The sequence below is a fragment of the Euleptes europaea genome, chromosome 2 (assembly GCF_029931775.1).
Source record: "Euleptes europaea isolate rEulEur1 chromosome 2, rEulEur1.hap1, whole genome shotgun sequence".
In the NCBI taxonomy this organism is placed as follows: Eukaryota; Metazoa; Chordata; class Lepidosauria; order Squamata; family Sphaerodactylidae; genus Euleptes; species Euleptes europaea.
This window is the reverse complement of record NC_079313.1, coordinates 115,621,709-115,693,797: the sequence shown is the minus strand read 5'-3', so window position 1 is coordinate 115,693,797 and position 72,089 is coordinate 115,621,709. Positions and strand designations below refer to the sequence as shown.

Here is a 72,089-nt window from a genome sequence, read left to right as displayed (position 1 = left end):
CCGGTGTTGGCAGGGCCCAGCGCTGCCGCGGTGACAGCCAGGGACCGCCGGCACTAGGGCCACTCACTCTGGCGTGCGCCTTCCGGGCTGGGTACCCGAGGTTGGGTGAGAGGAAGATTTATATAAGTCTATGTAGAAATATTACAAATATAATTTATTAGAAGCGCTATGCAAAAATTAAAATTCTTTAAAAGCATTAAAATAACACAATGTCAAAACTTAGGTTGATATCTATAACCACAAACCCAAACGCGTTTCGGCCTCTAGGGCCTTCATCAGTGGTTAGTTAAAACCTTTTCTTAAGTCTGCACACATATATAGAAATACAATGATGTAAACAAATGCAAATACAAACAGTTTAAAACCCAACCAGGTAAGTGAATATGTTGTAAAGTTTATTCTGGGCACCTGTGTTGTGGGCTCCTGCACCATCATAGGCCTTTGTCAGCCTCCAAAGGCCTTTGGGTTGAGCCACTGGTGTGGCACAGGAATGGGCTGTATAAACTTCTGTTTTAGAATAAGAAAATTTCTGGTTAAAATAATTAGTGGCAGCTGGTGCCCTGCCTTTCCAAAGTACTCCAGATTCCACCCACATGACCTGGCTAGTTCTGCCCACCCCACAGTGGATTTCCCATGGTGGAGTTTTTAAAGTGCTTTAATCACACTAAAGTGATCCTGGGGGAGAGGGAAAAAAACTATGTTTAGCTCATATGAATGTGAGCCTGGCAGTGTTTATAATGAGCAGATAATGGGATATTGTTAAAGAGTTATTATTTATTCAAGGAATCCATTATAAATATGCAAAACTTTCTGAACTTAGAAACAGCTCTTTTTGTCAAACTTCTGCCTTTCACATGCCAAGAATTTACAGTATGCAGATTATAGACTAAGAACACCGGACAATAAACCAAAGGGACACTTCCGGTTTAACAATTGTGCAACCTGCTCGCTATGCCTGGAAGTTAAAGAATTTAAAAAAGCAGATTCAAATTTCAGGTTTAGATTAAATAGCTTTACCAACTGCAATACTCGGAGAATTGTTTGTGCTATTTTATGTGCTTGCAATAAAATCTATATAGGATCAAGCTTACGAACTGTTAAAAGCAGAATTTTAGAACATCGATCCAGGAATCGGATACGGGCAAAAATCTCAGAGGCCCCCCTGGTGGTGGTGGAACACTTTGGTAATTATGGGCATAACGAGAATGATTTTAGGTATTTTGTGATCTGGCACCTTCAGAGTAAAATGTTTGAGAAACCTGATGTGGAGAGGATCCTTAGACAGAAAGAAGCATTTTTATCCATTTATTTCAAACTATTACACCTATGGGATTGAACTTGGAAAATGATTTATCGTATTTTATTGGGAATTACGGTAAGTGAGAATATGACTTTAAATCTGAGTAGGAAGGAACCACAGCTGTTGGCTATATGGATTGGAAAACAAATAAACTGAGTCCAGTGCAGTAGCAAATTAGGTATCCCAGGAGGGAACCAAAGAAATGAATGGAAGCATTCTAGCCACTTGTTGGCAGATGATATGTGAGTATGTTATTTGTAATACAAGACAGTAGGTATAATGTGATATATATGTTATAGGCTAGAAAACAATATTATATTAATGTTGTAAACTATTTGTCATAGGAAATCATTACTACCCATGGGAGCTGTTGAAATATAAAGGAAAAATACCAACTGGCGATTTAAGGTAGATACCTAGTTAGAAAAATTATATGATATATAAAAAACAAAGAATAATAGGAAGTTGACAATAATTTATTGTTGATAATAGGATTTGAGAGGGAACTGAGGAAAGAACTGAAACAGCCGTCTTCCTTTTCTACCAAACACTTGTTAAAGGAATGAAAAAGAAAGGAAATATTACATCATATAGAATATACATAATTGTATAATTCATAGAAGACTTACCTGGAATATTTAAATATACCTTTTGGATATAGGAACATTGCATACATTGGTTTTTATATCATATTGGATATTGGAAAATTGTATTTGTATTTTGCATTTTGTAGTTTGTATGTAGTAATAAATATTGTGGTATAATATAGGATACTTGAATTGTAATTTAGATATTATCTCTGTTTCTATGTCATTTTGGATAGTACCTGGAGGTTGGCAACCCTAGTTGGAGGGGTACAGAAAGCAGGAGTTGAATTCTTCCTCTGTATAGTAAACTCATATGGAATTGGAATATTTTGGGACTCAGAGTCAAAGAAAACTTTTTTCCCTGCCAGTTTTTTTTAATCATGTTTAATAATAGAAGTTATTTTTAAAGTCTTTGTTCCTATAAATATATACTTCTGAAATTATGTAAATATGATCTGTTACATGAAGCCTTTGCCTTTAAGTGTTCTTTGAAGAGAGTCCCTGAACCTAGCTTGGCGGGTACAAAAGGAGGAAAGGTAACAGATGTACTTTAAAATGTTCCACATTGCAACAGGAGCCAAAACTAAGGAAGAATGCCTACGGCTTTATCTTTCTAACGGGCTGTTCAGCACTATGGGGTGGTTTTGTAGCTGAAACGCTTATTGTTGCGATGTTAAAAAGTTGACACTTAGATATTCTAGGAACTGAAATCAACCATAATTACCATCCTATTTTTTTTTCTTGCCAGGGATTTCTGCCCTTTTCATTTGATCCCTGTGTCTCCCTTCCACTCTAGCCCTATCATTATCTCTTCAGGAACACTGGGTACAATAGCACAACCACACTGAGAGCTGTTTTCAGGAGACAACCCCCCCCCCATCCAGCATATTTTGATGCATTCCAATCACGTCCATTTCAGAGCTGGAATGTAAGGTAACCCAACCAATGCAACAATCTAAGCCCAAATGTGAACTCTAGTATCTGACTACACTGTTACTAAATTTGAGTAGTCCATTTGATCACCTGCGACTGTTACTAAATTTGAGCAGGCCATTTGATCGCCTTTTATCTGGCAATAAAAGTTTCCAAAAGCTTCCCAGCCTGGTCACTTCATATGCTCTAGCTTTTCTCATTTAGCAGGGATAGGGTTGCCAGCTCAAGGTTGGTGATTTGGGGGGGGGGTGGAGCCTGAGGAGGGCAAGGTTTGGGGAGGGGAGGGACTTCAATGGGGTATAATCTCATAGAATCCACCTTCCAAAGCCGTCATTTTCTCCAGGTGAGCTGATCTCTGGAGACCAGTGTCGATCGCTGGTCCCTACCTTCAGTGTACCTGAGGCAGAAATGCTATTCCTATAAAGAAATGTAAATCATAGATTTGGAAAACCTAAATCAATCTTGCATCTGACGTAATCCAGTTTGTTCAGCCTGCCATGGTATCACCCCTCCCCACCTATCTGAAACACCCATGGAATATTAGAGCTCTGTTACTTCAGGGAACAACCAGAGGCCCATTCCTGACTGCTGCTGCAGCTTGGTCTATTACAAAAAAAAAATAATTCACCCGAAGGGAGAAATGCTAATTTCCCAGCCTCCTCAGATCAGTATCACTGGGGCTTTGTGAACCAAAAAAAAAAAACAAATTCATTTAATATTTGGCACCATTAAACAACTATTTGTAACAAGTGCAAAAACCGTGTGTGTGTGTGTGCGCGCGCGCATGTGCTGGTGGGGTCATTGAGGTGGAACATCCTCCTTGTATTGTCTTTATAGTACCACTGTTCTCTGAAAAACAGACTTTACTGGAAGGAGAAGTCATTTCTCCTATCCTTTCCTGTCCCTTGACTGGAAGAGACCATGGGCTTGATGCTGGTGTTTCTTTTTGGACTGGAGAGACCCAATCTGGCCCAGGGCCAGTTCCAGATTTTTGGGGGCCCTGGCCGAAGACTGCCCAAGGCCCCTTCCTCTTCTTTGCCTTCCACCAGGCCCCCACATATGCCTCCCTTCTCACCTCTTTCCCCCAACCCCTCACAGGTCCTCTCACCACCTGTACTCATAGATGCCTGCACCATCTACATGACCATTTCTTGATAGATAGGGTTGCCAACCTCCAGGAGGTGGCTGGAAATCTCCTGCTATTACAATTGATCTCCAGGTGGCAGAGATCAGTTCACCTGGAGAAAATTGCTGCTTTGCAAGGTGGACTCTATGGGATTATACCCCATTGTAGTCCCTCCCCTCTTTAAATCCCGCCCTCCTCAGGCTCCACCCACAAAATCTCCAGGTATTTCCCAACCCAGAGCTGGCAACCCAACTCATAGAATCATAGAGTTAAAAGGGACCACCAGGGTCAGCTAGTCTAACCCCCTGCACAATACAGGAAATTCACAACTGCCTCCCTCCCATACCCCAGTGACCCCTACTCCATGCCCAGATGATGGCCCAAAAAACCCCCTCCAGGATCCCTGGCCAATGTGGCCTGGAGAGAAATTGCTTCCTGCCCCCAAAGTGGCAATTGGCATTACCCTGGGCATGTAAGAAAGGGCCACGAGAGCCAAACACTGAACCAACCCTTCCTGCCCTCCCTGATGATGCTGGACAGTGTGCATAGCTGGCAGCATGGATGGCAGAGTGCTGGCAAGTGAGTGGGTGAGGGAAGGGAGGGTGGGCAGCAGGGGAAGCACGTGGGCAGTGGCAGTGGGCCCTGCCAGAAGCTCTGGGTCCCAGCAGCTGGCACCACTTCCCCTCCTGTCTGCCTCAGCTTTTGCAGTGGCTAGAGATGCCAGCCTCCAGGTGGGTCCTGGAGATGTCCCAGAATTACACTAATCTTCGGACTACAGAGATCAATTCTCCTGGATAAAAGGGCTGATTTGGAGGGGAGACTCTGTGTCATTATGCCCTTCTGAGGTTCCTTGCCTCCCCAGGCTCCACCTCCAAATCTCCAGGAATAGAGCTGGCAGCCCTAGCAATGACAATGAGAGGGAAATGGATGCCCCCCGCCCTGTGGAAGCAACCACTGTCTTGCACAGCCAGCAGGCTGAGCAAACAAATTGCTAAACATCTATTTCCTGTGAGTCTTTTTCAGGCCTGTCTCCTTTTGCAGTTTTTAAGATGAAACAGCAACTGGCTACTGCCTGAAAAGCAAGTGTGGGTGTTGCTGACCCACAGCATTGCAAATCTGCTGTCAAGACACCATAAAGCATACTGCTAGAAAATGCTGCAGTAAGGCATTAGATCTTAAACAGGTTAGTTGCTGCCTGCTCAGAGGAGAATATGTCATTGTCCAGTCATGGTTGAGAGGACAGTTTCCTCCATACAGAGATTTATTTCCCCCAAAATCTCCTACTCCAAGGCAAGGATAATATTTCAGGAAAGACAACAAATGCCACATGCTTGCTATATGGGGAGGGGCCTCAGTTCAATCCCTGGCATCTTCAGTTAAAAGGGCCAGGTACGGTAGTAAGCGATGTGAAAGACCTCATCCTGAGACCCTGGAGGGCTGCTGCCAGTTGGAGTAGATAATACTGACCTTGATGGACCAATGGTCCATCTCAATATAAGGCACCTTCTTGTGTTCATATGTATATGGAACCAGTACGTAGGGAACACATCTAGGCACTGATGAGATATTGTGGACAGAAATGTGGATGGGGGAAATTATGGTTTCTGCTAATGCCATAAAAAAGAAAGCATAAAGCATCATTCGAGATGCCCAGGATATGCATGAGAGAAGTAGTATGCAAAACATTACTGCAATGTTAGGATATTTTTGAAGCCTTTGCACCCCCTAGCAACATGTCTTTGAAAAGGAGGAAAGCTACTAAGTTATGCTTCAACCAGTTTCAACAGGGCTCATATTCTTTCATTTCCTGCCACTCTGTCTAATCTTTTGTAGGGCATTCTAGGCTACAAAGGCTTAAGTTTCTCCCTCTGGTGACCTCAGATCCTGAGGCTAAATTCTGCAGATCAATTATAGTGTACAAATGTGTACTGCTAATTCCATATCCGAATTCATTGCAGAATGTGCCTTTATCAGTCCTAAGCATAAATATGCTGTAGAGACGCTCTTGTCTGTTTTGCTTACTTGAATCATAATGGATATGGAAATTACAGGTTTCAGAGCATCAGAGTTGGTATTTCTGTAGAGGTACATAATGGTGGTTACGTAGTTCTAGGAATCAATAAATGACATGCATTATGGTGATATTTTGTGTGTGTAACAAGCAATATGATATTACTTTTAAAGTGTTTATTTAGATATGCATGCTGCATTTGGAAGAAATCAAATGTGAAGATTCCCCCCCCAGTAGATTCTGATTGCTGCTTTTTGCCTTGTTCCCATTCTTTGCACAATTTCATTCCTGAATGCCTGCAAAGATACTAAAATGAGGCATTGCATTCACTGATTAACTTCAGGGTGAGAAAATGGTTGGCTGTCTCAGAGACTAATATGAAGCCCCAGAAGAAATATACAAAGCAATAATAACACTACTTTTTGCCACTAAAGTCATGGATATAGAGGCAGCACTGAGTAACCCTACATGCTTGTGGATCTTAGAACCACCCTGGGTGTATCTTAATAATCGTAAGCAAGAGCCAAGTGATTGGACTCTGTCCTGGAGTATAACTCAGGAAGGAGGTGCGTGTGTCAGGGTCCTTCAGGGACATTATCCTGAATGGTAAAGGGGGTGTAGCCTCAAGTTTCGGCAAGCTGTCTGTGAGGTGGGAGTAGGGTTGTGCATATCGATAAACCTGAACTTAAAATAAACCTAAAATTAGCAGTTTCTGCAATATTTGGTTTTTGGTTTTACTGAATACCAAAACCTGGGAATAAAGCCGATCGCCGAATCAGCCAAATAGATATTTGGCTTCAACTTTCCCCAAGCTATGGGAATTTTTAAAATGAGCTCTGGGGGAGGCATGTTTGGAGGCATACCTTTTCTCTCTAGTATCAGAGGAGCATGCCTATTATATTAGGTGCTGTGGAACACAGGCAGGATGGTGCTGCTGCAGTCGTCTTGTTTGGGGGCTTCCTAGAGGCACCTGGTTGGCCACTGTGTGAACAGACTGCTGGTTTTGATGGGCCTTGGTCTGATCCAGCAGGGCCTTTCTTATGTTCTTATGTACTTCAGATTGCTCTAGAGTTGCCAGCCTAGTACTGGCAAATCACTTCCGGCACAAACTGGAAGTGACATTACTGCATCAGGGTGACACTATAGGATTCACTCTAAGCTCTGTGGCAGGGACGTCACTTCCAGGTTTGTCCTGGAAGACATTGTGACATTGGTGTGTTGCCAATTTCTGCTGATACCTTTCCTCAATTTTCCTCCTATTGTTCCAACAAGCAGGGGTAAAGTTTACAATGCTTCTCTATGGAGGAGTGGGGCGAGCCCTTCCAGACCCCATAAAATCAGACTCCCTGACCCAATCTTCACCAAACTTTGGGGTTCATGCAAGGAGAGTCCCTTGAAGCTACCCTGAAAATTTGGGAAATCTACCTCCAAACATGCCTTCCCCAGAGCTCATTTTAAAAATTCCCATAGCTTGGGGAAAGTTGAAGCCAAATATCTATTTGGTTGATTCGGCGATCGGCTTTCCGGCTTCGGCTTTATTCCCAGGTTTTGGCATTAAGTAAAACCAAAAACCAAATATTGCAGAAACTGCTAATTTTAGGTTTATTTTTAGTTCAGGTTTATCGACATGCACAACCCTACTCCCACCTCACAGACAGCTTGCTGAAACTTGAGGCTACACCCCCTTTACCATTCAGGATAATGTCCCTGATGGACCCTGAAACACGCACCTCCTTCCTGAGTTATACTCCAGGACAGAGTCCAGTCACTTGGCTCTTGCTTACGATTATTAAGATACACCCAGGGTGGTTCTAAGATCCACAAGCATGTAGGGTTACTCAGTGCTGCCTCTATATTCCTGACTTTAGTGGCAAAAAGTAGTGTTATTATTGCTTTGTATATTTCTTCTGGGGCTTCATATTCCCCTTTGCTTTGCCTTTTTCCCACCTTTTTTGGAATCCAACCACCTCCCCTGCTTTCCCCCCTTTTAAAATAAACTTTCTTTTTATAAAGTCATTTTTTTTGTCTTGGTTTCAATAAATTTCTTTTAATCTCTTCCTTACATGCTAAATTCCATGAGTGTGATAAAGTTTTCCATAAGGAATTCTCCAGGGTTTACACCATATTATTTCTGTATTGGTCTAGTATTGCGCTAGAAGAAATCCTTCTTAGTGTGTTAGTCTAAATGGTCTCAGGGGATACGGTGAGTGGGGGCAGCCGGTGTGGTGTAATGGTTAAGAGCAGTGGACTCTAATCTAGAGAACTGGGTTCAGTTCCCCTCTCTCTCTTCCACATGAAGCCTGCTGGGTGACCTTGGGCTAGTCACAGTTTTCTCTCCGAACTCTCAGCCCCACCTACCTCACAAGGTGTCTGTTGTGGGGAGAGGAAGGGAAGGAGACTGTAAGCCAGTTTGATTCTCCTTAAAAGGTAGAGAAAGTCAGCATATAAAAACCAACTCTTCTTCTTCTTCAGCTATTACCAGGTTCTTTCCAGGGAATAGGGGAGGGGCTGTAGCTCAGTGGCAGAGCATCTGCTTGGCATGCAGAAGGTCTCAGCTGCAATTCCCGGCATCTCCAGTTAAAGGGACTAGGCAAGTAGGTGATGTGAAAGACCTCTGCCTGAGACCCTGGAGAGCTGTTGCCTACAATACTGACTTTGATGGACCAAAGATCTCATTCAGTATAAGGCAACTTCATGTGTATGTTGAATCCTTAGTCTAAAGGAGTATCTCAGAGAAGAAAGGCACCCTTCCCCCCTTCTTTCCGTCACAACATTCTTCTGCAGTTGCTTGCCTGACAAAACAACACTCCACTCCTTCATGCTTCAGGGCAGCTGTTGCATTCGCCAAGACTACATCGGTGTGCACACTTGTGTTTTAAGGCTGTGCCTTTGTCAGTCACATTTTCTGCAGGTACGCACATTTGCTGTGCAATTTCCCACTGCAAGCATATAAAGCGTGTGTGTGAATGACTGACAAGGCATCCTTAAATCCCAGCAGAGGCAAAGCCAGGAGGTCTAATTGGTTTGCTGCTCTCTAACAGGCAGTCTCAGGTGGTTAAGGATGTGCAGCTGTCATTCATACTTCATCCATTCCACGGAAATGCTGGCTGTGTGTGGTATAAAGCAGCCCATAGCAGTTAGACAGAATCTAAAGAGGCAAGCGAGGCTTCTCCCTCCACTCTTTCCAGGGCTTTTAATAGCGAAACAGAGTGTATTTATGCTTTCAGCACAGGCATTACCTGTATAATAGCTAAATCAATACTGAAGCAAGAGGGGAAACGATTCGCTGTCTTAACTGACCCTTGGGCCATCCTTCCGTTAACGGACTGATGAACTGCATCAACAAGGAGCTGGGAAACGGTGATTATAATATAACACTTCAGCTTTCACAGTTTAGCCCTGGTGACAAATTTTTCACTTGGGGAACTTTTCAGGTTGAGGAAAAAAAAAACCCAAAGTGGAAGAAAGGTAATAAAGTAATGCTGTTTTGCGACTGTCACTTTACATAAAGCGCTGATAGAAAGTTGACTATGAGAAATCCTTCAGGGAGGGGAGGACAAAATGACTATATCACTTCAGACCACAGACGAAGACTGCCGTGACGGAGCGCTCTGCTGTGAAGACAGAGCCGTAGGCCATTTATTCATGGAAGGTTTTGCATTGGATTTTCCACTCTTTAGATGCACTTTTTCCCCATTCATATTCTCAAAACTCAACAATAAGCTGCCATGCAGAGTTTTGAGAATTCAGATGGGGAAAATGTGCATATATAGAGAGGCAAATCCAATGCAAAACCTTCCATGAATAAATGGAACACCTAGTTTTTGGGTGCTGCTGAGAACTTTTTGTGTGGAGGAATGTTCTACTGTGTCAGTTTAAACCTGTAGCCTGATGTGATACAGCCCAGATATCAAGTTTATCACCTCAGCGAGAAGCAGGCCAAAGACTTGCCACAACAGCAAGCAGAGGCTTAGGATTCCTGAAGGCCGCAAGAAAAAAATTACAGGCACTCTCTTCAGTCAAGCTCTCATTTGTGCCTCCCTTCTGCAGCTGTCTCAGGGGATCCTGCCTGGGAAAAGGGCTCAGTTTTCCCCTGGGGAAGGGATTCAGACAAGCAGGGCTTGTGAAGATCTTAGCAGGGCTTTTCCTCTGAGGCTTGGGATTAAAACCCTTTTTATAGCCTCAGTGGTTCCTCCCTCAATGGCCCAGATCCCCTCGTTTAAAGGATACTCTTTGATTTAGTCTCTATTATGGATTTGGTAGATTGATTGTATTAAGATTTTAGTATTACTATCTATAGTTCAGATAAGATAATCATATTAATTAATATACTTTAGGGATTAAAATGTGTAATCAAAAGTACATACAATTAATTATCGGATGGGAGAGAAGTGGGGGAAGTCGTTATATTTTATAATCATTATTTCTTTTCTTTTGTATTAAATGAAGAAAAATAATAAAAAAAATATTTTTTAAAAAATGGCCCAGATCCCCCACCATGTTTCCCAACTATTCAGAGACACTTCCAGTTTCCTGGTATTTTTCCATGGTAAAATGATGCCCTTATTTGTCTCTGTCTTGCCTTTTGGGAAGATTTTGGATTAGAGTTGCCAACACCAGGTGGGGTCTGGAGATCTCCTAGGATTACAATTGATCTCCAGACTGCAGAGATCCATTCCCCTGGAGGAAATGGCTACCTCGGAGGGTGGTCTTTGTGGCATTATAGCCTGCTGGGGTCCTTCCCCTCCCCAAACTACAGCCTCTCTAGGCTCCATCCCCATCCAGGGAATTCCCAGCCTGGAGTTGGCAACCTTATGCTGGATAGGCTGTTGTAACATACCGAAAGGCTTCAGCTGCCCATTTCTACACATTAAGCCTCTATTAAAGGGATAGAGCATTTTTCTCCAAATGTGATGGCAACCCTAGCCCATATACATTGCATCAGATACATGATATCAGTGTTGGACAAGTCTGAAGCCAATATCCATGTTGCTGCCTATAGGTGATGCTGTACCAATTTATGGCGTGGTGTAGTGGTTGGAGAGACAGAGTAGGATCTAGGAGATCCAGGGTCAAATCCCAACTCTGCCATGGAATCTCACTGGCACCAGTTGCTGTATCTCGCCAGTGTGGTGTAGTGGTTAAGAGTGGTGGTTTGGAGCAGTGGGCTCTAATCTGGAGAACCAGGTTTGATTCCCCACTCCTCCACATGAGCGGTGGAGGCTACTCTGGGGAACTGGATTTGTTTCCCCACTCCTACACATGAAGCCAGCTGGATGTCCTTGGGCCACTCACTCTCTCTCAGCCTCACCTAACTCACAGGGTGTCTGTTGTGGGGAGGGGAGGGGAAGGCGATTGTAAGCTGGTTTGATTCTTCCTGAAGTGATAGAGAAAGTCGGCATATAAAAACCAACTCTTCCTCTTCATCTTCTTCTTCATCTTCATCTACCTAAGAGGCTTGTTATGGAGATAACAGCCTCAGCTGTTGTTCCTTTTTTGGCATTTCTTTCAGTCTTGTTCCCTGCTCTTGGAGACACAACACAACTTGGAGACACAGTCAGAAAACTTTTCTCCCCTCCCCGTCTCTTCCCACTTTGCAATATGCCCGATGTAATCCATTACCTGCTTTTCAAAAGATGTATTTTCTGCTCTTCACAGAGTATCGTGCTTATCGATTCAAGCAATGAAATGGTGTCTGTTACCCTCCTTAATTATGATTGCAGCACCTGAGAAGACGCATTTGTCTATGGGACTGGGCTTTCAGTCACAATTTATTCAACACCTGGCTGTGCTTACCAAGCGTGTGTAGGAAGAATGAGAGACCCACGGCGCTTTGGTGATTGTCACAATGAAATTAGCATATTTCCTAATGCAGTGGAAGGTAGTACAGTTAATTGAGTCAATGATCACTGATCAGTGGTTAGAGATAGAATATTGAGAGTGAGACAGCTTGTTGGGGGAACAAAGCAGCCATTATTCTGAACCCTTAACCTTGGCCCAAGATTCCTTTGGCCCACATCTCTGAAAGCATAATAATTCTCAAACAAGTTTCCGGACAAGCAGCAGGTTCATTTTTGCCCCTGGGCAGCACTGTTTCCCCACTTTCCTGCAAGGGTGCTGAGAGACACCATGGCATCTAGGGTTGCCAACCTCTAGGTACTATTAGCAAAGCCAAAACGAAAGCACCTCCGTGCCTATATCTAACCGGTTTGGAAATTAGCACGGGTAAAAGGTATACAAATACTCAGAGCCAATTAACAAAATACAAAAATTATTATTGAGTGCTAGACAAAAGAGACAATATGAAGTGAATACACTTAACAACTGTGACTAAGCAAAATACAATATGTACAAGGAATGAGTTATTTTCTGGGCAATAAAGTCCTCTTCTTAAAGATGATCCGTTTCAATGGTATGATTAATTTTCAGATATTAATCCAACAGGTATGGATCCACAGTTTTATAAGTCAAGACATAGGGGGACGGCCGTTTCACCTTGGTTTCTTCAGCCCCATATTATTTCATCCATACAAAGGTAATTTCACAGCCTAATCAAGTCCATAAAGGTTCAATCTTAAGCCACAGCAATGTCCACAAGTTCCCCTAAGGGATACTAACATGGTAAAAACATGTTAGTATCCCTTAGGGGAACTTGTGGACATTGCTGTGGCTTAAGATTGAACCTTTATGGACTTGATTAGGCTGTGAAATTACCTTTGTATGGATGAAATAATATGGGGCTGAAGAAACCAAGGTGAAACGGCCGTCCCCCTATGTCTTGACTTATAAAACTGTGGATCCATACCTGTTGGATTAATATCTGAAAATTAATCATACCATTGAAACGGATCATCTTTAAGAAGAGGACTTTATTGCCCAGAAAATAACTCATTCCTTGTACATATTGTATTTTGCTTAGTCACAGTTGTTAAGTGTATTCACTTCATATTGTCTCTTTTGTCTAGCACTCAATAATAATTTTTGTATTTTGTTAATTGGCTCTGAGTATTTGTATACCTTTTACCCGTGCTAATTTCCAAACCTCTAGGTACTAGCTGGACATCTCCTGGTATTACAACTGATCTCCAGCCGATAGAGATCGGTTCACCTGGAGAAAACAGCTGCTTTGGCAATTGGACTCTATGGCATTGAAGTCCCTCCCCTCTCCAAACCCCACCCTCCTCAGACTCCACCCCCAAAATCTCCAGGTATTTTCCAACCCGGAGCTGGCAGTCCTAGGTTAGATGGCCATTTGGCAGCAATGTCGGTGGCAAAGAGGGACCTGGTAACCCTAACGGCTTCCCAGACATAACGGTTTCCTCTAGAGATGAACCATGCTGATCTTTTAAGTTGGTGGAAAGCTTTCTCTCACACTGAGGCTCAGTTTTGTTTTGTTTTTAAATTGGACATGTTGTTCCTTAAGTGCCAGCACCCATGCATACTAATGGCTATCACCAACAAGAGACAGTTTTGAGGTTCAGAACGCAGCGACAGAAATATTTTCTTAGATATCATATCCCACTTCTCTCCCCAGTGGGGACGCAAAGAAGCTACAACATCATGCTCCTCGGCTCTATTTTATCCTCACAACAACAACCCTGCAAGGAAGGTTTGGCTGAGAGAGAATGACTGGCCCAAGGGTCACCCAGTTAGCTTCCCTGGCAGAGCAGGGATTCGAACCTGGGTCTCCCAGATCATAGTTTGTCTCACCACTTCACAACACTAGCTCTTGTAACATACATCACTTGGTTTCTGATTTGATTTGAGGTCTCCAACATTTGGGATTGTATTGTCATTTGATTATTTATGTTTTTACTTCTGAGCTGCCTTGAGGAGGACTCTGGAGAGATGGCCTATAAATTCCCTAAAGAAAACAAACAAACAAATAAATATTGTAAGCCTTAGCTGCCTACCACCCCTCACAGAGATGAACGGGGAGTGGTTTCAGCCCCTTTCCCCTGCTGTTCTGAATACTGGAGACTTATGGTCTTTTGTAATACCTGTTTATAAATCTGAACAGGTAAGCAGTCAGACAGACAGTGTTACTCTTCAAAGCAGCTCTTGTATACTAACAGCCACCTGCCAACACTTGGATTGCTTTTCTTTGGCTGATCACTTTCCAATTCCCATTCCGTTTCTTACTAAAATATGCACACAAGTAAAACACTGTATGCACACAGTAAAATACGCACACAGTAAAACACTAGCCTGGCCTCCCACCCTGGCAGGGATATGTTCTAACTAGTAGCTTCCAGCCATCAAAAGATAGCCGTTATCACCCACTGAGACAACTTGGGAGGGCAGTATTAGCTAAGCAAAGCACTAGAAAAGTGGGCACCTCCTCAAAGCCATTACAGTATGTTAGAAGAGCTAAATTTGAGCCTAGTAGGACCTCAGAGTAGGGTTGCCAGGTCCCTCTTCGCCACCGGTGGGAGGTTTTTGGGGTGGAGCCTGAGGAGGTCAGGGTTTGAGGAGGGGAGGGACTTCAATGCCATAGAGTCCAATTGCCAAAGTGGCCATTTTCTCCAGGGGAACTGATCTCTATCGGCTGGAGATCAGTTGTAATAGCAGATCTCCAGTTACTACCTGGAGGTTGGCAACCCTACTTCAGAAGCCAACAAGATTTTTAAATAATCACGGGAAATCAAGTAGCATATCAGAGGCGAAGGCTTGAAAGATCCGCTGGAAATGACCTGCTGAACAAAACCACTCCAAAAATAAAAACAAACAAACAGAATTCTCAAACCAAGGAATAAAGAAACCAAAGAAAATGCAATTTTGTCACTCCATGGGCTATTGTATATTTGCTTTGAATGTGAGGTTTCGCATATTACCTTGGAGCTAGGCATTAGCTCATGGCTGGACTTCCATAAATGTTAAATCCCAGCGTGGTTGTGTGATTAAGAGCGGTGATTTGGAGTGGAGATCTCTAATCTGGAAAACCAGGTTTGATTCCCCACTCCTCCACATGAGCGGCAGATGTTAATGTGGTGAACCGGGTTGGTTTCCCCACTCCTGCACATAAAGCCAGCTGGGTGACCTTGGGCTAGTCACAGCTCTCTTAGAGCTCTCTCATCCTCACCTATACCTCACAGGGTGTCTGTTGTGGGGAGTGGAAGGGAAGGTGATTGTAAGCCAGTTTGATTCTTCCTTAAATGGTAGAGAACGTCGACATATAAAAACCAACTCTTCTTCATCTAATAATAATGTTTCAGTGGAGGGGGTAAAACGTCCAGAGACACACACAGTTGCTCTGACCCAGGAAGGATGGAAAAAGTACTTTCCCAATGCATATTACCTTCTAGACTAAGAAGGTCTTAGAGAATGAAGTTTGTACCCTCGGAGGTCTCGATCCAAGGTTGATTTATCTAGGGGACAATCTGTGAACTGCCTTACTTTAAATCATACGGACAGCTGAAGAAGACCATCGAAACGCTGGAATTATCTGGAATCAGCGTCCTCTGTTGGATCAGGTCTGCTGAGTCGGACTGAGCTTGTGCTCCGTTGAACTGTGTTGGATTGGGGCCATTCTCGCACAGCCGGACTTTACTGAGCGTTTTTACACTGTCTGCAGCTTTGTGTTATATGCTTTATTTATTGTACCTGTGCTCTTATTTGTGTGTATGTTGATTTCACGTTTACTCCACTTGCACCTTTATGTACATATATAGGATTTATTCACTAATATAGTGTATATTTTTTGAGAGAGCCTCCGGGTTGCTTTGTTTGTTTCTAACCTCCAGGTAGTAGCAGGAGATCTCCTGCTATTACAACTGATCTCCAGCTGATAGAGATCAGTTCACCTGGAGAAAATGGCCACTTTGGCAATTGGACTCTGTACATTGAAGTCCCTCCCCTCCCCAAACCCCGCCCTCCTCAGGCTCCACCCCAAAAATCTCCCACCGGTGGCGAAGAGGGACCTGGCAACCCTATCTATTTGCTACCTAATATGAATAAATGCCCTGTAACTACAAAATAAGGACCTGATCCAATTCCTTTCATTATACTCCCTTGCTGTGTCTTTAGCTGGGCATTCAAGCAAAAGGGATTCAATGCCAGCACTCTTTGTTCCCCACCATTTCTATTTGTAGTCATGCCCTAAAGTTTAGGATTGGACTGGACCCTTTTGGTAATTTTTTGTCCAAAAAATACTCATGCTGTGCTTCTAATTTCCTTATGGTATGCTCTCGACCCAAATGTGTCTTTCCTTCTGTGCAGACAGCTTCAACGCTGTCTCTTCCGGGCATGGTTGGAACCGGCGGAGTAACGCATCCCCTGATGTGAGAAGATTTATGGTGACTGGATTCAGGGGCAGCCGTTAAAATGAGGCCTCCAAAACAGCTGCACATGCCACATGCTCTTCATTCATGTGCTACTCAAGGCCTCGGAAGACAAGGCCACTGGCAGGCCTAATAAGAGTAATGAGGCAGAAATTGTTTGGCGGCGAGAACACAATCTGAAATGATTTTTTTTTATTTGCTTTGCTCGTCCTGCTGAATTACAGTAATTAAAGGGGGAGAGGAAGAATGGTCTCTTCTGACTGTCCTCTTACAGAACACGAATGTTCAGCGTGCGCCTTGTATAAAGAAAGTGAAAGGATCATCCGGGCTGTCACAGTCAGCAGCTGGGAGACGGCGAGATAAATTAGTTTACAGGGGATCTTAAAGGGCTGCTTCCCACATTTGAAGCATAAACCTAAGACAATATCAAACGTAAGCCTGAAATCTAAGGTGTGGATGTGACAAATGCCAGCCCTTTTCAAATGCAGTACATGTATGTAGGCAGGGAGGTGCGGTTGGTCACAGCCACAGGTTCCACTTCTTGACCTCTGCCTAGGGTTGCCAGGTTCCAGGTTGGCACCGATAGGTGCCATGTTGGGGGTTACTGCTTAAGCCTTAAATTGAACTCTCATTGGTGGTATCTATATCTATAGCTTGTATGCTGGCACCTACTTCTGAGTTGCAATGGGCGGTTTTCAAGCCCATCCTATTGTTTCCGTGAGGTAAAGCTGCCTCTTCTAGAGCACAGTTGAATATGTGAGAGGCAAAACTGTCAGCTCTTTAAATGCATTTATTGTGATTTACTAACATTTTGTTTGGAGTACATAAAGTAGCTGCCATTGGAACCTGTCAGTTTCTTGGTTTTTCAGCCACAAAGTGGCAGACATTTTTCTGGTACATCACCAACTTAAGCAGTCACCCTACACCCATGCTGGGTTCAAGTCCCCAATCAGCTCTGAAGCTTACTGGGTGAACTTGAGCCTCTTTCTTTCTTTCTTTCTTTCTTTCTTTCTTTCTTTCTTTCTTTCTTTCTTTCTTTCTTTCTTTCTTTCTTTCTTTCTTTCTTTCTTTCTTTCTATAAAGGGGTACAGAAAGGAAAGGGGGGGAAGGGAAGGGGGAAAATAAGATAAAAGATACATCATCCTCCAAGCTTCTACATGGTTTAAATTTAAAAGGTAAAAAAAGAAGGGTTCTCAAATATTATATTATACAAAGTGTTGCTTCATCTCAAGATTAAGACATTAAACTTCTACATCGGCTAAACTTATAAGAATCTAGTACCATATCTTCTATTAAGTATCTTAAACGTATGTTGTCCCCCCCACCACCACCACCACCATGGACTTTTGACAGACATGTTCTGGGGAGTTCCCTGCTGGGAACTTAATTTGTAGGCACATGCAGTCCCTTTACGTCAGGACCATGGCCAATGGGTAGGGTTGCCAGGTCCTGGTTGGGAAATACCTGAAGGTTTTTGGGGCAGAGCATGAGGAGGGCAGGGTTTGGAGAGGGGAGGGACTTCAATGCCATAGAGTCCAATTGCCAAAACGGCCATTTTCTCCAGGGGAACTGATTTCTGTCGGCTGGAGATCAGTTGTAATTGCGAGAGATCTCCAGCCACCACCTGGAGGTTGGCAACCCTGCACATGGGAAAGGAGGCTTCTCCTCCACACCATTTTCCTGATACTTTGTTGTCCTTTCCTTTAGAATTGCCACGTCACTATCTTGGTCCTTCACTGTGGCAGTACCTGCGGTATCCAGTGGAATGGCCTTGCAAAACAAGTTCAGCATCTTCTCTTCTGGTTTCTAGAAAATTCTGTAAGGCGGAACTGTCCAGGACAGCATTGGGGTTGGGGGAGGGCAGAATGGAGATAGAGACAATGGCCTTTATTTTACCTGCACTGTGCCAAAGTACCCCCCCCCCCCCAATTCTGATTATTTTTATTATTGTTGGCATGGGAGGGGCCATGGCTCAGTAGCAGAGCATGTGCTTGGCATGCAGAAGGTTCAGTGCCTGGCATCTCCAGGTCAACGCACCAGGCAGTAGGTGATCTGAAAGACTTCCGCCTGAGACCCCGGAGAGCTGGTGCCATTCTGAGTAGACAGTACTGACCTTGATGGGCTGATGGTCTCATTTAGTATAAGGCAGCCTCATGTGTTCATATGCTAAGTTGTACTGCAAGCCATTTTGGGTCCCTCTTCTGGCATAAAGGTGAGGTACATACAGGAGTTTTTAACGCATAAATAAAATGATTGTGCGGGAGGATTAAACCCCACAGGAAAGGGTTTCACACATATGCACATATATGCACTGAGGGACCCCAAGTCAAATGGATGAGGCTGGTGTTTGGGTAGATAGATAGCTACTCCTTTTAATAATGCATTACTTAGAAAAAGTTCAAAGATATAACTGAATTCACTTTGCCTGCTTTCCCTTCTGCCCTTTTCACTCCCACTCAACTTTGGATAGCCAGAAAGCTGTTCTTGTTGTAAACACAATGCGTGCCGGAGGATATTATTCTGTAAAACCGAGGAACACCTCTGAAATGTGTGTCGTCTTTGTTGCCATTCAGATACAAAAAATGAGTAAAAAAAAAAAAACCTCCTGAGGGGTTGAAAAGCAAGTGGGGAGAGGAATTTCCAATTACTGCTGAACTTTTATCTCATGTAAATGCAACTGCTGGATTCTCTTCTCCCTGCCAAAGGCCTGTGGGGTTGATTCTCAAAGGTCTGCCTCAAATTTGCAGACAGAAATTTGAATCTTGGTGAGGGGATTCATAGAATTAGCTTTCGTTTCTTGAAATGCCAACCCTCCTGAGTGAGAGAAAGTTCCAGGGGACAGCCTCATACAGGGTCTGTTGAGAAGGGCGAGTTCTGCATTGCATTGGAGCGTTTGTAGGCCTGTATGGGGATCAGGCAGGGATTTTGTACACTCTGAAAAACAACATTTAATGACTTCTGCTTTTACTCAGTGGTCCCAGTCCCCAAAAACAGGTACTGAATTTTCCAAACAGATAATAATAAAAGTTCTGCAACATCAGTAGGTTTGCCAGCCTCCAGGTAGTGGCTGGAGATCTCCTGCTATTACAACTGATCTCCAGCCGATAAAAGATCAGTTCACCTGGAGAAAATGGCTGCTTTGGCAATTGCACTCCGTGGCATTGAAGTCCCTCCCCAAACCCCACCCTCCTCAGGCTCCACCCCAAAAACCTCCTGCCGGTTGCGAAGAAGGACCTGGCAACTCTGCTCTCAGCCCTGACCATGGCTAGTATTTGGATGGGAGACCTCCAAGGAATAACAGGGTCATGACGTGGAGCTAGCCAACGGATCAAGACAATGGTGGCTTAAAGGGGACATTACAAAAAACAAGACTGTATGCATCATCCATGAGTAGGGTTGCCAGGTCCCTCTTCACCACCAGCGGGAGGTTTTTTGGGCAGAGCCTGAGGAGGGCAGGGTTTTGAGATGGGAGGGGCTTCAATACCATAGAGTACAACTGCCAAAGTGGCCATTCTCTCAAGGTGATCACCGTCACCTGGAGATAAGTTGTAACAGCGGGAGATCTCTAGCCACCACCTGGAGGTTGGCAACTCTATATCTCGCACTACCAGCAGATCCCAGGGAGGCTGTGGAAATCATGAACAAGTGCTTGGAGGTAGGTTTGAAAGGGCTAACAAGCTGAAACTTAATCCTGTCAAAACAGAGGTGCTACTGATGGGAGAAGGGTCTGACACAGGAAATGGGTCATCCCCTGTTCTGGATGGTGTTACACTCCCCCTAAAGGAGTAGGTTCATAACCTGGGGGGTGCCCCTGGACCCAGGTCTCCTGTTGGATAAACAGGTGGCAGTAGTGGCCAAGGGTACCTTTTTACCAGCTTCAGCTGATGAGCCAGCTGCAGCCCTTCCTAGGCAGTAAAGTTCTTACCACTGTGTTGCATGCCCTAGTAATATCTAGATTAGATTACTGCAATGTGCTCTATGTGAGGCTGCCCTTGAAGACTGCCTGGAAGCTATAGTTGGTACAGAATACTGCAGCCAGCATGTTGACCAGAGTAGGGACCATATCACTCCAGCCTTGTTCTGTCTACACTGGCTTCTAATTTTCTTCCAGGCTGAATTCAAGGTGCTGGTATTGATCTGCAAAGCCCTGTACAGCCTGGGACCACATACCTTAAGGACCACCTTCTCCCATATGAACCCACCTATACACTCCAATCATCCTTGGAGGCCCTGCTTTGGTTGCCCCACCATATGAAGCCATATGGGTGGCAACCCAAGAAAGGGCCTTCTTGGTTGTGGCACCTAAACTTTGGAACTCCCTCCAACTGCCTACACCATCTTCCCCGGAGAGCTGATGCCTTGACTCACTCAAAGCAGATGAAAGAATCAGATGGTAAATACTAATGGGCCTCTTCGTGTGAGAGAACACACATTGCTGATGTCATGGCTGTTATGGCTGTGAGCCAGCATAGTGTAGTGGTTAAGAACAGTGGACTCTGATCTGGAGAACCTGGTTTGATTCCCGACTCCTCCACATGAAGTCTGCTGGGTCACCTTGGGCCAGTCACAGTTCTCTCAGAACGCTCTCAGCCCCACCTACCTCACAAGGTTCCTGTTGTGTGTAGGGTGGAGAAGGAAGGGAAGGTGATTGTAATCTGCTTTGAGACTCCTTAAAGGCAGAGGCAAGCGGGATATAAAAATCAGCTCTTCTTATATACCCAGACCATTCATGAATGTTGCTGTTGTACTTTTCCATAATTTGACATGCCAGGGTTTTAATCATCTCCTCATCTACTGAGAATGGCAGCTTTTTGATCCTCCTGCGGGCTACTGGAGGAAAAGTGAAGAACAATAGGTAGGACAAAATCATTTTGTAAGGGATATTTCAACAGTGGTTTCTATGGGTGCAAATTGCACCTGGTCAAAAGGAACAAACCTATTCACAGCTGGTAATGAAAAGTAATTATACTTCATAAATGCTCTGTTTGAGTAAAAAAAAGAGAAGAGACTCCCAGAGAACATTTTATGCTTTAAACTTAGGAAGAATACATCAAAGAATGTTTAATCTGTGGCATTTTCAATTAGCTTTAATGATTTTGTCAGGTTTTTGAAATATCAGTTCAATTTTTAAAAAATGCCTTCCCATTATTAAATGTTCACATATAATTTTTGTCTTGGTGAAAAGAGCACAGTCAAATTAATTTCAGACAAAGCCTGATTACTTAACCTGGGTTTGAAAGGAGGTAAACATAATTGTCATTATGAAATATTGATGAATGACCCACATCCACCACAAATCCCCAGTTTATATAGATCCTGAACAAACAAGAAATTCTCAAAAAATTGTAAGAAGTGTCACAAGCATAAGATCAAATATGAAGAACGGTTCTACTAAAATTACATGCGGTCAAGGTGGGAGAGTTAACCAACATGGGACTGGAATGCCACAAGTATCTCTGGAGGGATGATATGCACCACTAGGAAAAGAAGTTTTTTCACTCTTTCCACCCACACCATGTCCTTGATCAAAAATACCCCTTCTCAGCTGCTATGAGTATCACTAGGGGAAAAAAAGAGGGATGATCGGGGTATCTGTCTTTTTTTCTTGCTGAGGCTTAGAGCAGCCCAGAGAGTCTGTTTTTGATTAGGGAAATGATGCAAGGGAAGGAAAGAGTTAAAATTATTCCCAGCACCACTTCTTAGACCCATCTTTGGGGCCACTGGAACTATTTTTAAAAGCCAAAATACGGGGGTTTAGATATGGAACTCCGGTGTCACATGTAATTTGGCCCTTAATGTCCTGGTTGTTACATATATGAACACATGAAGCTGCCTTATACTGAATCAGACCATTGGTCCATTAAGAGCCAGCATGGTGTAGTGGTTAAGAGCAGTGGTATGGAGCGGTGGAGTCTGATCATGAGAACCAGGTTTGATTCTTCACTCTTCCACATGAGTGGCGGAGGCTAATCTGGTGAACTGGATGTGTTTCCCCACTTCTACACACAAAGCCAGCTGGGTGACCTTGAGCAAGTCACACTCTCTCAGCCCCACCTACCTCACAGGGTGTCTGTTGTGGGGAGGGGAAGGGACGGTGATTGTAAGCCGGTTTGATTTTCCCTTAAGTGGTAGAGAAAGTCGGCTCGGCATACAAAAAACCAACTCTTCTTCTTCTCTTCTTCTACTGCCTACTCAGACTGACAGCGAATCTTCAGGGTCTCAGGGGGAATTTACATGTAGAACACACACATGATCCCCATACCTCTTGCCTATAACTTGCTTTTCAAACCTGGTCAAAATTGTTCATGGCTGGGTTCAGTTTGGGATCATCCACATGAACTGGACCTGTCTGAAAGAACTACACACATATCAGGTCTTTTTATGAGGCTAAAGTTGGCTCAGATGGTGTTTTTGCTTACTTTTGAGAGCCATGTCCACAGAATCAAATACAGCCCTCAGAGAAATAATGTTTGTCACCGATGGTATTTGTCTATGATGAGCTGGGAAATTTCTTCAGGAAGGTATAGATCTTTTACCATAAGTCACAATCCTATGCAAATTGTCTTATAAGAAAGGGCCTCAGTAGGATTTACCTGCTCCCTTTAAGCTAAATGTGAGAGTGTCTTGCAGGAGATTTGCAAAGGTTGATATGCTAACAGTTTCTTTCTGCAATATCCAACTGCAAGTGAAATATTTTGGCTCTGGAGCTGGTGTTGATGAAGTAGTTGCTGCCGGGTGTGTGCATGTGTGATTCCTATTCAAAAATTCCAGTTTATCCCAGCTTCTGCATATAAAGGATTAGCTGTTATTATTCTTAATTTATTATCATATTCAAATGAACATTTAATATATGAAAGCTTTGTATCAGGCCTAACTGTGGAAACTGTGGGATATATACCTGTACATGAATTATGCATGGTATGCAGAGAGTGGACAGGGAGAAGCTTTTCTCCCTCTCTCATAATACTGGAATGCAGGGTCATCTGCTAAAGCTGGAGGGTGAGAGATTCAAAACAGATAAAAGGAAGTATTTCTTCACACAACGCAGAGTTAAATTGTGGAACTCCCTGCCCCAGGATGTGGTGATGGCTGCCAACATGGAAGGCTTTAAGAGGGGAGAGGACACGTTCATGGAGGAGAGGGCTATTCATGGCTACTAGTAAAAATGGATGCTAGTCATGATGAATACCTGTTCTCTCCAGGATCAGATGCGCATGCCTATTATATTGGGTGCGGTGGAACACAGGCAGGACAATGCTGCTGCAGTTGTCTTGTTTGTGGGCTTCCTAGAGGCACCTGGTTGGCCACTGTATGAACAGACTGCTGGACTTGATGGGCCTTGGTCTGATACAACATGGCCTTTCTTATGTTCTTATGAACATGAAACATGTAATTTTTTTTCCTGGTGGGCATGGCAACAAAATGTAACAAGAGATAAAGTTCTAGCACTAATCAACAAATTACAAAATAACAAATAACAGGGATTAGATGTCCAGGAGTTCTTATGGAGTTCAAATGTGGAATGGACCTTTTAACAAAAATATGCAGCTAGTCTCTAAAATTGGTCTCCTAATTGGAGGACTGGAAAACAGCTAATATTATATTCAGTTTTGAAAAGGTACCTGCTGGGAGTGGTGGTGGGGAGCCCAGAAATTACACACTCTGGCATTAACCTAGATTGTATTGTAGGTAAACTGGAGGAAAGCATTACTGGAGCTAAAATTATTAAAGATACAAAGAGAATACGCTTTGGTGGAAACAAACCAGCACAAATACAATGGGAAATTCTGACTCACCAACCTCTGAGAATTCCTTGAGAATGTCAACACGCATGTAAAAACAGAGGCACTCTGGAAGACGTTATATCTTTGGCGTTCCAGAAAGCATTTGATAAAGTCCCTTGCCAATAGCTCCAAACTACACTTATAGCTTGCTAATACATTTTTTTCATTATCTTTGTATGTATAAAGTACGTTTCCCCCTTGTTCTTGATGTGTCTTGTTCTGCTGTTGAATGCACAGCATTTTAACGATATTCCCTTTTTGTTTTGTTGCAAAACTAGCTCTGCGATCACTACTAGACAACCAGAGTCGTATGTGGTCCCATGCATTGCCTGGTAGCAAGGAAGAGAAAAATGTGAAAGGAGAATGTAACGGTGACTAACAGTGGGGGTTACCACACTTTGTATTCCCAGCGATGTATTAAGAGTTTGAAAATGTTGTAAAAAACATCGCTTTAAAAGGGTTTTTGGATACCACGGCTTATAAATGGTCGGAAGACGTCTTCACAGCTAAAGGGGCCAAACAAAGTGCGAACAGTATTTTTTATAACGTTTTCAAACTCTTAATACATCGGTGGGAATATTTAGAAAGTGCGAACAGTATTTTTTATAACATTTTCAAACTCTTAATACATCTCTGGGAATACAAGTGCGGTAACACCCAGTATTATCCTAAGACAAGTTATACTCTTCTGCTAATTGAACACTGGTCAGAAGAAAACTGAGTGGTTGCTAAACATTCTGAGGCGACAATTAAACAATTACAACAGATTTCAACACAGATGGCTCAATTGATTTCAATGATGAAGATTCTTGACCAATTATCACAGGTATGTAATCAGAAGTTGAATCTGGTTACAGAAGACATAAAAGCCTTGAAAATTCAAATGATGATTACAAATACAGACATACAAGCAATGGATCCTTCTGCCCAAAAAGTTACGGAAGAACACATGGATATAAAGAAGAAGACAGAAGTTCAAGAAAGTAACCAGCCGGCGACAAAGAGATCAGACATACATGAAATGGACTTTTCATCTAAAAAAGTCATGGAAGGACGTGTGGATATAAGGAAGAAGAGAGCAGGTCAAGGAATACAGATTGAAGCCACGATGAAGATGAAGCCCAGAAAGAATTATTTTTGGATACGCATCTTGTCTGAGGAAATGAGAGAGAACAAAAAAATCCTGTTCCCATACCTGACTGGCTTATTTCAGTTACAGAAGGAAGTATTAGACCATTGTTAAAGGATTGACTTAAATATGATTGCTGGATTGGAAGGTTTTGACAGTGTGGATGGGTGGCATGGCTATTAATGAAGTAGTGGAATTAAGATTAAGACATCACTTTTGGATTATATAAATAAGTCCTCCTAATATAGATTATCAATTGATATAAAGGTATACTGGAATGGGTAGACTTTTGATATGGATCTGGGATATGATTTACACTGAAATAAGATTGATTATACAGGAAATATCCCCAAAATACTGGAAAGAATGTTGTTTAGTATGATTAAATTTATGCTATAATGGCTGCAATTTGATGCAGCCAAATGGAAAGGGACAAAGGTTTCAGAATAAAGGGATTAAATTATTTTAATGTTAGAACTGGTGGAGTTGGAGAAACTAGGGAAAAGGGGAAAATTGAAGGAATCATTGTGATAATGTACAAGATCTGGGAATAATAGAAGGTTACTTTTTATTCTGATCCAGAATGTAAAACTTTATAAAATATGCAACTTTAGAATGAAATTAATGCTAGGATCAGTACATGCTAACGAAGGATAATAATACTTTATTAAGAGGTAGATGGAGGTGATGGGGAAGTTGTTATACTTTTGTGTTTAATGGTAATTAAGACAACAATTAATATAATTGTGATTGTGATATTATTTTTACATTGTTGTCAAAATTATGGAGAATTTATAGTTTTAAAAAAATCAATAAAATTTATTTAAAAAAAAAGAAGAAGAAGAAAACTGAGTGGGATGGTGTTTGTCCCACTCCTTGAGCCACGTACAGACAGGCAAGCTCTTTCCCGGGGAAGAGGACACAAACACCACTTTCTTAGCCACAGTTTTAGAACTTTCTGAGTTGCTTCTATCACAGAGAATACAAAGAACACATTCTTTCTTACAGGGGACCCATTGAATCTTAGGGTGAGATGTTAACCAAAAACAAGCCCTATTCAGTTGTTACAATTTTGGTGATTCCATCTAGGGTTGCCAGGCCCCTCTTTGCCACTGGCGGGAGGTTTTTGGGGCGGAGCCTGAGGAAGGTGGGGTGTGGGGAGGGAAGGGAAGGGACTTCAATGCCATAGGGTCCATTTGCCAAAGCGGACATTTTCTCCAGGTGATGAGATGTCTATCGGCTGGAGATCAGTTGTAATAGCAGGAGATCTCCAGCTAGTACCTGGAGGTTGGCAATCTTAATTCCATCACTTGTAAGGTGTGATTGCACAATGCATGATGATCCTCTTGATATGTGTGGTTTTCATTTTGTGTGAACAGGGCAAAGTGTGTGTGTATTTTCCAGCTTTAACATGTGCTCAGACTTCTGAGGGTGTGTGTTCACGCATACCAAAGCTGGAAGATATGGGTGCGGCCCTTTTCACACAAAATGGCGACTGCATGTGTTGGGATGGTTGCAGTAGGGTTGCCAGGTCCCTCTTCGCCACCAGTGGGAGGTTTTTGTGGCAGAACCTGAGGAGGGTGGGGTTTAAGGACTGGAGGGACTTCAATGCCATAGAGTCCAATTGTCAAAGCGGCCATTTTCTCCAGGTGAACTGATCTCTATCGGCTTGAGATCAGTTGTAATAGCAGGAGATCTCCAAGATGACACACGAGTCCTTCCGTGAACTGCAAATGCTGCAGTCTGATGGAGTTTATATGTGTTACATGTTTCTGAAGAAGGATACGAAACAAGTTTAACCAGTGCTTGTCATTTCACATGCATACGGACCAACATTACCGATCCTATCCAAGGCTCATACATTACAGGCTTTGCTGTAGCCTTGGACAACCAGCCAGTTGTGGGGTGTAAGGACGTTTTTCACCATTTCTCTACTTTTGCCTGCAGAAGAATTACTGTGTATAACTATACCTATCAAGCCTCCAGCCAAGATGCAGGATCGTGATTCTCCTCATCCTTTCGCCACTTACAGTGTGCATGCTCCTCATTGCTATTGCCGGACTTTTTTTTTACCCAGCTCTTGGAAGCTTTCCAGCTTGGCTTTTGGATACTGTATTCCTGTCTTGTTATATTGTTGTAGAGAATTTTTTATACTGTTTGATGCATACATATTGATGCAATTATGCATGTTTAAGTTACATATGTTGCTTTAGCATCATTACCTTGAATACACTCAACCTTGAATCACAGACTTTTGTGGCTTGTGTGCTTGTTATAATTACTCTTCCTTGCTCAGCCCAGTAACAGCACACATCTTCCTAACTATCACCTGGAGATTGGCAACCCTAGCCATTAGGCGTGGTTGAAGTGCCAAAATTTAATGGCTTTGCAAGGTTTTTTTATTATTATTATTTGTTTTTTTTTAACCAGACTGCTCTCTGTTAGCTAACTGTTAATATGAGATTTCAGCTCATTGTGTTTGGGTTTTATTTATTTATTTGTAAAATTCCTATGCCACCTATCTCTATCAAAGCGCTTAACTATTAAAAAAAAAAACACACCCAGTCAGTGCATAAAGCACCACAAAACAATGAATAGCTTAAATGAGTTTTTTAAAACAATTCCCAGGCTAAAAGCACCTGTCACTGAAAGGAATTCTCTTATTTATATCTACCATATAAAAAGGTTGATGGAAGAATATTAAACCTGGCAAGCATAAATGCCCTGTGGAAATCAGGTGATTCCAAATGCGATAAGTAAGCAGCTACAGTTCCACAATCCAGAGCAACACCATGAAACATGGGAGAACAATGTCAGTTTGCTAAAGAAAATTAAGTTTGCATTTCTATATCTAGCAAGCACTGATGCAGAAATCTAAAGGCCTGCTCTTTTCCAAGCAGCAAAAGAGAGTCAAAAGAAATACCCATAGGTGTTATTTTCCTATTAATTAACTTTAGCCACTTACTTATATAGGAGTCTGAGAGCAAGGCAGAGATAGAACTGGGGTGTTCAGTTAGAAAATGCAAACACAGCCAGAACTTAATGGTCTGAATCCAGGCCTTGGTTAAAAAGAAATGTTTTAGCCTGGTTCCCGAAAGGCAGTAGAGTAGGTGCCAGATGACTTTCAAGGGGGAGGGCATTCTACTGGCAAAGTGCCACAGCTTAAAAAGCCCAGCCTTGGGTCACCACCTACATCACCTCTATAGAGAGCCAGCGTGGTGTAGTGGTTAAGAGCAGTGGTTTGGAGCGGTGGAGTCTGATCTGGAGAACCGGGTTTGATTCCCCACTCCTCCACCTGAGCAGCGGAGGCTAATCTGGGGAACAAGGTTGGTGGTTTCCCCACTCCTACACATGAATCCAGCTGGGTGACTTTGGGCTAGTCACAGCTCTCTCAGCCCCCACCTACCTCACAGGGTGCCTGTTGTGGGGAGGGGGAAGGGACGGTGATTGTAAGCCAGTTTGATTCTTCCTTAAGTGGTAGAGAAAGTTGGCATATAAAAACCAGCTCTTCTTCTTCTATAGGTGTGGGCTTAGAGAGCAGGACTTGTGAGGAGTATCTTATCTGGTGGGCTGGGCAGTATGGGCAAAGATGGTCCTTCCAGACAGTACCCTGCCCCAAAGCCATTTTGGGCTTTAAACCATCACTTTGAATTGCGCCCGGAAAGAGCCAGCCAGGTTGATAGGAGCCCTGAATCCTATTCCTGACCGCCTGGCTGCTGGATTTTGTACAAACTGAAGCCAGCAAATCACTTGCATTTTTTCCCTAAATCAATTTCAATGGGTGGGATGATGAAGAAGAGTTGGTTTTTATACTCCACCTGTCTCTACCTTTAAGGAGTCTCAAAGTGACCTACAGTAACCTTCCCTTCCCCAGAACAGGCACCTTGTGAGGTAGGTGGGGCTGAGAGAGATCTGAGAGAACTGTGACTAGCCCAAGGATGCTTACTTGCAAGCAGAGTGATTTGGAATCAAATGTAACACACGCTGAAATAACAAGATGCCATGTGTTGAGGGGAGGGGGAGACGTTCATAAGAACATAAGAAAAGCCATGCTGGATCAGACCAAGGTCCATCAAGTCCAGCAGTCTGTTTACACAGTGGCCAACCAGGTGCCTCTAGGAAGCCCACAAACAAGACAACTGCTGCAGCACCATCCTGCCTGTGTTCCAAAGCACCTGATATAATAGGCATGCTCCTCTGGTCTAGGAGAGAATAGTTATGCATCATGACTAGTATCCATTTTGACTAGTCATAAGGACACTTGACCAGGAGCAATGCTTAGTTTCAACGTAACAGGAGCACTGATTCTCAGGCTTGCCTTGAAATCATACCTGTCTTACTCTAGAAACCTTTCTCCAATGATAATCCTAAATGGTTCATGGACAAATTGGGGCTTGTGTTCAAAACCACCTCCTTATGAGTGATGCTCCAATCCTGATCTCGGAGCCTGGGAAATCAGATGAAGCCGTGGAGGGCAAGAGGGGAAGGAAAGACCAGGTATGGGGTGGGAAGGAAATCCAATTATTATTTCTACCCCTGACGTCCAATCTATGGCCCCAAATCGCCATTGACCCAGAGACAGAATCTGGAGCAAGCACGAGGCCCCCTGCCTCCCCTCTGGCAGGGCAACAGCTGGCTCGCAGCAGGCAGAAATCAACAGGTGATGCTTTTCCTGGTTTGGAGATGGAGCCTGTCTTGCAGTTCTTGAAGATCCACAGAAAGGCTGGGTGTGCGGGGCGTGTCCGGGAGCCACTGCAAAGGCGGTGGATTCAGCGGTGGGAAGGGTCTTCTTCGGAAGCCACCCCCCTCCGATCATCGTGGGACCCCCCTCCCCGTCTGGCGGGGCGCTAGGACCCCGCTGCTGGCCAAGGCGCGCGGGTGCTGCCCACCCATGCGGAGGCAGCCGCGCGGGTGATCAGACTGCGGCAGGGCCGGGTGGCCGCAAAGAGGCGAAGGGAGGCGGGCGAGGCGGCGAGAAGAAGACCCCGGCGGAACGGGCTGGCCGCCCCGAGTCCAGCGCAGAGCCGCCCCGGCAGCCGCCCTCCTCGTCTCGCCGCTCCCCTGCCCATGGTAAAGTTCTTTCTTTCTTTCTTTCTTTCTTTCTTTCTTTCTTTCTTTCTTTCTTTCTTTCTTTCTTTCTTTCTTTCTTTCTTTCTTTCTTTCTTTCTTTCTTTCTTTCTTTCTTTCTTTCTTTCTTTCTTTCTTTCTTCCGTGTGGTGTAGTAGTTAGAGCGGTGATTTGGAGCGGTGGACTCTGACCTGGAGAACCGGCTTGGTTTCCCCACTCCCACACATGAAGCAAGCTGGGTGACCTTGGGCTAGTCACAGCTCTCTTAGCCCCAACTACCTCACAGGGTGTCTGTTGTGGGGAGGGGAAGGGACGATGACTGTAAGCCATCCCTTGAGTGGTAGAGAAAGACGGCATAAAAATCAACTCTTCTCTCTCTCTCTCTTTCTTTCTTTCTTTCTTTCTTTCTTTCTTTCTTTCTTTCTTTCTTTCTTTCTTTCTTTCTTTCTTCTCTCTCTCTTTCTTTCTTTCTTTCTTTCTTCTCTCTCTCTCTTTCTTTCTTTCTTCTCTCTCTCTTTCTTTCTTTCTTTCTTTCTTCTCTCTCTCTTTCTTTCTCTCTTTCTCTCTCTCTCTCTCTCTCTTTCTTTCTCTCTCTCTCTTTCATTCTTTCTCTTTCTTTCTCTTTCTTTCTTTCTCTCTCTTTCTTTTTCTTTCTTTCTTTCTTTCTTTCTTTCTTTCTTTCTTTCTTTCTTTCTTTCTTTCTTTCTTTCTTTCTTTCTTTCTTTCTTTCTTTGGCTTTCAGCCCCGGCGGCGAAGGGTCGGGCGAGGGTTCGAGCCTTTGGCGGCCTCTCCGGGAAGTTTGCCGGGGCAGCAGGGACGCGTGTCGGCGGGCAGGCGTGGGGGACCCTCCGAGGCTCCTGCCAGGCGAGCGCGCGTCCTGCGGCCGGAGCTGCCGAGGGCGAGGGAGACGCTCGGGCTCGGCGGGCAGGCAGGCAGGCAGGCAGGCAGCCTCCAGAACCGCTCGGTCACCTGGAGGCGCCGGGAAAGGCGCGGGCAAAGAGGCTCGCTTTGGCGCTCAAGTCGAGCGGCGCCGAGGTGTGGGCAGAGGGTCGAGGCAGCCAGGCTGGGGCCGAGTTGTGCGGGGCTGCGGGGCTGCAGGCCGCCGGAGAAACCGGGCTAGCCTGTTGCCATCACCAGGAGATGTGCTAGGAGAAAAGAGGCTCTGGGGCTCAAACGTTCCTGGATGCCTCCTCCTTGGAGCTGGGGCTGGAAAAGTTGCTTTGGGGGAAGGTCATGGTGCTCTGCTTATGCTCAGGGGCTTGTTGTTACAAAGAACAGAGAGCACCCTGCGGCTCTTTTCCAGGTTTGTTAGGCTTTAGAAATATTATTATTATCATCATCATCATTATTATTATTTCTCTTAAACACTCAAATACATTGATGATGATTAATGATGATGTATTATTAATTAATATTAATTAATTAATAATTATTGTATTAATAATGATGGTGATGATGTATTCTCTCAAAATCATTGACATATGTCTCAATAATCCTCACAACAATCCTGCAAGGTTGCTCGTTGTTTTTATTCCCAGATGTGTGTTTGGGTGGGAGAGCTGAGGCTGAGCCTCAAGCCATTCGTTACACTTGTAGACAAGTGGTGGTCTGAATGCAAGCCTCCTCGGCTTTTAACTACTGGGCAACACCAGCTCTGAGCCTACCATATAACTTCCCTCTCTTTGTGGCTCCTCAGGGTGCCTGCTGAACATCCTACACGTTTGGAAGCCCCAGCCAACCTCTGGTTCAAGAAGGAGGACGTGAAGATCTGGCAATGGAGAACCAGTCTTGGGATTTCTTTGGGACACCGGTGGGCAACGGGAGCGCCAACCAGACTTTCCTGAGCAACATGCCTCGTTTGCCCCTGGAGATGCAGGTGGTCACCATCATGCTGGTGCTGCTGATCTGCGGAGTGGGCATCGCGGGCAACGTCATGGTGGTGCTGGTGGTCCTTCGCACCAAGCACATGGTGACCCCCACCAACTGCTACTTGGTCAGCCTGGCTGTGGCGGACCTGATTGTGCTGCTGGCGGCGGGGCTGCCCAACATCTCCGAAGTGGTGGCCTCTTGGGTGTACGGCTACGCTGGGTGCCTCTGCATCACCTACCTGCAGTATCTGGGGATCAACATCTCCGCCTGCTCCATCACCGCCTTCACTGTGGAGCGCTACATCGCCATCTGCCACTCCATCAAAGCGCAGCTGCTCTGCACCGTGGCCCGGGCCAAGCGCATCATCGCCTGCGTGTGGTTCTTCACCTCTCTCTACTGCCTCATGTGGTTCTTCCTCGTGGACACCTCGCAGGTCGTTTTTGCCGACGGCGCGCAGGTCAGCTGCGGCTACCGTGTCTCCAGGAACCTCTACATGCCCATCTACTTCTTGGACTTCACCATCTTCTACGTCATCCCCCTGGGCCTGGCCACTGTCCTTTATGGCCTGATCGCTCGCATCCTCTTCATGAACCCGCTGCCCGCCACTCCGCAGCACACCAGCAGGCTGAGCAAACATGGCGGTTCCATCAGCACCTCCAGCTCCATGAAGCTCTCGTGCCGAGGGAACAAGGGTGCCTTGAGCTCCAGGAAACAGGTCCTCTTTCTGACTTTTCAGGGCTGGTTTAAGGGAGAAACGCACCATGAAATGTAGGGGGGGATGTGGACATCCTAGGGGCGCATGGGTGTGCACATGGGTCATATGGTTGTGGGGGATCCTTAGGGAGAGCCCAAGGTATTTTTGCCTTTGAAGCTGAAATGCCCAATGCACCTTTGCTCTTTATTGGCAATGCCAGCACCACCCACTTGCCAGAAACAAGCCCTACCATTAGAAAAGGTGAAACAGCCCATTTTGGCCAGCAAATAGGTTGTTAATGGCAATTCAATGTGCGCTGTTTGAGTTGAGCTGCTTCACGTTGTCACAAGGTGGCCATAATTAGATGAGGACTAGAGAATAAAACTGCTGCTATCATACTGCCCTTGTACAAATCTATGGTGAGACCACACTTGGAGTACTGTGTACAGTTCTGGTCACCACACCTAAAAAAGGATATTGCAGAGCTTGAGAAGGTGCAGAAAAGAGTAACCAGAATGATGAGGGGGCTAGAGCAACAGCCCTATGAGGAGCAGTTAAAATGCTTAGGGCTGTTTAGCTTGGAAAGAAGGCAGTTAAGGGGAGACATGATAGAGGTCTATAAAATCATGCATAGTATGGAGAGAGTGGACAGGGAGAAGCTTTCCTCCCTCTCTCATAATACTAGTACGTGGGGTCATCTGCTGAAGCTGGAGGGTGAGATATTCAAAACAGATAAAAGGAAGTATTTCTTCACCCAACACATTGTTAAATTGTGGAACTCCCTGCACCAGGATGTGGTGATGGCTGCCAACTTGGAAGGCTTTAAGAGGGGAGTGGGCATGTTCATGGAGGAGAGGGCTATTCATGGCTACTAGTCAAAATGGATACTGGTCATGAAGCAAACCTATTCTCCCTAGGATCAGAAGAGCCTGCCGAATATATTAGGTGCTGAGAAACACATGTGGGAGGGTGCTGCTGCAGTCGTCTTGTTTGTGGGCTTCCTAGAGGCACCTGGTTGTCCACTGTGTGAACAGACTGCTGGACTTGATGGGCCTTGGTCTGATCCAGCATGGCGTGTTCTTACCATAGGGAGAGGAAGGAGACTTGCCATTAGGGGGCACTGGCTCTGCACAGGGGCATGAGAGAACACAGATTAAGAAGGAGATAGGAGCAGTGTGCAACCTTTTGTCCTGTTTTATTGATAACCTTTTTCTCTGGGGACTTCTGAGCAAAGCTCGGGCAGCCCCAGGATGATCTGATTTGGAATGAATTTGGAGTACCTTGATGTAGATTAAATGGGGGGACATTATTTAGGGGCATGAGTCTAAGGCTGGGGAGGGGGGAAGCCATTAAATGCAGGGATTTGGGAAACACAGTTTGAATGGGGAGGCATAGCAATGTCACAGTGCTAGCAGCATTGTTCAGGAGGTACAGAGGAACTGAATAGCAAATTTGGGGCATCTGGAGTCTGCTTTGAATGCCCCCAATTCAGCTGTAAAAAAATGAGACAGCATGAGTTTTAAAAGTTTGTGCCTCTGAACATGTGCAGAGTGGATTTTTCTTGCTACTGAGAAACAACTGCCACTCCTACTCAACCATGCAGGAGCTACACTTTCAGGCTGGTGAGTGCAACCTTCTGATAGATTTAAGTCCTGGGGGCAATAAAATAATACTTTCATATAGCATCCCAAGCCAGCAAGGTAGGATTATTAAAAATACAATAATAATGTTGTAGTTATCATCACAGCAGCCCTGTAAGGTAGATCATCATTGTTATCCCGATATTGCAAGACTGTAGGAAGTCAGGGATGGGGACGGAGACGGAAGCTGAGAGATTGTCTTGTCTGGAGCTATGTAGTGAGCAGAAGTGAGATTTTTAGCTGTGTGCTTCCTTGTTCACAACCCTGCCCTTAGCTGTTGTGCTAAATCATTGAGGTGGAAAACTCTAAGAAGGAAGAAAAGAAATCAGAAGAACAGCAGAAGGCAGCTCCTGTGTCTAAACCTCTTTAAAGATATTTTAAAAGAGTAATAACTGCAGAGAATCTTTTTTTTTAAAGTCTCTTACTTAACACTTAGAAAAGAGAGAATGTTCCTTTTAAAGGATAAGAAGAGAAAACTGATGGGGGCAGTTTAGAGAGAAAGTCTGCATGTGTCTAGAGAAGACACAGTATAGGTATATGTGCCACTGATTTCTTTCTGGTTCCCTTGGATCCTGTCCTGTGAATTTTTATTTATATTTATTTATCTATTTTAAATATATATATATTTAGTCTTTCTGCCCTCGCAAGAGCCACCAAGGCAGCTGACAAATTAAAACTAGCAAATTAAGAAATTAAAGCTAACAAATTAAAACATCATAAAACCAACCAAAAAACCAACATCTTTAAAACAATTAAAACCAGAGCTAAAATACATTCAGAGACATAAAAACAACCATTAAAACACTAGATGGGAAGGAAGGATCACTGAGGGAATTCCAGATGAACCAAAAAAAGTCTTCACCCACTGGTGGAAGACCGCTACAGAAGGGACAGACAAGTCTCTGGAAAGAGTTCCAGAGTTTTGGTGCCGTGACCAAGAAGGCCTTCTCCCGGGTTGTGTGTGTGTATGTGTGTGAAGTGCTGTCAATCAATCAATCAATCAATCAATCATCACCTTTATTGGCATTAAGTGAAGTGCTGTCAAGTAGCTTCCGACTTATTGGCAACCCTATGAATTAATGTCCTCCGAAACGTCCTATCATTAACAGACTTTCTCAGGTCTTGCAAACTGAGGGCCATGGCTTCCTTTATTGAGTCAATCTATCTCATGTTGGGACTTCCCCTTTTCCTGCTGCCTTCAACTTTTCTGAGCATTCTTGTCTTTTCCAGTGATTCTTGTCTTTTCTTAATAATGTGACCAAAGTACAATAACCTCAGTTTCGTCGTTTTAGCTTCTAGGGATAGTTCAGGCTTGTTCCTGGGTTACTATCTGCCTAATCTCAGAAGGCAGGGCAGCCCAAAGCAGGGCCTGCAAAGATGACCGTAGTGGTTGGGTCGGTGCATAAGTTTTAAAGATATCAGTGTGGGATGCTCTAAGTATCAGGAATTCTTTGGGTGGAGATAAGTGTAAATGATTCCATTCTGTGATTCCGGAAAATCTCAGAGAAGATCTGGGATTTCTTCTCTTCTCCACCCCTCACCTCATATTTTCATTAAGCATAACAACAACCCTGCAGAAAGACACAATGGGCGAAAACGCATGGTCGCTTTACCCTTCTTTAATCTCTGTTTCAGCCAGGATTCAGCCTGGATCGAACGCATGCGTTTCGCTTAATGGCTAAAACAGGGATTAAAGGAGGATAAAGTGACCATGCGTTTTCGCCCAATGTCTCACAAAAGTTTCACTTCACTGAGAAGGGACCTTGATTTTCGGCTGCTCCTCATCCGCGAGGAGGTATAAACTGTGTGTGTGAGCAACGGCATTTTTTGTTGCTCACACTATAGTACACTGGCTAATTATCTGCTTGGTTAGAAGAGTGTTCAATTGCACAATGCCTACCGGAGTGGCTGTCTCTCCAAACAGAGCAGGTTTAATTAACTCCTCTAATTTAAGATCATTTACCTTCTCTGAGAGGGAGGGAGAAATTAATTGAACAGCTCCCGATCACATCTGAAGGGTTTTTTGGCACAATCTGTTTACTTGTTGCTTGTTTTTATCTTGTTTTTGACATCTTTTCTGAACACTACATTTCTGTTACCGCATTCGCCAAACCAAGGGCATTGCTTTGCCTTTGGGAAGACAAGAATATGAGAGCTGCCTTGCTGATTAAGGAGAAGGCCCATGTAGAATGAGAGTCTGTCCTCCAACAATGGCCATTCAGATATGTTTGGAAGCTCACAAGGGGATGAGAGCAGTGAAGGCCACCCGTTATTGTCTGTTCCCAGGATTCATTTCTCAGAAGTAGACTGCCTGTGAACTTGGAGGTTTCCTTTAGCTACCATGGCTAATAGATGTCTGACAGACCTAGCCTTCATCTGTTCATTCGTCTTTTTTAAAAAAGCCAGCTATCCAAGTAGCTTATTCACTATCCTGAGGCAGTGAGTTCCACAGGCTGGGTACTGTATGAAGGACTTCCTTCTGTGTGCACAGTGTGCATGAAACTTTCTGCCAATTCATTTCCCTTGAGACCAAGGGATTATGATTATGAGACCAAGAAAAGAACATTTCTCTGTGGGTGAACTCCACACCCTGTTTGCAGTGTTACGTCTCTCTCTAAACTCTCTTTTATCCCCAGGCTAAAGAGTCAGAGTCTTTCCTTATCATTCTGGTGCCCTTTGATCATTTTCGATGTAATTAATTGTAACTTTCCCAGATCTCTGATATTGTTTAGCCTGAAGAGGAGAAGACTGAGAGGTGATATGATAACCATCTTCAAGTACCAGAAGGTCAGACCAGAACCAATGGGTTGAAATTAAATCAAATGAGTTTCAGTCTAGACATTAGGAGGAATTTTCTAGCAGTTAGAGTGGTTCCTCAGTGGAACAGGCTTCCTCTGGAGGTGGTAAGCTCTCCTTCCCTGGAGGTTTTTAAGAAGAGGTTAGATGGCCATCTATCAGCAATGCTGATTCTATGACCTTAAGCAGATGATGAGAGGGAGGGCATCTTGGCCATCTTCTAGGCATGGAGTAGGGGTCACTGGGTGTGTGTGTGGGGGGGAGAGTGTTGTGAATTTCCTGCATTGTGCAGGGGGTTGGACTAGATGACCCTGGTGGTCCTTTCCAACTCTATGATTTTGTATTCCAGAGATCAGACAATGACCCCCAGATCAACTAAATCATTTTGCAAAGACCATCATTTTTTTAAAAAAAAAAAGGTAAATGCTGTCTGCCCCTTGGCTGTACAGCTTCATTGTTTCACTGTGATAGAAGCACCCCTTCCCTGAGTGTTGTCATACGGCTGCATCCAACAGCAAGGGCCCATTCTGTGCTGCTACATCAGCAATTCCCCACTGTTTTGCTGAGTTCTTAAAAAAAATAGTTTATCCGTATGCTTCCCCTCCCTTGTGATCCAAGTGCGTCTCTAAATTCAGGGGAGGATGGGGGAGAGAGCAATTAGCTAGGCCTCCCCCTGCCAGTGCAAACATCTCTTTTTCTATCTGTTGTGCATGGATGGAATACAGCGGGGTTTTAATTGAAAAGTGGCTCATGGCAGTATCATTAATGTTTCATTCAGTGGAACGCCCCTAAGGAATGGCAGTAAGTACCACTCTTATCCAGTAGGGGGAGGTCTTTTCCTGTCTCTTGGCATCTTGGTCCTTTGATGTCAGACTCAGGGAGCTGAAGTGTGTTCTTTGGAAAAGAACCGAAGAAAAATAATGAAAAGAACAAGTGGAGAACCCACAAGGACCTGTGGGAGGAATATCTCATTCCCCCCCCCCATCCATGATCTACTCTTTCCCTTTCCTAGCAGCTCCATAGCTTCTTTCCTTTTCATGATTTCTTCTCTCCTTCTCACCCACCAGCCAACCTACCTTTATCTACACCCAACCTCAACCCCCGTATTTTCAGCTTCATCTCCTTTCCTGGCGGCTTCTGCCTGGGAAACCTCTGGCCAAGTTGTATGATGCTGCCTGAGACTGGCGCAGTTGTGCAATGGGGAACCTGGAAGGACTTATAGGGGGTACCTCACTTTCCCCTTTATCCTCTTCCCCACACAATTTCCTCTTTCTTTCCTCCTGGCAGCCCCCATGTACTCACCTTTCTCTGCTTCCTTTTGTCCTTCCCACTCACCAACAAACCTACTTGTTATCTGCATCCACATCTTTAGCTATATTTATTATTTATTTACTTCATTTATATCCCACTATTCTCCCCAGTGGGGACCCAAAGCAGCTTACATCATTCTCCTCCCCCACCCAATTTTATCCTCACATCAGCCCCGTGAGATATGTTAGGCTGAGTATGTGAATAAGCCAAAATTGCTCAGAGAGCTTCCACAGCAGAGTGGCAATTCCAGCCTGGATCTCTGAAATCCTAGTCTGAAACTCTAACTACTACACAGGTTTTCATTGAGTGACTGCAGTTGAAGAGTAGCAAGCAGCCAGATTTGGGTGAGTCATCCACGTTGCATGGTAGCAAGTTGTCTGGTGGATGGTGCCGGGCCTCGCCCTAATGAGTCCTCCCTCAAGAGCCAAAACAGCCCTGGGACATTGCCCCCTCCACCTGCCTGTAACTGACTGAAACCAAGGCCTGAAGGCTGGCGATACTGTTGTGGTTCTCTTTGAGTGGCAACTGAGGGAATCTTTTCTTAAAGCTACAGGTGCTCCTTTTATTATTTTGGGGGGATTAAGGTAAAAAGGTACCTTAATCCTCCCAAAATAATAAAAGGATTAACTCTCACAATAAATAAATAAATTATTATATAATTTTCAGATTTTATGCAAACCTGGGGTTTTTCTCAGATTTGTAGAAGTTCTACCTTGTCTGTCCATGGCCCCAATGTCTGGATTTAAGTATCCTCAGATGGGGTCATAATTAGATATATTGATGTTTTTAAATCATGCAGATCTAAAAATATTTCAGAAAATGGAAATTTGAATTGAGCAATATTGTGGCTTGTTTTATTGATTTGGATTAATTTAAAAGGGGGTTGAACAAATGCATGGGGAATGGGTCTGGTGCTGGCTATTAGACACAATCACCAAATGGGACCTGAAGGTTCAGAAGGATAATGCCTCTGATTGTCCGATATTGGTGAGCAGTCAGCATATGAGGAGTGTTGCCTGTTTATGAGCTTCCCTGTAACATCTGGCTACTGTTGGAAACTGGTCTGGATGGATCACTAATATGATCCACATGGCCACTCTTATGTACTAAAATAAACAAGGTTATATATAAGAGCAAATTCAGTTTAACAAAAAGTTCATAATTTGGAGGAAGATGTTGGACTCTGTCCCACTGCCAAAAGGTGATTGGGATGGAAACCAAACAAACCTGATATCTGTCATCTCAGTTTGGTAGTAACTTCTTACACTTGAAATAGGACTACACTGTGAGCCACATGAGGGTCACCCCTCATTGGATCAGGGCCAATTTTGTATAAAAACATGTTTGGCAATTTAACACCATTCATATTTGTGCTTTCAGTCTTGTAGGAAATGACCTGTAAGAACTTCGAGCCAGTATTAATTTACTTCAACATTTGACTGATTTTAGCAGGCACTCTTTTGGTTTAAGTTGAGTGATCTACAGAATACTTTCCTTTAACAGGAGCATTAACTGGAATTTTTGTTGCAGATTTAAGGTTTTTAGTTTGATTTTAGTGGCGTCCCTGCTGAGTGGAATGGGTTAATTCCTGACTGCATTTAATTCTTCTGTGTAGTCTCTTGATCTAAGTAATATAATTTCTTGGTCCAGCAATTTATAGACATGGTAAGAAAGGCCAAAGCACACTCAGTTCTCCACCTCTGCAAGGGCATCCACATTCATTCTCATGAATGGGAACAGTTCTGAAACTAATTGAAAATATAGTGGGGGGGCAGCTGTGACTCAGAGCATCTGCTTGGTATGCAGAAGGTCCCAGGTTCAATCTCCCGCATCTCCAGTTAAAGGGACCAGGCGAGTAGGTGATGTGAAAGACCTCTGCCTGAGACCCTGGAGAGCCGTTATCGATCTGAGTAGACAATACTGACTTTAATGGACCAAGGGTCTGATTCAGTATAAGGCAGCTTCATGTGTTCGTGTGTATAGTTGCCATTGTACTTTTTTGCCTTCATCCTTCATTTTATGCCAAGACTTGATTTCTCCTTGTGACTTTATCATATCTCCATATGTTATAAAATCTTTTCCCCCCTCACATTATCATAATATGCCTCTATTGAGGACATTAATGGGGATATTGGAGGACTAATTCTTCTTCAGGTAGATTCCCAAATTCTGAGTAAACTAACTCTAATTACATGGCTGCTATTTTGCGTTGTGTTTTTTTTAACTGATTTTTTAGTCCATAGATAATTGTGTAATCCTTCCAAATATGCCGTTTCTAATTTTATTACTCTTTCATCTGTTTTTTTTTAAATCCAATCCACACTCCAAACCAGGCCAGCTGCTTGATAATATAGTGTAATATTAGGTACTGCTTGTCCTCTTCTCTTTTCTCATCTTGTAAAACTTTAAATCTGATTCTTGACAAAAGGAACAGTTCTGTATGCTCAAACAGAGATTTCTGCCAAACTGCCTCTTAGGGCTCCACTAAAGGCTAGCCTGATCTCGTCAGATCTCAGAAGCTAAGCAGGGTTAGCACTGGTTAGTATTTGGATGGGAGACCCCCAAGGAAGACCAGGGTTGCCGTGCAGAGGAAGGCACTGGGAAACCACCTCTGTTAGTCTCTTGCCATGAAAACCCCAAAAGGGGTCGCCATAAGTCGGCTGCGACTTGAAGGCACTTTACACGCACAAACATTATGTATGACCTGAACTGGGTTGGAGATACCCTGACCCAATAACATTGGGGAACTGAGTTTCTACTTGCGAGCACTGAAAAAGGGAGGAGGGGCTTCAGCCTTCACTCCCACTCTGTTTTCTATTGCCAAAACAGCCTGGGGGCCCTGTTTGCCTCGCTTTGTGGCTCCACATGTTGCAGTCATTCCATGTGGAGCTCCAGAGTGGGGCAAACAGCCCCCCTTTGGCTGTTTTGGCTTAAGAAAAAGCATTGGAGGGAAGTCTGAAGCCTTCCTCCTCTGTGCCAATGCTTGCCAACAGAAACCAGCCCTGCAGCACTTGGGAACAAGAGTCCCCTGATGTTACATGTACTGCGATCTCTGGCCCAACTTGGGTCACACATATGTTTGGTTGAGCCCTCGTGTAGGAGCTCCATGTAATCATCAAAGTAGACCTAGGGGTTCCATGGATGGATTTAAATCCTGGGTTAAAAATCTGCTATGAATCTTTAGGCAGTCACACATTTTCAGCCTGACCTACCTCCCAGGGTTGTTGTGAGGATAAAATAAAGAACTGAGTTCCTTTTTGGAGGAAGAGCGAAATAAAAATATTCTAGGTAGATAAATAGATGTGCATGAAAGCTAGGACTCAGTAGGGGTATATTTTCCAAATGAGACATGATTTATCTTTGTGAACAGGTAAAAAATCTTTTGCAAATATCCACAAACAATCATCTACATTAGCATGTCAAGAACCAAATAATTAATTGTTCAAAAGACAGCCAATTAATTTCAAAGATTTAGCCATCTGACAGCCTTGTCATTTTAGGTGTTTTGTTATAATTTAAGCAAGATTTATTCAGATCTCTACAGTCCTGATATCATTTTTACACTAGAAACATAAGCCAGTCTTAAGCCTCATTAGATATCATGGGTCCCGTGAGGTGGAGTCAGGAAATAGTAGTTCTCTATACAATGGCTAGAACTTCTGTGCGCTGCACAATTTCTGTTTTCTCCTTCTATACTCTTATTCCTCTGCTGTGAAGAACATCTCTTTTTGCTATCTGTGGATAGACAATGTGGAAATATTTTATCAAAACCTTATTTGGCAAAAAATCTACATAGAAAGTCTAGTGGGGTGGGGGAGAAGTCTGAAAACATAGACAATCTCTACCTATCTATCTACTTTCATTTTGAAGGCCCAATTTGAGCTTTCTAGGTGTAGCATTATTTAAGTCTTTGTAGTACGTACGTAGCATTTAAAATGTGTTTTAAAGCAATGAGCATCTGGCCCTTTCATATAATACTAGAACTCAGGGGTACCCAGTGAAGTTGATGGGCCATAGAATTAGAGTGGACAAAAGGAAGTACTCCTTTAACTCAGTAATTAAATTGTATATAGAGATGCTAAATTTACTAATTGTTATCTGCATGTTGTGGCATTAATCTTTTTAAAAACTTAAAACAAAAAAAATGTTATTAAATTGTAGAATTCGCTGCCAGTGCACGTAGAGATGGTGGCACACATAGATGGCTTTAAAGGGGTATTAGAGTTATGGAGGATAGATCCATCAATGATTACTATGTGTGTATGGAAAGTGCCGTCAAGTTGCAGCCGATTTATGGTGACCCCTTATGGGGTTTTCATGGCAAGTGACTAACAGTGGTGGTTTGTCATTGCCTTCCACTGCATATCATCCCTAGTATACCTTGATGGTTTCCCAGCCAAATACTAACCAGGGCTGATCCTTCTTAGCTTCTGAGATCGGGCAATACCATGCTGCCCTCCCATCAGTGATTACTAGCCATGTTGAATTAAAGGACCTTCCATCCATATAAAGAATCAGCAAACCTCTGAATACCAGTACTAGGAGGCAACATTAGGGACAGGCCTTGACCTCTATGGTCTGTTTGTTGGCCTTCCCGGGCAACTAGTTGACTGCTGTGTGACACAGAATGCTTGACTAGATGGACCACTGAACAAGCAAGACTTTTCTTAGGGAGTAGAAATAATAATAATAATAATAATAATAATAATAATAATAATAATAATAATAATAATAATAATAATATAAAGGAAATACACACTGGTGATCCACAATTTATTTCAGCTCACATATTTATGTAAGTACATAGGACCTGCTTTAAGGGCCACCAAAGCCAATGACAGTTGCCTTTACTACAGATTCACCAGTTCACTTTGCTTGTGATGGCTGTCTGAGCTTCCTTGCAGAGCTTGCTATATATAAGACTGCAGTGCGTTTTTTAAAAGTTTCATAAGATTATAAAGGAAAACTGAGGCCCAGAACTGGCAAGTGGTGCAAACCAGTGAACCAAGAGCAGTACCTTGGACAGCGTTTATTTCCCCACCACCACCCCCGCGGTCATTGCATTAGGAATAGAGAAGGTGGGTTAGGTTGCCAGTATGGAGGAGAAAGACAATTTATAAAGGAAATACAAACTTGGAGGCAAAAATCAATCGCTCTTTGTTGCAAGAATGCAAGGGGAAGTTTCGAGCTGGAGGAATGAGCCTGATGAGACCTTTCATACACAGGCCAAGGTTCAGTGCCCTGGAGCTGACAGCCAGAGCAGTCTAGTCAAAAGGATTTCATGGAACAAATTCCCCTGGAAGTAAGCTGTCCTTCATTGTTCCTTTCCCAGAGAGAAACCAACTCCCAAGGCAACCCGTTGAAGTCTCTAGAATGAGCTTAGCTGGGAGAAAAATATTAGCCCATCTGCTATACGAGTTGTTCAGTGTATAAAAACAGTTGGGTTTTGTTTTTAGTGAAGAAATTTTTCATGGTAAGCCTTTCCACGTTATCTGAAAGATGCAATGGGCACACAACAGGCTGAACAAGTTTTAAACAAGGATGGAGCTGCTGTTTTTGAGGAACAGGGAAAAAATCCCACAAATGCAGGTTTTCCCATCACAGTATTGGTAACAATGGGGAGGATTGCAGCAGCTCTAGAGCCCTGACCTGGATAGCCCCGGCTAGCCTGATCTCATCAGATCTCAGAAGCTAAGCATGGTCGACCCTGGCAAGTATTTGGATGGGAGATCGCCAAGGAAGTCCAGGATAGTGCCTAGAAAATCCCACCAGGGGCTACCATAAGTCAGAAGTGACTTGATGGGGCGCTCGTGCGCATGCAAGATAGAGAGAGAGAGAGCTTCAGAACAATAGAGGTCCTGCCCATTTTGTAAGATGACCCCCCACACATACACCTAAAATAGGCAGATAATTCTGAAAGGAAGTATTTCCACAGAGCTATGTAAGGATGCAACTAAGTGGGGAAGAGGGGACATGATGAATGTTCATAGGCTGGAGAGGCATGCAATGTTTCATGAGAACACATATTTTATGATTCATAGCAGAAAGGCATGATTCTTTCTTCACATTGCTATAGCACTTGAATTCCTACTGGCATACTTGGAATTTCCCCTTCGGTTTTTCCTTTTTCTCTTCTAAGAATTGTTGTTTTTTTTAATCAATCCTGGGACTTGTTTTTTTATTGCAATGTATTGTATTGTGTATGCACCTTGATTGTTTAGTGCGTTTTATTACATTGTTTTATGTTCTCGGATTTTCAGGGTGGGTATTCAGGTGAGGAAAGAAGCACCAGAGGCTGGGGTGCTGTTGTAACATCTGTTTGCCAATGTATATGTCGAGCAGAGGAGGCAGGCTGGCTGACAGCAAGACAAGGTTAATCTTAATACAGCATTGGACACCCTCTCTCTCTCTCTCTCTCTCTCTCACACACACACACAGAGAGAGAGAGAGAGAGAGAGAGAGAGAGACAAGCAGCAGGATGCCCATGCAGTTTCCTAAGGCTGCTTCTTGCCAGCCAGAAGCCCCAGGGCCTGTCTTCGTATTACATTTTCCCTCATGGTGGTTTAAGCGATCTTTTCTGGAGTGCTGCTTTTCGCAAGTGCGCCTGGGCCTGATTTGGATTGGGGCTCTGCTTTGCAGGGGAAAGGGAGCTTCTCCCAGCTTTTCTCCATGCTTTTTCCCCTCAATGTGATATGTTCCTGGGGAGTTGTTACTTCCCACCCACCCCAACTGGGGAAACAGAATGTGTACACCCTCAGTACCCATGCGGCCTCAACAGTGCAAATAGTGTCTCCCCAGGAATTAATTAAAAGTGCTCTGAACTGGTAGAGAGGGAACGCATGACAATGCAACATTGCTGCCCCTCTAATTTCATCACCACACATTCCTCTTAGTTTTATGTAGACTAAAAATCAGAGGAACTGCAACCCATCAAGCTCATGGTAGACTGTATGGTTTTATAAAGAATAAAATCAGATTTAAACAGAAGGAGTCACTAAACCACATGAAACAGTCTTGATGATGAGTCAGTTTTTCCCAGGTGGTCAGACTTCCTTGAATTAAATGGGAGGCACACAATATTTCTGCATCCATACAGCCTTAAAAAAAAAAAATTCAGAAACACAAGCCTTTAGAAGAATCTCTCTTTCTGTGCTTCTTTGTGAGTCACTGATCTGGGATTTCTGCCTCAGAGGGCAAGTAATTCTGCTGCATGTCTCTGTCGGAAGGGATTGAATAATCAGACAGTGCAGCAGAATCACCCACTTCAAACTGAAGCACCACCCCTGTACTGGGACTACAACATGCTTCCGACATGTATGTGAACACTGTGTGCTGGTGGAACAGTATACGGCCACATGGAGAGGCAGTCTGGCAAATCTGTGACTGCTCTGGTTCTGCCCAGAGTATACATTGAAACCCTTTTTGGACAGAGTTAAAAAAAGGCCATTCTCTATTAAAAAAAAAAAAAAAAAAAAGAGGACAGATTGTCATTCTGGATAGCCCCAAACCAGCCATTCTGCTACAGGGTACAGCTCTCTGCAGACCTCTGCTTATCATGCTGGAGAAATGACCAGCATCCTTCCACAAATGAGATGTCATAAAAGTAAAGGGGGCAGACGAAACCATTAAAATGCTCAGTCTTTTTCAGAGCAGTAGGAACCCCCCGAAGTCCCATATTCTTCTAACCCTTCGTAACTGCAATAGCCTCATTTGCGTTTGACTTTGAAAATGAGAAATGCTACAAAACAATGAAACTGGGATCAATAACCCATCCGGAAATTCTGGCACAGAGTATCACAACTGTTTTAATAGTACACTGCAAAGCTCTTCAAGTATATATGTGGGGGGGGGGGGAGAAATGTTTCTGTCCATCCATCACTGCATTAGTACCCAAATGTAATTATCAAAGAAGGGGAAAAAAATGCATCCCTGCTGTTGAGGTTATCCGCTGTAATGCGAGAGGGTCATTAAAAACCACAACGCTCTAAGTTCTGGCTTTCCATCTCTCATCCTAAAGTGGGAGGCTGCAAATGATTTTCATGACAGTCATTAACAACAATGTAAAACTCCGATGTCAAGGCTTCTGGGATCGTTTCAGTGATCGAAGCTGAATTATATATCATTTCTTTGTTAGCTAGACACTTTGAGAAGCCGCATCTGTCTGGAATCAATAAGATGAAAAGGCAACGTGGATCAACATGAATGACAACAAATCGTGCTTGAAGAAAACATTTCCCTAGATAGTGCGCGCTATATAATATCCCACAATCTTTTAATTTTGGTATAAGGTGTTGAGTCTGCAAATGTGGAATAATGGGAGCTAGGGGACCTTAATGTGCAAGCAGAGAAGGGAAACCTAAGTAGGCCTCAGAAGTGAGTCTCGTTTTATTCAATGGGTCTTACTCCAAAAAAAGTGTTCTCAGGATTACTGCTATAATGAGGAACCCACAGAACTACCCTCAACAGAGCTATACCTAGGGTTACCAGGTGGCCCCTGGTGGCGGGCAAGCCCCCAGCAATTTACCCCTCTGCCCGCTGACCACCTGAGGGTCGGCGGGCAAACGTGCACACGGGTGTGCATCCCGCGCACTTCACTTCTGGTTTAGAACCGGAATTTCTGCCTCACGAGGGGTCCTTATACCTCTTAGTTTGAGTGGTAAAGGGCCGCTATACCCTTCTAGGGCCACTGAGGTGGAAATTTGTGCATAACGTCCAGATCAGAAATCTTTAGGAACTTTCCTCATTATTTTTCTTCCATCATTAATTTGCATTTGTTACTGAGAGCTCAGACATCTTTCTCAAAGAGACAGCTTTAGTTGTAAAAAATAAATGAATGTAAGCTGGAACAACGTCCAGGTTGAGTATCCCTTATCCGGACTGATCTGAAAACCAGACCTTCTGAGCCGGCATGCAGGCATTACTCACAAGCCCTCAGCACTGCCATTGATGGTTCAATGTACACAAAATTATTTAAAATATTGTTTAAAATTGCATTCAGGCTATGTGTATAAAGTATATATAAGACGTATATAAAACATAAATGAATTTCGTGGTTAGACTTGGGTCCCATCCCTAAGATATCTCATTATGTATATGCAAAAATTCTAAAATATTCCAAAATACGTAAAGATCCGAAATACGGACCGCTTCTGGTCCCAAGCAGTCTGGATAAGGGATACTCAACCTAGAGTGGCTAAGAGACAGAACCACAAATTAGGAGGGGCACAGTTTGACTCTTCCATCTGCCAGAAACTCACCCAGCTGCCTTAATGTGTAGGAGTGGGGAAACCAACCCTGCTCATGTGAAGGAGTGGGGAATCAAACACGGTTCTCCAGATTAGAGTCCACCACTCCTAACCACCGCTCTTAACCACTACACCACACTGGGATAGAAACATTTAAGTGAATTTTAAAAACTGATAACAGACAAAATAATATTGGTGGATCTGTAGATTTTTGGCATACAAATCCCACCACCACCACCCAAGAACCCCTTTCGGTTCTGCTATGTTATTATATTGGAGGCTTTTAAAAGAAAATGTTTAAGGGCGTTTCATTCTAACAAGGGGTGACGCCTTCTGAAGAAGCATCTCTATGATCCTTGTGGCAATATGCAAATGTATATGACTTCAATCAGTTTGTCAATGAATCAGTTAAAAGGCTGGTGATGAATTAATTATTTCGCCAGTTTATAACCCTAAGAATTGTAGTTGGTCAGGCAGTTAGGCAGAGAATCTGATAACTTATTCTGTGCTCGAGCTATAAGTCACAGAGAAGCCATGCCAGAGTCAGAAGGTCCCGGGTTCAATCCCCGGCATCTCCAGTTAAAGGGACTAGGCAGATAGGTGATGTGAATGACCCCTGCCTGAGACCCTGGAGAGCCGCTGCCGGTCTGAGTAGACAATACTGACTTTGATAGACCAAGGGCCTGATTCGGCATAGGGCAGCTTCATGTGTTCAAAAGGTCTGCACAAGCAAAAGAAAGCTTACTGAGCTGCAATACCTCCAGCTGGCCATCTTCAGGGGTGGCGCTGAAGCACAGCAGAGAGAAGGACAGCAACTCCCCGCCCCTCCCCCCCACTGGCAAGCTAACCCAGAGAGGAAGGCACAGCCACATACCTGGGTTCCTCTGCTAGAGTCCCTTGGTATCTTAATATATTTTGCCTGCGTGCGAATGACACCATTTTGTCACTGGGATCCTGTGTTTCTTCCTCTAGCTGGGCTTGGCGTTTCTCTTGCAAGTGCTGGGTGGTTATGTAAGTGCTTCTGAGTAGCACTTGGCAAATCATTAGCAATGAGCACTGAAGCCCTTTTATCTAATTCAGTGCTTCCCCCCCCTTTTAAAAAGTGTAATTTGTTTGTTTGTGCTTTCCAAGGTGGCACACCTCCCCGCTTCTGCTTCTCCAGTGTGGCACCCCACCTTTGAAAATGGACGCTGTGTTTGCCCTTCTCCAGTCTTCTGCAAACCTCTTCCTGTTTGCCAGGATGATGGCTCAAGTCTCATTAGGGCAGACAGAAAGGAAAGGGCAGCCTGCATGGTGACTTGCCCTCAGCGTTGACCCTTTTTTAAAGAAAACCAGCTTAAGAATCCTTGTGGAAAATGCCACAGAAAACTTTCCTTTAAAGAAGCTGACTTTTCCCCCTGCGCTTGTACGTTTTGATCTTTTGCTGAAGATTGAAGATCGCTACGTAGGAGGCTTTAGATGCGAGAGGGTATTGAAGTAATTGAAGGCACGAACGGCAAGGCAGAGGAAAACGTCTCCCTCAAATGCCAGATGCAGCATGTTAGCAACCAAACAACCAGAAGACATATAAATGCTGAAGAGCAATTATAGAATAGCTGATCGCGGGGCTCTACAGTTGGTGCCAAAGGAACAGTGTAAGAACAAAATGTTCTTGGTGGCGTAATAATGCTCGTCGGAAGCAATGTGGCCAGTGAATGCACCACCACCACCACCACCAAGAACACATGAACACATGAAGCTGCCTCATACTGAATCAGACCCTTGGTCCATCAAAGTCAGTATTGTCCACTCAGACCAGCAGCAGCTCTCCAGGGTCTCAGGCAGAGGTCTTTCACAACACCTCCTTGCCTAGTCCCTTTAACTAGAGATGCCAGGGATTGAACCTGGGACCTTCTGCATGCCAAGCAGATGCTCTGCCACTGAGCCACGGCCCCTCCCCTAAAAGAAACTTTTCACAAAATGCACATGATCTCAGCTTATATTCATGTCACGAAGATGCATCCTGTACTTTAAGTGCACCCACATTTAGAACAGCGAAGATGGCCTTGGTTGAACACTCTCAAAAACAGAGCCCGAAAAGCAACAGAAAAAGGCAATTAACATGGTCAAGAATTTGGTGACTCTTGTCCAGGATGAAAGAAATGTTAGTTAAAAAAAAAATCAGGACAGACACAGGAAGCTTACAAAGTTATGAAGGGTACAAGACACTTCTGCTATAATACTAGAACCTGATATCTGTTTGCATGTGTGCGAGAGAGAGAGAGAGAGAGAAGAATTGGTTTTTATACACCGACTTTCTCTACCAAACAACAAGTGCATAAAATAAATACATAAAACAAAGGACTTGTTGTTTGTTTATTAATAGTGTTTCCTTTGTGTTACATTTTGATTTATGTATTTGTTTTATGCACTTGTTTGTTTATTAATAGTGTGTGTTAGTAGTTGGATTTTGGTGTATTTAGTGGTTCACCGTTTGATTACATTCTTTATATAGAGCCATTGTGCTGTTGTTTGTCAGTTACCCATCTGGAGGTTGGCAACTCCTAACCATTAGTACTGATGTTCAGTGTGATGTCACTAGGTTCCTCCCCACGAGTATCCAGGTTTGGGATGCTGGGGATCCAGCAAAAACATAGTTCAGTGTGGGTGAGAGGGCTCCAGAGGGTTGGGACTGTGGGACACAGGCAGGACGGTGCTGTTGCCGTCGTCTTGTTTGGGGGCTTCCTAGAGGCACCTGGTTGGCCACTGTGTGAACAGACTGCTGGAGTTGATGGGCCTTGGTCTGATCCAGCATGGCGTTTTTACGTTCTTATGTTCTCATGACCCTATGATGGCCTTCTGCAGCCCTGATTAGTTTTGCCCTGTGGTTTTATAACACAGGTTTAAGCTTAAGAATGCACAAGGCACTTATTGTGAAAGGTGGCACCCATGATTCCAAGGAACTGTTATTGCAATTGCTTTAACTGCTTTCAGAGGCCTGTTACTTTGTCAAGTTTTTCTTTTCCTATGAAACTTAGCATGTTGCTTCAATGCCAGAATCACGAAAGGAAACAATTGTGGAATCATGAAAGGAAACAACTGTCACATCAAACAGAGAAAAACCAGAGATCTGAGGCCTTGACAGGGTGTAGGCAGGAGAAAGTTCTTTATTAGAAGTTGATTTGGGGGGGGAAGTTTTTTGCCTGCCATGCAGTGCAGCTTGGAATCATGTCATTCAATTTAAGCATTCTGTGGCAACTATAATTGCCTACTAATTAGGAGATCCTTTTCTCCATCCCTAGCACTTCTAAGAAGGCATTGGGTAGGTACTCAATTGTTGCACTAGTGTGGGGTGCAGGAATCGATTATATCAGCTGTATAAGGGATGTTCAGAAATCAGGGACTGTTGCTAGCCTCTAAATTCTAAATTGGGACCTAGGGACGGGGCTGTGGCTCATTGGCAGAGAGTTTGCTTTGTATGTAGAGGGTCCCAGGTTCAGTCCCTGGCAGCTGCAGTTTTAAAAAGGATCAGCTAGTAGGTGATGAATACATGAAGCTGCCTTCTACTGAATCAGACCCTCGGTCCATCAAAGTCAGTATTGTCTACTCAGACCGGCAGCGGCTCTCCAGGGCCTCAAGCTGAGGTCTTTCGCATCTCCTACTTGCCTAATCCCTTTAACTGGAGATGCCGGGGATTGAACCTGGGACCTTCTACATGCCAACCAGAGGCTCTACCACTGATGTGAAAGGCTGCTATCAGAGTGGATAGTACTGGCCTTGATAATCCATTGGTTGACTTAGGCCCTTTTTGAATGGTCAGTTTTGATGCTCGCTGAAAGCTCTTTTTAAAAGTCTGACTTTAAAAATGCCTTTGCAGGATCCCGATGCAAAAGGAGAAATTCCACTCCCCCCACTTGCTTGCTCCTTTGTTCCTGCTATTAGCATATGCATAGCTAACCCGCATTGTTTTTTGACAGCAATTCTTCTCAGCAAACAGCATGAGGTAATGCTAAGTTGTTTGTAAATAAATTTCAGTTATAAGATAGAGTACTGTTGAATGTAGATTGGTTAATAGTGCGTGAGCCTCCGTGCTGCCTTTTTTCTAAAGTTACTTATTACTGGCACAGGTAGTTGTTGTTTTTGGGCCAAAGCCATGTGTGTTGAGACAGTAGAAAGGAGGGAAATTGAGCAATAGATACATGTACATATCTTGCCACAGAAATGGCAAGTCACGGACTCTGATCACGCAGAGAAAGGCACATGTCTGCGTTTGTATGTGGCTAGATTCTGTCTACATATGAATGTCAGGAATGGTGCTTGTTGCTGGCATCCCATCCTGTCACCCCAGTATGTGTTCACTCTCCCAACTAATAACAGCCAGAAATTGCTTGCAAAAAGATATGTTTTGGAAATCAGTAGACATCCCTTGTAAAGTTTCATGAGGGAAAGGAGGCATTGAAGGAAATCTCCGAGGTTTTGTCCAGTTCAATACCGAGGACAAAAGTTTTTGGTAGATCTAGCTGAGTTTGAAAAGGTCCTTTCTGGTTTTATTTCATCTGTCTGCCCCCCTTCCTCTTGTCTGGCTGCCTCATTGTGCTGTATTGGAAATCTGCCGCAAGGACAAGCCTGCAAGGTCTTTTTTCATTCACACTGTTGGAATGCTAAACATCACTATAATCTAAACAGCATACAGTATTAAAGTCAGACCTTTCTTTCCTCAATACGCAGGATGGTTGATGTGGGTCAAACTGAACTTTCAGCCTTCAAACGTGATACTTACTAATCACTTTTAAAGCTTCTCTTAAACTTCATAGGAGGGGAGGGCCTGTGGCTTAGTGGTAGAGCCTTTGCTTGGCATGCAGAAGGTCCCAGGTTCAGTCCCCGGCATCTCCAGCTAAAGGGACTAGGCAAGTAGGTGATATGAAAGCCTGAGACCCTGGAGAGCCACTGTCGGTCTGAGTAGACAATGCTGACTTTGATGGACCAAGGGTCTGATTCAGTATAAGGCCGCTTCATGTGTTCATGTGACATTTGAAAAATGGCTACAGCCGAATTCTCTATACGTTTACACAGAATTTCCTTTTAATTCAATGCCAGCCTATAGCAATCTATTCCTTGATCCTAGCTAGGATTTCAGAAAAAAACTAATTATGGAGCTCTTTATCCTAAGCCTGCTGATGGACTAGAGGGACGGCAAAACTTTTTCAGTTAGATTAACTAGTTAGTTAATCCAGTCATGTTTGAGTGGGTGGCACCAGCCCTTTATGAGAACCTTTTTCATGTTTTAGGCTTTTAAGTGCACATCTAAAATATTTTATATGTCACTGTAAAGGGTGAAAACAACAAATTGATTTTCTACAAAAGCATGCATTCCTCTGGAATGCCAGGTTTGGCTGTGTGAGTTAAGTGCGGTCAAGTTGCTTCTGACTTACGGTGACCCTATGAATCAATGTCCTCCAAAACATCCTATCTTTGACAGCCTTGCTCAAAATCTTGCAAACTGAGGGCTGTGGCTTCCTTCATCAACTCAATCCATCTCATGTTGGGTCTTCCTCTTTTCCTGCTGCCTTCTTCTTTTCTTAGCAGTATAGTATTTCCAGTGATTTTAGTGTCCAGGGAGAGTTCAGGCTCGATTTGATTTAGAACCCACTTATTTGACTTTTTGGCAGTCCATTTTATCTGTAAAACTCTCCTACAACACCACATTTCAAACAAATCAACTATCTTCTTGCCAGCTTTCTTCATTGTCCAACTTTCACACCCATACATAGTAATGGGGAGTACTACAGTATGAATGGACAAGGAGCCCCATGGTGCAGAGTGGTAAGCTGCAGTACTGCAGTCCAGGCTCTGCTCACGACCTGAGTTCAATCCCAATGGAAGTTGGTTTCAGGTAGCCGGCTCAAGGTTTGACTCAGCCTTCCATCCTTCCGAGGTCAGTAAAATGAGTACCCAGCTTGCTGGGGGTAAAGGGAAGATGACTGGGGAAGGCACTGGCAAAACCACCCTGTAAACAAAAGTCTGCCTAGTAAACGTCGGGATGTAACATCACCCCATGGGTCAGGAATGACCTGGTGCTTGCACAGGGGACCTTTACCTTTGTTTTTTTTTTTAACAGTATGAATTTATGTTGATTATGGTCGCCAGCGACACATTAAGAAACTTATCTAACTCCTTCGTGGCTGCCCTTCCCAAGTCTCAATCTCCTTCTGATTTCCTGGTTGCAGTATCCCTTTTGATTGATGAAGGAGCCAAGGAATAGAAAATCCTGAACTATTTCAGGCTGAGTCAGTGGCAAACCTGGGTTTGTCTTCCGTCATGCTCAAAACAGCCCTTAGGGAGTCAACCTTTTACAGTGGTTGGAAGATCTGCTCTTTAATGTACTTTGCTAATGTTGATCTACTTTATCTTGCCAGACTTAACTGAATAATCCAAAGGATGCTGAAGTTGAGGGAGAGAGCACCATTGTCCTCAGGGGGCTATGATCCAAAACTCACATCACTTTATTAGAAGGACTTCAGTGGCCTATATCTCCTTGAGAGAACTAAAGTGGGGGAAGACAATTATTTCTCTCTCTCTCTCTCTCTCTCTCTCTCTTCTCTCTCGTCTCTCTCCTCGTCCTCTCTTCTCTCTCTCTCTCTCTCTCTCTCTCCTCTCTCTCTCTCTCTCTCTCTCTCTCACACACACACACACACACACACACACACACACACATCAACATCATATCTAATTCCAAACCTGCCCCCTTTTGCAGATTTAAAGAAAACCCCAGAGAAAGGGGCACAGTATAGATATTGGGTGGGGTTTTTTTACAAACTGGTGAACCCCCTGGTTTACATGAGCCAGTCTGTCACATTAAGGGTGATAAGCAGGGGAGGAGGGAGAGAGCCACCACTGCTGCTTTGTGAGTCAGGTGGGTGGAGGAGGTGTTGTTGCAAAGCAGGTGGTCGAGGGCTGGGGAGCTGCTGTGCTGCTGTGCAGGAGGGTATGTGTAGTGTGAATTGCAGAAATGTCTTGCAACCCGTTTGTGTACTTCACGTCCAATCCTCTAAAGACCTTGGCTTCTGCTAGGGCCAGGGATGAAAGTAAGTTGGTACAGCTCTCTCTGTCTCCTCTTCCTTTTCTCTTACCCTTAGGAGGTTGGAGCGGGGACATGATTGCTCTCTTTAAAGTATTAGAAAGGATGTCACTTAGAGGAGGACAGGGAGCTGTTCCTGTAGGCAGCAGAGGATAGGACTCACAATAATGGGTTTTAAATTGTGGGTGGAAAGGTACCGGCTGGATATTAGGAAATTTATTTTTACAGTAAGAGTTGGTCGATAGTGGAATCAGCTACCTAGGAAGGTGTGGTGAGCCCCCCCCCCCCTCACTGGCAGTCTTTAAGCAAGAGGCTGGACAAGCACTTGTCAGGGATGCTCTAGGCTGATCTTGCACTGAGCAGGGGGGTGGACTAGATGGCCTGTATGGCCCCTTCCAACTTCGATTTTATGGTTCTATGATTCTTCTCTCACTGATGAGCTGTGTTGGGGAAAAGTGAGGGTATAAGGCTGGGAGGTAGGGGTTACTTGGCATGGCCTAGCAACCAGTGGGAGATGGTGGAAGGGGAGGTACTTACTGCAGGTAGGGTTGACAACCACCAGGTATTAGCTGGAGATCTCCCATGGTTACAACTGATCATCAGCTGGTAGAGATCAGTTGACCTGGAGAAAATGGCTGCTTTGGCAATTGGACTCTGCGGCATTGAAGTCCCTCCCCTCTCCGAACCCCACCCTCCTCAGGCTACACCCCAAAAACCTTCCGCCGGTGGCAAAGAGGGACCTGGCAACCCTAACTGCAGGGGGGCAGTGATCTTTGTCACCGGATGATGGCATCACTTCCAGCCTGACCTGGAAGTGCCAGCATTGCACTGGGGCAAAGCCCTAGCACTCTTCCCAAAACTCAGTGGGGTATAATGCCATAGAATCCACCCTCCAAACATCCATTTTCTCCAGGGGAACTGATCTCTGTAGTCTGGAGATGAGGTGTAATTCTGGGGGATCCCCAGATCCCACCTAGAGGTTGGCACCCCGAGAGAAAAGAAAGAAGTGTGTGTATACTCCAAGAGAATTCCTCTCCTAAAGCACTTTCAGCTTGTCAAAATGAAGGAAGCTAAAACTGAGCTGATTTTGTTCAATTTTTAATTACCGGAGGATAACTACAAGATGAGGATTCAGTTCAGGCAGCCTTCAAGGTTAGACCTCAAGGCATGACATGATTGCAGCCTCTTTCTGCAGATTTCATTTTCTGCTCTTTCGCCCCAACTCAACCTGTTTTCACATAAGAAATAACAAAACCTTCAGAGTCAGCAGAAAGCAGCAAAATGAAATTCCACTTTACAAATGATGACCAAGTGGTGAACAGTTACTAGTTCAATGGGGAAATAATGAGGCTCTGCTGAAGCTCACAGAGAAAATTGCTAGATACTAAAAAGGGGGGCTATTTACTTATTTCCCTCAAGCTATTCCAAGCTATTGCTGCGAGAGGAAAACTTTCTTTCTATTCATAAAGGCTAAAATGTTATCTCTCTCACTCAAGGTTGCAATTTGAGATATTTACAGGACATAAAATTCCATGCGGGTCTGACTGCCATTTGTATTGATTCTCTGCCTTTTTAAGTGCTTCCAAAGAATAATATCAGTTCCACTTACTCCGTAAACACAGAATGAATTTGAGATGATGTTGAGCCATCTCCCTGCATTGTAACCTGGCATTTGCTTCTCAGTCTGCTCAGAATAACAATTACACCTTTTTTCCACAAAGACAATCTGAGAATATTGCCTCCAAAATAATATTTCATTGGACAGGCAACAACAAAGACAACAACCATTTTTATCATAATGCTTAGAATTTAAATAGCACCTTAAAATGTTTTTAAAACCTGCTTTGGATCCACTCTTGCCCATAAGGTCAGTATTATTATTTCTCTGGGGGTGAGGAGGACTGAGGAATCTGAGAATGGTCACCAACGCTCAGGGAGTATGGGTTGGATCCAAAAATGTGGTTCTGCTAGTAGAGGAGGTGAGGGTGATTTACACAATTCCCTGTTCTGAACTTCAGATCAACACTTTGACTGGCGCTCTGTTCCTGCTGGCGCCTTGACCCCAAGAACTAGGCCTCCCGCTTACCTGCCCAGTGTGGGGAACTGCCATCCCCTAGCTAGCTCCAGTTTCCCACCCCCGAGTAATTGAGCAGTTGGATTTAAAAAATGATCCCCACATACTGACACTCTAGGAATTTCTGGTGAACTCTATGGTAAAGAAAATAGAGATTAGGGAAAATAGAGATTAGGGAAAGTGACATCACATCTGCCCCAAATTCTGCCTTCCCCAGGCACCACTCCCCAAATCTCCCAGCCTTTGTCAAGGCATTGCAGGGAACCCTACCAAGAGTACAATTTGAGGGGCTCCCATGGGCTCCAGCGAGTTTCACTCTACTGGTGGTATGTTAATGTTAGATTTGTGTTAATTTATTATTTTGTATAGGCTCTCTCACGCTTTACATTGGACAAACAGCACAATCAAAGAGTAATTTAGGGTTGCCAGGTCCCCCCTGGCCTCTGGTGGGGGATGGGGGAGTAGAGTGGCCAGATCCCGGTTGGGAAACTCCTGGAGATTTGGGAGTGGAGCCTGGGGAGGAGAGGGACCTCTGTGGGGTACAGTGCCATAAAGTCCACCCTCAAAACAGCTATTCTTTCCAGGGGAACTAACCTCTGTAGTCTGGAGATAAGTGTAATTCCAGGGGATCCCCAGGTCCCACCTGGAGGCTGGCATCCCTAAAACAAATGGACAGAAATCAGACATTAAATATGGTGATATCCAGAAGGCCACTGGGAATCTGATGCAAAAGTGCTGAATTGGGATTAATTAAGAGATTTAACATTACCGCTCCCTTTAGTTCTCCTTATCCTGTCTCACACCAGATGAATTCTCTTTGACTACATATTGTTTTAACTGGCCTCTCTTTATAACATCTCCACACCATTCTGTTGCTTGTAATTTTGAGTATAAATATATTTTCAATGGCTGTCCATCCAATGCATCTGATGAAGTAAACTCTAACAGCAAGATTCCCACTGGAATAAATTTTGTTAGTCTTTAAGGTGCCACTGAACTTCTGGTTAATTTCTCGTCTTTAGAAAAAAACTAACTTTTCTGATTTTATGCTGACTACAACTCTCTCTTTTCAAAATGCTGATGTCTGTTTTTCTAAAGCATGATTTCATCACAGCTGTGACTAACATTCAAGTTTGAGTATGTGTGTGTGTGTGTGTGTGCTTATAATCCCCCCCTCTTCAACTGTCAAACGTACCGGGCATCCAGTTCTGATCATCACTGTAATTATTAGTTGCAATATTCAGACTACCATGAACATGACTGGTAGCTGAAAATTCATTTCCACCAACAAGTCATCATGTGTATCCCTGCCTCCAATGGTGGTAATCACAAAACTTTTATCTGACTTTTATAAAAATTACTATCCTACCAAATAGTTCATGTGGCACTAATTGAATACTTCTGTTGAACTGCACTCTGTGCTCTGCAAGCAGGGTTGCCCACTCATGAACCCATGAAGCTGCCTTCTACTGAATCAGACCTTTGGTCCATCAAGGTCACCATTGTCTACTTTGACTGGCAGGGGCTCTCCAAGGCCTCAGGCTGAGGTATTTCACATCACCTACTGCCTGGTGCTATCAACTGGAGATGACGGGGATTGAACATGAGACCGTCTGCATGCCAAGCCCATGCTCTACCTCTGAGCCATGGCCCTTCATGTTTGGGAAGTTCCTGGAGATTTGAGGGGGGGAGTCTAGGGAGGGCGGAGTTTGAGGATGGAGCTCAGAGGGGGTGTGGTGCCATAGAATCCATGCTCCAAGGTGGCCATTTCCTGCAGGGAAACTGATCTCAGTAGTCCAGAGAACAGGGAGATGTCCAGGTCAGGATCCACCTGGAAATTGGCAGCCCTATCTGCATGTGATTATTTTTGTTAAAACTATTTATTTGTAGATGAGTTTTGTGGTCTGAGGGAAATCCTCTACTCCAGTCCTCCTGATAGGAAAGCCAAGAGCCTCATTTTCAGAGATTTTGACTTTTCTGCCCTTCAGCAAAGGTTGCTACTTTGCAACTCACTGGTTGTTGGCTGCTATTAAAACTACAGTGCAGAAAAGGCAATCACAGCTTTCCCCACCCATTCCTTTGTGATGTTGTCATCTGCCTCCCTTCAATACTGCAGTACTTGCAACAACAAGAAAGGAAGGGGCAGATACGAAGGAAGAGGTAGGCACGCTGCAGCTTTTGTGTTTACCATATTTGTAGGGCTGCCACTGCCAGCCTCCAGGTGATAGCTGGAGATCTATTACAACTGATCTCCAACCGATAGAGATCAGTTCACTCGGAGAAAATGGCTGTTTTGTCAATTGGACTCTGTGGCATTTAAGTCCCTCCCCTCCCCAAACCCCGTCCTCCTCAGGCTCCACCCCCAAAATCTCCAGATATTTCCCAGTCTGGACCTGGCAACCCTACCTATTTGGCTGTCCAACTTACCTTGCTCAAGTGCAGTCGCCAGACTTATGCAGTCCCCACACGTGTTTGGTTCAGCACTGAATGACACAATTGCCAACTGAACAGGTTTCTAAATTCTCTCCGGGTCCCCCCCCCCAAAAAAAGGTGTGTGTGTGTGTGTTAAATGCTGTCAAGTTGCTTCTGTCTTATGGTGACCTTGTGAATTAATTACCTCCAAAATGTCCTATTGTTAACAGTCTTGCTCAGATCTTATACAATGAAGACTGTGGCTTCCTTTATAGAGTCAATCCATCTCGTATTGGGCCTTCCTCTTTTCCTGCTGCTTTCAACTTTTCCTAGCATTATTGTCTTTCCCAATGACTCTTGTCTTCTCATAAAGTGACCAAAGTACGACAACCTCAGTTTAGTCATTTTAGCTTCTAGGGAGAGTTCATACTTGATTTAATCTAGAACCTACTTGTTTGTCTTTTTGACCCTCTACCACTGAGCCACAGCTCCTGACCTAATTTTTTTTCACAGCAGGGAATGGTTACACAGCCTTTCTGGACTGAGTGTTGACAGCTAAGACATGGTGATTTGCTGGAGACCACTAATTTGGATGAGCGGATAAGACTGCAAGAATGAAGATTTCTCTCTAATAGCGCAGCCCTGTAGCTCCTATAGTTTATCCATATTCTATAGCTCACTGGTGTTAAGTTGTACCATCTACCAGTGTAGGCTGTAGGAATGAACTATAACTATCTACTGTTTTGTTTTGTTCTCTTATGTTTAATTTATATCATTGCAATTGGCACATGCATTTTTGAAGCGACCGGTCCATTGAGGTCTTAGCCATAACTTATTTTGAAATTACAGGGAAACTGCAAACCTCCATGGCAGGAATTTTATGGGGAGGGGAGCAGGTCAAGAAAAAAATAACTGGCACAATCAAAATATGCCTAGAATAAAATTCAGTAGAATACCAGAATTACAAAAGATACTGTGAGCTTCCAAAGGGAAGCGTAACTTTTTTCCCTCCAACCATATCAGCCCCCTTTTGACATGTGCGTGTACATTGGGGAGGCTCAGTGGCTAGGGTTGTCAGCCTCCAGGTACTAGCTGGAGATCTCCTGCTATTACAACATCTCCAGCCAATAGAGATCAGTTCACCTAGAGAAAATGGCCACTTTGGCAATTGGACTCTATGGCATTGAAGTCCCTCCCCTCCCCAAACCCCACCCTCCTCAGGCTCCACCCTGAAAATCTCCCGCTTGTTGCAAAGAGGGACCTGTCAACCCAATCCGTGGAAGAGCCTCTGCTTTGCATACAGAAGGTCACAGGTTCAGTCCCCGGCATCTCCAGTTGAAAGGACCAGGCAGTAAGTGATTCGAAAGACCTCTGCCTGAGACCCTGGAAAGCCTCTACCAGTCAGAGTAGGCAGTGCTGACCTCGATAAACCAATGATCTGACTCAGTATGAGCAACTTCATTTGTTCATATGTCCCTTCAGTGCGCAGCCAGCGCTGCTTTTTACACAGACAGTACATCCCTTTGCGTTCAATGAAGGCATGCTGAGAGGGAGGATAATCACCTATCATGCAAATAGCTCTGTGTAGCGATTACAATTGTTAGAGACTTTCAGTACAAAGCAGATGCATTTTTAAAAAGGGGACGGGGAAGCTGGCCCATAGCAGGGATGAGAAGGAGCATACGTCCTCATTCTCGATGCTTCATTGTTCTCGGCATGCTTCTCTAGTGCGTGTATTCATTATCCACTCTACGTATATTAAAAGGGGGGCTCTTTTGTTAGAAGGGACCCCGGAACCTATGCTGGGTTCTGGGAACATTTAATCGCAACCGCTAGTTGATCCATTTGCTTTTACAATGTAAATAGAATGTCACAGTAATATCTGCAGATGGCTCTAGTGACTATAGGATGTAACCTGCCATTTGCATTAGGGTTGCCAGCCTCCAGGTACTGAACAATGAATGTGTACTATGTACAATATATACAAGAAAAAGTCACCACCAGATAGGTGCTAGTATAGTTCATCGAGCTTTCCAACGTAAAGTTACTTGTCTTGTCCGTAGAATCAATATTAAGCACCAAGCTTCTAACGTTTCTTGAAGTTCCCTTAAAAGGGTAATGCCAAATGTCCGGTGGGGACCACAAGTAAATCAGTGATGTTCAGAACCGGATCTGGAACACAGATCCATGGATCTAATTATAAGAATTTATAAAAAATATAGAAATTATAAATTCTTATCATTAGATCCTGTTGTTCTAATTAGTCACATGGGTGGTAGGGCACATTATAGTATTAAGTTAAGCAATTTGTAATTTAGTGTTCACATAAATTTGTATTTGCATATATTTATGAGCCTTGTGCTATTTGTTTGTATCAGCTAACTGTTATAGCATAGGTGTTATTTTCCTTCAATGCCACCTGGAGGCTGGCAACCCTAATGCAAATGGCAGGTTACATTCCATAGTCACTAGAGCCATCTGCAGATATTACTATGACATCCATTTACATATTGCTGGAGTCCATCATGTATGTGAATGGGGAGCATATGGGGTCCTACGGTGCACCCGATTACCAATTACCGTGATCGCTGTGTCATATAAACTGGGAAACGTGTGGTTTTTCCATGCAGGTCCAGTTTCCATTCACGTGAACCAGAACCTAATTCATATGTTACGTTATTACATATATTGTGCTCCTGAATAGGGTTGCCAACCTCCAGGTGCTGTAATGCCTGTAATCATTATTATTATTATCATCTGAATATATGCTTTTGTGTTCAGTTTGCATAATTGCTCTTATGGAAATGCTAGGCGTAAAGTGTAAGAGCAGGTTTGAAATACTATGCATTCATGTGCACACACACATGAGGGCTTTGGGAAGGTGGGAGCCAGGAGTCAGTAAATCAGGCTGTTGGTGTCTGGTACAGCCATCCACCAAGACATGGCCCAAAATTACCTACAGCCTAAGGAATGTTCCTTGCCCCAGATCATGTAACCAGCTAAGGTACCGCCTCAACCCCCACTGATAGGCCTATGCTAATCCAAAGGTGTTCATTATTGGATCTTTGTATTTCTATGCTCTGTATTGCGTGTATTGTACCACCCCTGACCAGAGGTTATAAATGCTGTGGCAATCCTTTGTTTGACTGTGGAGACTGTCCAGCGCATTTGGGCAGTTTCACCCAGTATGTATATTAGGCCCAATAAACAACTGCTTTGAACTATCAACCTCCTACTGTGCTATATAATTCGGAATTAACATTATGACACAGGCATTTCAGTACCAGCTGGAGATCTCCTGCTATTACAACTGATTTCCAGCTGATAGAGATCAGTTCCCCTGGAGAAAATGGCCGCTTTGGCAATTGGACTCTATGGCATTGAAGTCCCTCCCCAAACCCCACCCTCCTCAGGCTCTGCCCCCAAAACCTCCGGCCGGTGGCAAAGAGGGACCTGGCAACCCTACTCCTGAAGCATGCAACTGGTTGGCTTCTTCCTCTGCATGAACAGAGTGGCAGCATATTCTCTGCAGAGGGTGTGTGTTTCTTATTCAACCATTTCACTTTACTTAATAGTAGAATGAGCTGTGGTAAGAACACCCATAAAGATTTAGATCAGAACCGTACCACTGGAGCAAGCAAGTTTAACTCCCCTCCCCACATTTCCCAGGTAGAACTCAGTTTCCTCCAGCCCCTCCCAATAGAGCTAATTTCTGCTCACTTGAGCCAATTTCTATCCAGAAAACAGCGGTTGGAGAAAGAGTTACCACCACCACCCCGCCCTCGGTGCAATAACCTGGGTCCAAACAGGCCTTCTTCCACAGTACTGTTAAATAAACTTAAAGGTATTGTCATGGATCTCTTGCATCTCATCTAGTCGAGTTCTTGGTCATGACTAATATGACTGGATTAGGGCCAATTTTAACTGGATTTTTTGGCTTTCTTTTCTAATTATAATTATTGTATTTCTGGAGACGTGACCTTTTGTTATAGGTAGTACAGCTTTGAGGAGATGTGAAACCCACTCTCAGCGGTCACCTGATCTTCAGCCGTCTTTTGTGAACTTATTAACAATACAAAACAAAAAGAGGAAAAAAACAGCCTCTCATCTTTTATGCCAGTTCCAAGTTCATTCTTTCCCCCCTTCCAAGTCCTTTCCTACTTTCAAATATATATATGCTGTGTTTTTCTTTTCTTTTAATTTAGTAATTGCTATGATTTATTGGCATGTGTTCTACCACTCTGCTCAGTAAAGTTTGGAGCCTTTCAACAACCTTAGGAGCCTTCCTCTTCCCTTGAAGGAAGTTGTCAGAAGGCTCCTTTGGCAGGATGAACAGCCCCTTCTATTGATGGACGCTTCCCTAGTCCAGAGGAAGACATCAGACTTTTCTGAGAAGAGTGATAAGATAGGTGGATTTAGAGTTTCCATCCTTCTTTGAGATCTTTGGTTCTCACCTCCTATTTCTACTGTTTCATCTCATCTCTAGCAGCCTCTGAAGTCTGCTGCTTCCTCTTTATAGAAAAAAACGATATACCTTCATGTTGAATGAAGTAACAAAGAAATGGCAACACAATGGCCCGTTAAACAACTTGGCTGTATTTGCCAATACACATTCTCAACCAAGCACCACATTATTGCTTCCTCTTTATATTCTCCACTTCAGCATATTTTAGGGGGTTACGGCACTTTGTATTCCCAGCGATGTATTAAAAGTTTGAAAATGTTATAAAAAACATCGCTTTAGAAGGGTTTTTGGATACCACGGCTTATAAATGGTTGGAAGACGTCTTCACAGCTAAAGGGGCCAAACAAAGTGCGAACAGTATTTTTTATAACGTTTTCAAACTCTTAATACATTGCTGGGAATACAAATGCGGTAACCCCCTTAAACTCACCCTATTTCTTTTAATTTCACACACACACACACACACCTCCACCTCACCCTTGGTCGCATCCCTTTATTTATTTATTTATTTATTTATTTATTTATTTATACACTATTTTCATTCCCATTGGCGACTAGGGTTGCCAGCTCCGGGTTGGGAAATACCTGGAGATTTTGGAGGTGGAACCTGAGGAGGGAAGAGTTTGGGGAGGGGAGGGACTTGAATGCCATAGAGTCCAATTGCCAAAGCAGCCATTTTCTCAGGGGAATTGATCTCTGTCAGCTGGAGATCAGTTGTAATAGCAGGCGATCTCCAGCTACCACCTGGAGGTTGGCAACCCTAATGGCAACCCAGAATAGCTGTTCTTCTCCTCCATTTTATTCTTAATCAACCACCCTGAGAGGGAGGTTGGGCTGAGAAAGAGAGGCTGGCCCAAGATGCGCCAACAAACATCCATTGCAGAGTAGAAATTCAAACCAGGATTGCCAAGGACATAATCTTACATTTTGACCACTACACCACACTGACTTTTACACTGTTTGCATTCCTGCATCAGAGCTGCTAAGAGTCTCTGTCAGAAATCCCACTTGGTTTGATGGTATTCATTATAAATTCATGCCTGCTTTCTATTCATCTGCTTTATTTACTGTCAAACATTCACTTTTCTCATCTTATTCCACCTTACACTTCGCATCCCCTCAGCTCTGTGCCTGTCCCTTTTCCAGTTTCTCCCAATAGCTTTGCCCAATATTTTTATATAAACTGGTCATTTCATAAAATTAAGGCAAGTGATGCTGCACCCTACTGAATCTTGACATAAAGCCCTAAATCTTGTCCCTATGCATCCCTATCATACCCAGAGTTAGGCGCCCTTTAACCCACTGAAATGAATGAGTTTACACACCTCTAGCATTACATAAGATCAGACTGGCTGTATGCTAATCCACATGCATGGTCCCCTGCTGTTATTATTGCTTAATCCTTGTTGTCCATGAGGCAAGGAATGTGTTGTTTATTCCAGTTACATCATTTTAGAAATAGCAATAAAGGAATAAACGTTTTTGTAGCACTGATCGAAACAGAGCAAAAGCAACTGGCAAGGTGGTATTCTTAAGGTCTCACATGATTCTGAACCATATACTGTACTTCATGTTCCAGCTCTGTAGCTTGCCTGGCCTAATTGCTAATCAAACCCTGGGGGTGAGCTTCCGGCTCTTCCCTCTTCCCCTCTGCGTTGGGAAGTTCTTGGAGATTTGGGGGGTGTAGTGTGGGGAGGAGGGCAAGGTTTGGGGAGGGGAAGGACATCGATAGGGTATAATGTCATAGAGTCCACCCTCCAAAGCAGCCATTTTCTCCAGGGGAACTGATTTTTGTAATGTGAAGATCAGTTGTAATTGTGGGAGGGGTCTAGGCCCCACCTGGAGGTTGGCAACCCTGCCCTCTGCTGGAAAAAGTAGCCCCACTCACCTTGTTTATCTGTTCTCAACTTAAAGGTGACCAAGATGTTGGCTGTGGTGGTGATCCTCTTCGCCCTTCTGTGGATGCCGTACCGTACCTTGGTGGTGGTCAACTCCTTCATGGACCCTCCTTACCTGAACAGTTGGTTCCTCCTCTTCTGTAGGCTCTGCGTCTACCTAAACAGTGCCATCAACCCCGTAATTTATAACGTGATGTCTCAAAAGTTTAGAGCTGCCTTCAAAAAGCTATGCAAATGTGAGCAGAAAAGAACTGAAGCCACTACCCAGTATAATGCTCCAGTCTTCTACAGCACCATGAAGGACTATTCCCACGACAGCTCAGAGCATGATTTTACAGAACAAGAAGATCTCAATGGTTACCCTCCAACAGCAAGGAAAAGTAAATGTTCTAAATAAAATGTAAACATGATGCTGACTTTGGTCGAAACCTCCTCCTGAAGTAGTTTTTTGGAAATGTAGGAACAGCATGTCATAAGGCCTAACATTTCCCAACTCCCCCGTTGCCATTTAACACAATGTTTGTATAAGGCTGATGGGTTTATTTTCCTTTTAATGTTAATTTTGGCCCAACCTCTCAGTTGGTATTTTGTGTCATTGGAGAGTCCGTATGGAATGTGGCTGTGCAATAGACGTTCCTATTTTATGTCTTGCTCAATCCATACAGAGAGAACTTTGGGGGTGTCGTACCAAAAGAACTCTCAAGATGTGCTGAGGTTCTGTAAAGGTCTGCATGAAGAATGAAGAGCATGGTTTCCCACAGTGCCTCCTTGTGACTTTGGCTCACTTTGTTCTAGGCATGTTTCTCACATTAAGCAAGGACAGACACTTTAAAAACAACACAAGGGTTGGCCCACATTTTAAAGTTAGGTGCAAAATGGAGATTGAGTTATTTATTTATTTATTTATTTATTTATTTATTGGACTTATAACCGCCCTCCCCAGCAAGCTGGCTCAAGGTGAGTAACGTCAGTTTAAAATTTAAAAGTTACTAAGGCCTTTTGATGGAAGTGGGCATACACTCCTGTTGCTGTGGTGGAAGATGCTGTCAAGTCACGCCCGCCTTATGGTGACCCCAGTTTTCAAGGCAACAGATGAACAGAGGTGGTTTGCCATTGCCTGCCTCTGTGTACCAACCCTGGACTGCCTCGGTTGTCTCCCCTCCGAGTACTAACCAGGGCTGACCCTGCTTAGCTTCCAAGATCTGGTGAGACTGGGCTAGCCTGGGCCATCCAGGTCTCCCGCAGTAGAGATGGGCAAAAACCTTGAGTGAAATTCCATGGTTAAGTCTACACTCTCCCAAAATCTACGGGGAAGATTTCCATATGTTTTCTGTCTGCTGCACTGGAGTCCCAACAAAACTAGATCATTAACCTAAGACTGTGGGGATCTGGTAGGGAGGCCCTGGGTCTTTTGAAGAATTTCTAGATACCCTCCTTCATATGATGGTGCCAATAGAGATGCATAGAAGCAGTTGAACAGATGCAGACCTGCCTCGATAGAACCAGAGACTTCCTGATCACAGATAACAGCCTAGCATAGCAATTATAAGCAGAGTTACACCATTCCTAGCCTCTTGAGCTTGATTTATTTAGCTATTTATTCCCTAATTTTCTCCCCAATGGGGGGACCAAAAGTGGGTTACAACATTCTCCCCTCATACATTTTTTCTTGCCGTCAAGTCATATCTAACTTACGGCAACCCCTGGTTGGGTTTTCAAGGTGAGAGACGATCAGAGGTGGTTTGCCACTGCCTGCCTCCGCATCACGCCCCTGGTATTCCTTGGAGGTCTCCCATTCAAATACTTGCCAGGGTCATGGCCAAGAGAATGTGACTGGCCCAAGATCACTCAGCAAGTTTCCATGGCAGAGCAGGGTTTCGAACCTGAGTTTCCCAGCCCCTAGTCCAGCACGTTCACCACTAAACCATGCTGCCTCTCATTTTATCCTGCATTTTATCCCCACAAAAATCTTGTGAGGCAGAGAGAGCATGACTAGCTCAAGGTCACCCAGCAAGCTGCCATGGCAGAATGAGGATTTGAACCTGCAGCTCCCAGACCCTAGTTCATGATAACACATATGCCACTCTGGATTTAAAAGTTCAACGGCTTTAAGAAGGGTGTAACTCTACACAGGATTGTACTGTAAGCGACAGAGCAATGAACTTGGGGTATGTAATCTTAATACGCAGGTCCCCTACCGTGTGTGGCAGCTCCCATGTTGCCAGGGAAGCAAAAGAGACTGCACAGCGGTAGGTCCGTTTTTATAGGACATCATAAAAGCAGCACTTAGAGCCCTCAGCAGCTGCGGAAGGCATTCCCGTGAAGTTTGGAAAGGTCAATGTGGCTTTTGTTCTCCTTGTTCTATTGCGATTTTTTTGCCTCCGGACAGTGGATTTGCTCAGCGATACAAAAGGCACAAGCACGATTTTGATTCTGCCCTGCTGTGTGTATTATGTAGCGTTGCTGTATATATATCGGTCTGCCCGCTGCCGTTCTTTTCTGCCCAGGCAGCTCCATCAGTAGTGGACAAAATGTCTCCGTGATGTCCTGAAAATAGCTTGTACATATTTGTAATCAATGTGACTTGGCATGTTTCAGGGAGTGGCCGGGTGCAGGATTTCTCCTCCTTATTGCCGTTACAGCAGTGAAACAAATCTTTCTTGACCAATCTGCATTCCACCTTTTCAGTGAAGAGTTATCTCTGTGAGGGGCTACTAAATGCAACCCTAAAGAAATCAGAGTATGCAATCTAGGTGACTGTGGCGGAAACACCCAACAATTTGTTTGTGAAATTGATTGGTCTCCTCCGAAGTAATCAGCTGTCCATCTAATGGGTGACTGAGATTTTTCTCCCATCCTGTTGACAAATTGAGCACAACACAAAATCAGCCCGTGAGTGAGTGAACAAACTGATGTACTGATCAAAACCTTTCACAAGGTCAATGGGTTTCCATTCTGTATGGCTAAATGAGGAGCCTTCCATGGAGATAGATCATGATGGGTAGCCATGTTAGTCTGTCAATAGCAGTAGAAAAGACCAAGAGTCCAGTAGCACTCGCGTGGTGTAGTGGTTAAGAGCAGTGGTTTGGAGTGGTTGATCTGGAGAACTGGGTTTGATTCCCCACTCCTACACATGAGCGGTGGAGGCTAATCTGGTGAACTGGATTTGTTTCCCCACTCCTACACATGAAGCCAGCTGGGTGACCTTGAGCTAGTCACACTCTCTTGGCCCCACCTGCCTCACAGGGTGTCTGATGTGGGGAGGGGAAGGGAAGGTGATTGTAAGCCGGTTTGATTCTTCCCTAAGTGGTAGAGAAAGTCAGCATATAAAAACCAACTCTTCTTCTCCTTCTCCTCCTCCTTCTCCTCCTTCTCTAACAACATTTCTGGCAGGGTAAGAGTTCATACCCTGCCAGAAATTTTGTTAATCTTTAAGGTACTACTGGACCTTTGCTCTTTTCTACTGCTATTGACAGACTAACACGACTACCCATCATGATCTTGCTCAAAACCCTGACAGACTAGGGTTGCCATCTCCAGCTTGTGAAATTCTTGGAGATTTGGGGATAGACCCTAGGGATGGTGACATTTGGGGAGAGGAGGGAGCTCAGCTAGGATGTGATGCTATAAAGTCTGTCCTCTGAAACTGCTATTTTGTTCAGGAGAACAGATCTCTGTAGTCTGGAGATTAGTTTTAATTCCAAGAAAACTCCAGGCCGTCCTGGAGGTTGGGAACCCTAGACATGGTTCAGACCGCAAGCAACCCTTCCACAGGGAGAATGTGTGTATTAAGAAAAGACAAGCTTTGAGAAAAGTGAGGTCTGTTTTGAGATGTGTTTGTCCATGTTGAGATTGAACACACTTCATGCAACAAAATAAGAAATATGCACATTTTGTACCCTTGCAGCTCAGAACAGTCCCGAAGCTTCTACAGATTGAGTATCCCTTATATGAAATGCTTGGGACCAGAAGTGTTCTATATTTCGGATCTTTCCGTATTTTGGAATATTTGCATATATGTCATGAGATAACTTGGGGATGGGACCCATGTCTAAACACGAAATTCATTTATGTTTTATATACACTTTATACACATAGCCTGAAGGTAATTTTATACAATATTTTTAATACTTTTGTGCATGTGGAGCATCATGGGGAACGTGCAGTTGCCGCAACCAGCCTGCACATGTGCCATGTTATGACCCTTTGTGGGTGCTCAAAAAGTTTTGGATTTTGGATCCTTTTGGATATCGGATTTCCTGATAAGGGATACTTAACCTGTATTTTCTTAAAACACACAATTTCCTTGATGAAAGACTATCCATAGCTCAAATAGCACTAGGCTTTTAGCGCTCATTTATCTTCCGTGTTTATTTATTTGTTATTTATTAATTTATTGCATTTGTATTGAAAGATATATATCCCCCATTTCCTCCTATGACTTCAAGGTGCTTTACTAGTGTATATTACCTCACACACACACCCGGCATCACTCTTGAGTTGGTCATCAATAATCCAATATAAATTTCACGATGGGTAGCCATGTCAGTCTGTCAATAGCAGTAGAAAAGACCAAGAGTCCAGTAGCACCATAAAGACTAACAAAATTTCTGGCAAGGTATGAGCTTTCGTGAGCCACAGCGCACTTCTTCAGATCAGAAGGACTCATGAAAGCTCATACCCTGCTAGAAATTTGTTAGTCTTTAATGTACTACTGGACTCTTGCTCTTTTCTACCGCTCTAGGTTTATTTATTTAGATATCTGTATCCCTTTTTGGCAATCTCCCCAGCAGGGAGATTACAAAGTAGATTACAACGTCATCTTTCCCTCCTCCATTTTACCCCCCCCCCCAAACAACAACCCTGTGAGGTAGATTAGGCCAAGAGACAGTGACTGGCCCAAGATCCTCAGCCACCTTCCACTGCAGAGTGGAGATTCACACCTGGGTCTCCCAGATCCCAGCCTAGCACCCTATCCACTACACTGTGCTGGCCAAGACAGTAGAATACAGATCCCATTCTAAACATCATAAAAGCCATAAACCCCAAAGTAGTAGCAGTAAGTATCAAGTGACCAAGTATGAAAACCTCAGAAATGCATGCATATATATTAATATATATATTTTATATATATATTAAAATAGCAGCAGGAGATAAATCAGGGAATAATCAGCGGAAGCAAGGCTGCAGTGAGCTGCCCCTAGGCCCCCCAGTAAAAAGATTTCCTCCATCCCCCCACCAACCACAACATCTGGACCTCCCTTACATTTATCAGAACACACACAAGATATTGTCGAAGGCTTTCACAGTCAGAGTTCATTGGTTCTTGTAGGTTATCCGGGCTGTGTGACCGTGGTCTTGGAAAGAAAATACCAAGACCACGGTCATACAGCCCAGATAACCTACAAGAACCAACACACAAGATGTTTAATTCCAGCAGCCACGATCCAGTGGCACCCAGATTGGCTCACCCTGGGATTTTGTACCCCCAACCCGTCCGTTTGGCGATCCTGAAGGAGAACTCAGCAGAAGCCCTAGGGAGAATACAGATGTTTTATGGGCTGTTCTTGTATTACATTGATCTACAGCAGTTACAGATGTGCCCCATGATCTAACAGTTGTAAATATTTGTGCTGTTCTGCTGTGTGGCTGTATTCTTTTTTTGTCATTGCCTTGGATAATTTATTTCATTAAGCTAAACAAATGACCAAGGTTGTGCTCCTTGCTCTGGCAGATAACAATTTTTTTCTGTTAAAAAAAAAAGATAAAATTGTTCTTGAATCAACTGACCAAAGATTTTGACCATTGCTGTAATGTTCTGGTTGGGTGGTGGGTGGCGCTCTCCAAGGGTGATCACAGGGAAATTAGGATTTGGGGAGCCTGAATTGACCCCTTAATCATGGAAGGCTCTGGTGAGGGATGTATAAGAAGAAGAGTTGGTTTTTATACCCCACTTTTCTCTACCTTTAAGGAGTCTCAAAGAGGCTTACAATCACCTTCCCTTCCCCTCCCCACAACAGACACCTTACCTTGTGAGGTAGGTGGGACTGAGAGAGTTCTGAGAGAACTGTGACTGGCCCAAGGTCACCCAGCTAGCTTCATATGTAGGAGTGTGGAAACCAACCGGGTTTACTAAATGAGAGTCTGTCGCTCATGTGGAGGAGTGGGGAATCAAACCCCATGCTGCAGATTAGAGTCTATGGCTCTTAACCACTACACCACGCTGGCTCTCACTTTGGCTGGGAAGCAAGCAGAGATCCAGCTAAAACGCATAAAGGCTCCAGCTAAAATTTCTGGTTCTTCCCAAAGAGGAAGAGGCTGTGGCTCAGTGGTAGAGCATCTGTTTGGCGTGCAGAAAGTCCCAAATTCAATCCCTGGCATCTCCAATTAAAGGGACTAGGCAGGTAGGTG

At 43.9% G+C, this 72,089-nt stretch overlaps 1 protein-coding gene across 1 annotated transcript; it reads left to right on the top strand.

Annotated features, from left to right (window-relative positions):
* The first annotated feature begins 31,991 nt into the window (after positions 1-31,991).
* LOC130473488 (thyrotropin-releasing hormone receptor-like) lies at positions 31,992-66,075 on the top strand. The gene is made up of 2 exons (XM_056845017.1): positions 31,992-32,801; positions 65,695-66,075. The coding sequence occupies exons 1-2, from the start codon at positions 31,992-31,994 to the stop codon at positions 66,073-66,075; spliced, it is 1,191 nt and encodes a 396-aa protein (XP_056700995.1).
* The last annotated feature ends 6,014 nt before the right edge of the window (positions 66,076-72,089 follow it).

What these genes read in the sequence shown, in the direction of transcription:
- LOC130473488 (XM_056845017.1), top strand. Translation starts at nt 31,992, where the DNA reads ATGGAGAACCAGTCTTGGGATTTCTTTGGGACACCGGTGGGCAACGGG. An exon ending in CCTTGAGCTCCAGGAAACAG is followed by an intron (nt 32,802 to 65,694) that starts GTCCTCTTTCTG and finishes CTCAACTTAAAG; the next exon opens with GTGACCAAGATGTTGGCTGT.